This window comes from Ostrea edulis, chromosome 8 (assembly GCF_947568905.1).
Source record: "Ostrea edulis chromosome 8, xbOstEdul1.1, whole genome shotgun sequence".
NCBI classification, from domain to species: domain Eukaryota; kingdom Metazoa; phylum Mollusca; class Bivalvia; order Ostreida; family Ostreidae; genus Ostrea; species Ostrea edulis.
In genome coordinates this window covers 10151888-10213687 of record NC_079171.1, presented here as the reverse complement: position 1 = coordinate 10213687, position 61800 = coordinate 10151888, and the positions used below count along the sequence as shown (strand labels likewise).

Genomic DNA, 61800 nt, shown 5'->3' with positions numbered 1-61800 from the left:
CGATAATGTGTCACTGACAAAGGATTAAAAATACAATTTATTGCAAAAAGGGATTTTCGCCACTTTCAATTTTTTTTCGCCATTTTTGAAAAAAATTCGCCATTGGCGAAAATGGCGAAGCCCAGCTCGAGCACTGGGGGGGGGGGGGGGGCTGTTGGCACTTTGACGTATATAGTTAGTAAACAAGTCATACCATATCGACAACACACATGTCTTTTCTAATCTTGAGTGCATGAACACAGACGAGCTGTTTAGATACCTTATGTGTTGTATTAAATGTCTTTAAATCACCTACAAGCTCGGAAATTCTCTGTCGAAAGAATTCAACATTCTGCTGATAAGAAGACAAAAGAGGGATTCTTCACATCGCATGATAAAATAGCAGATTTAAGTTTCACAAACGTGTAACACTATGGAATAGACATCCGTTGTATGTTTACCTAGATTGAAGAGCTTTAACGGGTTATTATTGAGTCATGATGTATGTTTAAATCAATAAGGTATGGGGTTATTATGTTCATAGATTCATTGAAACGTTTATCAGTCATTTGATTACCTATACAATCTGACCAGACGTCTTTGACATGATATAATTCAAATATTTCCGTAACCTTGTCAATAAAACAACTGCAAAAATCGCCTCACAAAACATTTGCCAGAATGTATCTCTAGTAGTTTGTAATGCATGGCAGGCATTGGTCATTCGCTAGAATATATTTCTAGTTATTTCGTAATACAGGGGACATATCTGTTGAGACCGTATCCATACTGTTCTCAAAGTAAATGATGACAGGAGCTCCCTTAAAAAATACTCTGTGTAAATGCACCGTTATCACAAGACGTGGAATTACAGGAACTCTACTGTTCTCAATACAGGTGTTCTCACATTTCACATTTTAATATTTCATTTACGTAGATCAGGAGAACGCTGTTGGATGTCAATACCCGTTGTATTTTGATTCCATGTACTCTCTCGTCATGGGATACATCATCGCAGAGAGTAGTGAATCAAATAGCGATATGACGTCAGAGAAAGCTGACTTCCATCACGACGAAATAGAATTTGAGAATAATTCGAATTCAAAGCAAAACAAAAAGAATAACAAATCACATTCTATGATTAAAAAACCTGTCTGAAAATTTCAGAATAAAATGCAAGTAATTAAGAATGCATTCGTTGTATTCCGTGTCTGTGTTAGATATAATACACTAGATTCGATGACAGTTATTGGAGGTTTACATCTGTTATATTTTGTTTTGTGTCGATGTTTGATGAAATGGTAGCTTCCGATTTTTGTTTCCTTTTTAATAAAGTGGATGATTTCTTTTGAGCAGGACAAGATGTCCTCGCGTTAATTCATTTCTCTAAAATCCAAAAAAGGGATCAGTATTAATGTGGTAAATGCTAGGTATCAGATAAAATGGGGATTCTGAGGAAAGGTATAACATATACACTGTAATATGAAAGTAGTTCTGTATTGATAACGTACTCATAAAACAACATCAATGTGTGTTGATAACTTACTGGTAAAAAAACTTTAACCTGTGTTCAGAACTTAATGGTAAAATACATCAATGTGTCTCGATAACTTACTGGCAAGACATCATGAAAGAAAGGTGGAGATAACGAACAGTGATCAATCTCATATATTTCCTAAGCAATACAAAATATTGAGTTGAACAAACATGGACCTAGGTTGCAAACAACTATTTTTGAAATGGTCACTACAATATTCAATTAAATGGGCGGGGCTTAGTTCTTAAATGAAATGGCAATCGCTGTCTCCCGCAGATTCCTACATATATTGTAGGCTGTGTTAATTAGAACGGACAGTATATGTGAATGGCGGATCCAGGGTTTCCGAACATAGGGGGTTACTTCTAAATGTCAAGTATTGGCAAAAATAGTCAGCCATTTTTAGAGGCAAATTTGGAGTTTTCATTTAAATATTTTAGTACTGGCGTATAAATTCGTTGCGAAAACGTTCGAGTCCTTCAGTCCCCTCTCTGGCCATAGATAGCCTTTGAACCACTGCACTCACTGTAGATTGTCCTAATTAGGACGAACAGTGAGCACAGCAGCCTGGGCGATGATCCATTCAGTCAATAAATACATTCAAATCGACGAGACTATTTTAAACCCTAACGAATAAATAAAAGCCATTCATTAGATAATTATGCAATTTTCACACACCACAAACACAGTGAATACTTGGTGATCGTCTTGAAACATGTTTCAGTGAAATATTTGGGGGGGGGGTGGTGGTAATATATTCAGAGAACATGAATACCCTGCCAAGTATGACATTTGCAATGCAATATGAGAAACAGGGATTGATCGATACGTTCTCATAGCCCGATATTCTGCCCCATTCACAATTGAAAATATGCAGATTTTGTTCCCATTTCATGGAAAGCAAGACATGTTTGTAAAACATTGTATCCATGGTGCAAAATTGAAAAAGGGTAATACACTTGCATCATTTAATAGATGGTAATGCCAAATCAATTCAAAATATTAAACAGACACTATCTTCCTATATCAGGAGTGGATTGATCATGTGACCTTAAAAAATGGTGAAAATATATTCCTGATGCTGTACCAATAGTGGTGTCAATCAAGCAAATGATTCTTAAGATATAGGAGATAATGCATACCCTTGACCGTTGGCCATATGAACCCCAATTGTATAAAGCTTATCTACTCCTTATGGTGTACCAGTCTGCCAAGTTTGATGTCTGTCAAGTAAAGGGTTCCGACAATACTGAATGGACAGTATACTCATGTCCAGTTTGACCTTTTAACCTTTAAACATGTGACCTTATGATTAATAGGGGTCATCTACCTTTGAAGATGTACCAGTGTACCAAGTTTGATTTTTTGTCAACGAAGGGTGTTTTCAAAATACTGAGCAGAAAATATATCCATATGTCCAGAAAAGATTGACCCATGCCCTTTTGTTAAAGTAAAACAATATGTCTCTATTGTTTTAAACAAGGGATGGGCATAAAAAATATAATACTGAACCTCCCTTTTTATAGAAAATAATGCATAGATAATGCATAGATGACCATATGGGGCGATTGAGAAGACACGCGTCTCCTTCATGTGAAAAACTGTATAACTTTTCAATGGAGAGAAAACGTTACTGCACACTTTTTTATTCATCTGATCAATGAATTAGAAGATAAATGCAATAAGGAATTCACTTTGTTGTTTTAGTATCAGTGTTTAAACATTTAGTGAGTCTTGGGTGGGGCTAGTACATTGTATACAGGTAAATCTGAATTGTGTTCCTGCATATCAAAATGCATACAAAATAAAGAAAACCTTTGAAACTGTTCTTTATTATTATTTATTCTAAAAGTTTTGCATTAGTTAAATATCACACACACAAAAAGGAAACCTTTCAAACAATTTCCCTCATCAATATAATGTATTATTCATATGGCAACGTGAAGTGTTCTAATTAAAACATGTCAATATGTCTTTCATTGTTTTCATCTTTAAATTATTTGACTAAGTATCACCCATTCATTTCACTCCGAATATCATTCAAATTTGCCAAAATCCTAAGAAAATCCCTCTAAAGATAAATAGTAATTTTGCATTGGTTAAATGTTACCAAGTTATAAATGGAAAGGTTATCATTATTCAAAATTACCTTAAAACAATGTATCCTCGCATGAAAGGTATTGTCTTGTTTACATGAACATCAAAAACGGTTATAGCAAACACTATATATCCCAGCCATATTCAGAGTGGGGCAAAACACTTCATTCATTGATTTGAAACAAGTCTAACCACCAAATATCGAATAGTGATGTCAATGTCACCAAGGTCAAACCATAATGCCACAAATCAATATCTACACCTACAGACTGTGTATGAAAGTATTCGCAAGGGCGATGGCGGCCATTTTGTTAATCGAAAACGCTTGACAGTAAACAAACATGTTTTTGGAGTGTCTGAACTGAACAAATAACTTGTAAATGCAACAATATTGTAAATAAACATTTTTATATCAATAATCACTCGTTGTGATTGGGTGCATGGAAATTTTGTATAATTTACTGTAAATGAAGTCCAGATTTCCAGACTTTTGTGACACAGTTCATCACCAGAATTTAATGTACATAGTTGTTATGAAGTTTTCTTTTAATTACGAGCCAAATGTTTTCTACAGGGCATAAAGCAGGTGATTGTGTGGGCCATGTCAGTGCTGGAATTTGTTTGTCAGTTTTGTAATTGGTTGCAAAAAAATCCATGAATGAGTATATGGTCATCCATAAACAGATAATTGTCATCTTGAAAGAGTTTTGCCGTACAGGTCACAAGTTCTCTACATATTTTCAGAGTTATTCATGTTGCTATATGTATTGACTCTGCAAAGCGTAATAACGCCATGACAGGTAATGCATCCCCAAATATTTTACCAGTTTCGGGGGAAAATACAGTCAGACAGTCCAGATTTAAATCATTTCTTCTCCATAAATACACTCGACAGTATTTTCCAAGGGCAATCTGGCACTTGTCAGAAGAAATTACCATTTTCCATTCATTTTCCACGGTAGTTTATTTTACCCGCACACCATTGTACACATTTTACACGATTGACAACTCGGACCATATTTTCTTGATACAAATACATATTTTGTATCCATTTCTGTCTTAAACATCGCCAAATAGTTTTCTTTCAAATATTTGTATTGTTATTTTCATTATATTTTTGTAATGTCCGACAGTGGTCTTCTTCTATCCAACTGTGCCTATCTAACAAATCTCCGTTCTGTACGTGCGCTAACTGATTTCTTTCGTCCACTTCTTTGTTACTTTTCTGCTGTACCTTGTTCTCGAAACTTATTGCAAGCACAATACACAGTTGATATAGGAATTCTTAATACGTTTACAACTTCTCCGGAACTTGTACAGCCCTGAACTAATGTTATGATGTTTTCTTAGCAGCCTATACCGAGTTCCGATGTTTACAACCCATGTTTTCCAATCACTACCTTGCATGCATAAACAGAGTTACAGACGACCACAAACATCATTAGTCACATAATTGACATTTAACCTTTTAAATACATCATCGGTGAAAGGATAACTTATGTCTGTGCAAAGAGAGATAACCCGCAATGTATGATACTCAATGCACACGCTTGAAAAATGACACGATCGTGCGAATACTTTTTGTCCACAATCTGTATGTATCAGTGTAAGAATTTTCATAAAAATATTTCAATGGTTGCTTTGTAACTGAGCTAAACATCATATAGGGAAAAGTGAGCTCAGGGTAAAAAGAAATGTCAACGTCAAATATATTGATAAAGTTGAATAGATGGAACCTATATGTATCACCATATTATATTTCATAGATATATCAAAATATGTTGAATATTTTCTTTGAAACTGAGCTAAACGCAAAGAGTGAAGGAATGACAGAGGAAAAGAAGGACAACAGGCGATTCGAAAAGTTCAAGTGAGCTAATAAAAAAGTAGAACACCTGCCTGCCTCATCAAAATTGGAAAAATTTGGCTTGAGAAACTACTTGTAATTGTTTTTGGCTTTATGTTATATAAACATTTGGCGTCTTTACCTCACACTCTCTCATCATTGATCTGTTGCATACCTATATAAAGAGCGTAGAACGATATCTTGAAATTAAAGATTTTAAGGTCATTATTATAAAGTATTCTTAACGGAAAAGTATTGCTGCGTTTATGATACTTTTCGGTTAAGATGTCTTTACAAAATAACAACCACATCTAACAGTTAAAGTATTTGTTAAAGAATCCTTACGAAAATATACACCTGGTTAGATCGCAGAGACGCAGTATGTTTCTGCCAACAGTAACAAAATAAACTCAAATAAGACTTGAATTTTATGTGACAATGTTTTATTATGGTGCAAAAGTATTTAAATAATGCAATGTTAAATAACAGCTTTACAAGAAACTGGAGATTTAAGTGTATCAAACTTTCTGATACAAACATGAAGCTAAATGTAGCAAAATACAAAATATTTGATACAATCATCGGACAAAATGTACTAATATGTAAAATATCTAATATAAACATCAAACTAAATGTAGTACTATACAAGATTTCTGATAGAAACATCACAGTAAATGTTTAATATACAAACTTTCTAATACAAAAATCAAGCTAAATGTAGTTAAAAAAAAATGATACAATCATCAAACATAACGAATAAATATTCAAAATTCCTGATATAAATATTGGTTTCCATGAAAAGTATGTTGCACGCAAAAAACTAAATGTATATGCAAATTCTGATACAAACATGACATTGTTTTCACTACATGTGTACTGCACACGACGGTCGATGTTTTCCTTGTCCTCATCAACATATACCAAAGACGATTACGTTTGTGAAATCTGATCCATGTCCTCAAATGGATCACTCAGCATAGAATAAAATTTGTCGAATCAAAATGACGCGTTGCGGTGGGGGACAATAACAGCTTTACAAGAAATCGGCGATCTAAATGTATCCAAATTTCTGATACAAACATGAAACTAAATATAGCAATATACATTTTGTTTTTTATAAAATCATCACACTAAATGTAGTAAAATACAAACGTTCTGATATAGTCATGAACCATAATGTATAAATATTATTTTTCAGGACAAGTATGTTGCACGCATAAAACTAAATGTCTATACAAATTTTGATACAAACATAACACTGTTTTCCCTACACGTGTACTGCACACTACAGTCGATGTTTTCCTTGTCACCATCGACATACACCAAAGACGATTACGTTTGTGAAATCTGATCCATGTCCTCAAAAGTATTCACTCAACTTAGATTTAAATCCCAAACAGAAAGCGGTGTCCTGCCCGTACTCTAAAACAATGTTAAAGTTCAAGTCTTTTGCCATTTCAGTTCATGATAGAATATCGTTTTATTTGAAGGTTCATCGGGAATTGTGTCTGGGTACACGGGTGGATAATTAAAGATTATATGATGACAATGTGTCGTTGAACGGTTAACATGAATGTCACAGCCATCTCCTTGTTGGTGATAGTAGTGCTGATATTTACAAAACATGGAAAAACTATCACATGTCTGTTTGGATTCAAGAAACAGCACTTCCACACCCCTACCCCCCCCCCCCAGAACAATTTCAAAAAAAACTTCATTATGTAAAACTTTAAAAGAGAAATATATTCCAGTGACCTAACAATACATGAAGTTCAGAGCCAGAAATGGCTTATTGTAGCTAGTCCTTCCCTACATACATATTTGTATTATCTCAATGTAATTACCCAGACAGATCTTATTCATCTACATTCTCGCTGGTTTCCTCTGAATTCCGATCTTGACCGTTTTCCTTTACATCATTATCTTCACTTGCCCCTGATTCAACAGCGTCCTCGGCATCAGGATCATATTCCGCGCTGTTATCCTCATACTTCAGATCCTCGCTGTTTTCTTCAGACCAGACTCTTCACTGATTTTCAACTCTGATTCTGATTCCTGAACCTCCTCATAACTTTAAGCTCTTGCGATCTCTTATTTTTGCCTGGATATCTGAAGTTATAATAGAACAGGGAAGATGATCAATCATAGATACTGTATCAAAAGAAAACCTAATAATGGACAATGAATTGAGCTTTTTTCTAGTATATGTAAAGGTTTGACCCAGATCTGCAGCATAGAAGTCTCAAGAAGTGGACCTAGACTACCACACTGAGTTATGTATGTTTGTAACATCAATTGTAAATGGCATGCGTTACTTGAATTGAAAGATTTTAAAAGAGACCCATATCACTAGAAGTAGGCCCGATCTACCACTCACAATAGCATTAGTTCTAAATGCTCATGACATTAATAGTAAGTTGAAATGTGAACTGATTATTTTTTTCTCCGAGAGTAAATACCTGTAACCATATCAGAAAAATATCAGCAAAGCAAAAACAAGATTGTTCTACTGTGTTATACTACATCCTTGACCTTTGACATTGAAAAATTAAAGGTGTCCACCACTTGACATGAGGAGTATGTGTACCAATTTTGACGGACCTAGTCCAATTAGTTTGGTCTGTGTTCTGCCTACATATTTTTTATATTAACTGATACTGCAACATTGACCTTTGACCTAGAAAATCAATACACATCTTCCTCTCGTCATAACAATACACATCTTCCTCTGTTAAATGTACTAAGTTACAAGATAATAACTCCAACAGTTTGATCTGTAGTATCTACAACGTTTTCCTATCAACTGATACTATGACTTTCGCCTTTGACTTTCAACAATGAAAAACAATGGGCATCTTCTCAACAAGGTGATCAGATGTACAGCCATACGATCCTGGAGCGTATACGGTTCATGTTGCCTACAAGATTCGGACACACCGACATACGATGATAGACCATGATACTTTGACAGGCGTAAAAGTCGTAACAGTGACATTTATTCCCGAAACAGAAAATTGGTTTCCATTCTGAAATATGTTTGACAAATACAACAAAAGTAGAACATATACGGCAATCTCAGTATCGGGCGTTTTCTAGGGGCGACATCGCTTTGATCTATACACATGGTTTTCAGTAGTTCATGAAAAAATGACTCCCAATTTCAAACCGATTTCTGGTTTTATCGTTAATTCTTCTCAAAAACCATTGATCCTGATAGATATCCTGCAATATTTTGCAAGAGGATTGTAAGTCTAAATACAATATTATGCCCTTTGTTTATTTTGCAGAGTATGGATTTATTGCGGTTTTCTGTTTTGGGTTGCGATTCAGTCGATTTTCATTGGGGAAAGAAGTAGGTAGAGTTTTTACTCAGTCAAATGATTTAACACTCCCCCACCCCCACTCCTCCAAGAAATCATTAATACCCCAAAGTTTTTTCTGTCCAACATTTGCACTAGTTACAGCCCGTACAATATTTCAGCAGCCCCAAAAACAATCTTTGAATTTTGACTAATAGATTAGATCAAAAAATAATTTCCGCCCGCATGTCCAAAAATATCCGTAAAATATTTTCGATTTTTTACAACAAGCGCAAAAACGACCTTGATGTATGTGGCTGACAAATGACAGAAGCGCGGGCTCTCGAGAAATTTCCTAACAGTGTAATGCGGTGTTTTAAGTTTTTCATGATGTCTATCTTAATATGTACGATACTTCATAACACTGGATTGGAAGTTGATCCTTACTGGAATCCTATGGAACTTTTGAAGCGCTATTCGATGCCATTATTTAGAGAACATCGACATCGTACAATTGATTGATTATATATTGTTTAGTCTCTCTTGAAAATATTTCACTCACATGAAGATGTTACCATTGCCGGTGAAGGGTTGCAAAAATTAGGCCTATGCTCAGCGCTTATGGGCATTGAGCAGGGAGGGATCTTTATCGTGCCACACCTGCTGTGACACGGGTCTCAGCTTTTACGGTCTTATCCGAAGGACCGCCCCATTTATTCGCCTCTTACAACAAGCAAGGGGTACTGAGGACTATTTTAAACCCGTCCCACAGTTCACGACACATTCACAAAAGGTTTGGTGACTATTGATTAAGTGTGTCCTATTAAAATTCAAGAAAATGCTAAAAGCGATGCAATGGAGATTTCAAAACTGAACATGTCCCTAATAATATGCATATCTGTGAATCGAAAGTTTGTAGAAATGAAACTTAAATAAAATTCTTCAAAAAGACCTTATCAGTTATAGCTGTAGAACTGTAGCTCTCTGAAAAAATATTTTGTTCCGTCAAAATATTTTTTCAGAGAGCTAGTTCTGCAGCTATATCAGTTAATGTTGCAAAGTACATGTTTTAGTTATAAAGAAAATAAGTCTTTGAAATCTGAAATACTTCTTATCTATTGTACACTATATCAACAAAGTTGAAAAATATTAAGTTCAAGTGGTAAACAAATGATATTTGATGATTTTAGAACTTTATTTTAAGCGCTCCCTTTTTAAAATCACACTTAATTCAATTAAAAATATTTATATTTCTCGTATTCGCTCGCCTCATAATATTTATCTCCAAAATTAAAAATAATATTTGTAAAATAAGTTCGCCCTCTCGCCTCATTTTTTTTTTTGTTTGAAACTATTTTATAAATTGGTGTGGCCTTACATTATATCAAAAACTTCTACGTGAGAAGAAAAAATACCTTGTTCTGACCTTCAATTCGACATTAAGATATATCAACGACGTTTTATCTATTAACAGTAATAACTTTTATGCATATGTCGATTCGATATATCCATGTAAACTCAATATAAAATACACAACCGAGTCGTCCACTTGTGCTTCACACTTCGATATTTTATTGGACATAAACACTAACGGCAAACTGACAACTCAAATGTATGACAAACGGGATTATTTCAGCTTCTCCATCGGTAACTTTCCATTTTTATGTAGCAATATTACATTATCAACTGCATATGGTGTTTATTTCTATCAACTTATTCGATACGCAAGAGCTTGTTCTGCGTATAGTCAGTTATCTAATGGAGGCAAGCTACTTACAAACACGTTGATGGTACAGGGGTTTCAACAGTCTCGATTGAAGTCAGCATTTCGCAAATTATATTATAACGATATAGTTCGTCGATGCAACCTATCATTAGGTCAAATGCTGTCCGACGTGTTTCATACCAATTGCTAGGCCGTTCTTTGTACACTGATTTTGACAACGGATAACTCCGTTTACCTGATCATGATATAAGGCTCATGGCGAGTCGACAGGGGATGCTTACTCCTCTTAGGCACCTTATTTCACCTCTGGCGTGTCCAGGGATGCGTGTTTGCCCAGTTATCTATTTTGTATTGCTTATAGGAGTTATGAGATTAATCATTGTTCATTATCTTCACCTTTCATTTGTCAAAACAACTAAAAAGTAGCTAGGTGATTACACTACACAAATTTAGCCACACGAACTTCATAATCCCTATATAAACCATCACAAGAACTTTTTGTGAGAAAAAAAAAACTCTTCATCCAAAGATTTTACTTCATGGATCTAAAAAAAAATATGTTTACTTAGTCTTCAATCTGCAATACTTGTTTAATTTAACTGGTATTATGATTACTTAATCATAGTCATCACTTTGAGTAGAAATACGCACTATATCCAACAATGTCTAATTCACACCTGCATTCTAATTAGAACTAAATACTCCATCTTATCATAGCCCATATTGTAAATATGTAAGTAATCACTTATTCTAATTATAACCCACATTTTCATACTCATTTATTGGACTCGCAGGGCATGGGGTAATACGGTCTAAATATATCCCCTCTGCAGCAACCCACAAAGTGCCTGCATATTTATTGGCAGTAGCATTAGGATTTTGAATGGTACCTTAATATTCAAGGATTTTTCTTACGGATCCTTACGTATTTCACAAATCCGTGAAGTGCATGGATTGCTACGATTTAGACACGGATACCAAAGAGTGATCTACGAATGCTTACGACTGGCTACGAGTTGGAGATGGGTAAGGACTCGTAAGAAAAATCCGTGAGTGTGAAGGTAGTATTAAGGGTGGCGGTAGCGAGTAGGTTTTTAGTAAGGCACCCATCTCAGTCGCTTTCTGGTTTTTTTTTTTTTTTTAGAATCAATCATTTTCTTTACTGACTCACCGCTATGGTGTCAGCAGTATAATTCTTTTGAGGAGCAATAGAGGCGTGGTCGTATTATGTGCCACCATGATCCGCATTAACCTCCTGTTCAACAGATAAACTTGTTTGGTCTACTGTATGTAAAGGATCTGCGTTTCCATACATCGTGAGATCATCTACAGGTGAATCTATGCTGCGAGTTCTCATAAAGCATTGTAAAGTCAAACTCATTGTTTTTTTTTTCAAAATTGATTTTTGCAAGCTCTTCTGGCATCAACTTTAATTTTTTTAACATTGGCCAAGTCTCCAGGACCTTCACAATTTCCGGATGATATTGAATGTTATCCGCGACAGAAGGACAAACACCGTCTAGCTGTTAACGTTCAGTCTGTATTTAAAATTGATTGATTATAACCATAGTATTAAACCTACACACTACCTTTAATTATCACCCTCATTTCAATAAAAAGAAACATATTTCCCACTCTAATTATAACCCATGTTGTAATTAAAATTAATTACTAGGTCTAGTTAAATCCAACATTGTAATTAAAAGCATTACCTCTAATCATCTAACCCACGATGTAATTGAAACATAAATATTCTAATTATAACGGTGACCAACATTGTAATTATAATTAATTTCTAGCTCTAATCATAACTCACTTTCTAATTATAATCCCTAACTCTAATTATAAAACACATCATGATTAGAATTAATCACTAATTTTAATTAATACACACAGTGTACATGCTGCAATTAAAATTTAACATTACCGAAAATTAGAACTGATTAGTGAGAAAAACTTAACTCCTCCCCTTGATTAAACCCACATTGTAATTAAAATTAACCACCAGTTCCAATTATTATGATTATAACCCACCTTGTAATTAAAAGTAATCACTAACTCTAATTATAACCACAGTGTAATTAAAATTAAATCTGACCTCTAATCATAATCTTCATTGTAATTGAAACAGCACTATCATATTGACATAGCATAACAATAATTTCCAATGGATTCTTGTGTAGAATTAGATGCTATATGCACTGATTGATATAGTGCAATAAACTACAGTACTACTAGTACTTACCATTCAGATAGTACCTCCTATGTTTATATCTGTATACAGACACTTCGTTGTTGTACAATGATCCGACCCAGAGAAGGTGAGTTCTATCATCATAGTTCAGACTACGTGGTCTGTATATCCTGTGTAAACTAGTCAATAACAGACAAAGGAAGTGACCATCCTTGTCAATCATCTGCACTGTGTGGGTTTTATAATCACACACCAGGATGTGTGAGCGTGCGTCTGAACAGATTCCCCACGGATCTAGTGATGATTGTGATGGAGGTCCTCTGTAAGAGAATCGATGTTTTCCTCCGCGCTCTGTCACCACTACAGCACCACGTAACGCGTCAGACACAATAATATCACCGTTCTTATTCTCTGTGATATAATGAGGATCACTATACAGTTTGTTACCTGTGTTGTTGTATTGTATGGTGAGCATATGCTGACCACTACTGTCGTACCGGGTTACCTTGCCTGTATGTTTCCATGCACCAGTGTTTCTCATCCCGACCAACATATCCCCAGTGACCGGGGAGCAGTATACTGACCGGGGTTTCCATGGTGTAGTCCCTAACAATGTGGTGACTGTTTCATTGTCCAAAGAAAGTTTGTTGATGTTATATTTCTTGTCTATATAAATCAGTTCACCAGAATTGTTAACTGTGTGTATTCCTCCATGCAATGGTGTTTTATCTATCACACGGTCTACAGTGACTCCTTCTCTGTCTCTGAAGACGAGAGTATCAGCATCGGAGACCCAGATCCGTTTTGACATCACACCAGATATGTGAAACACACGAGTAACACCCCCAACATAGACAGTCTTGTGTAATACAGGTGTGGACGTCAGTTCCAAACACTCTTTTATTGCTTTTTGTCGTTTTCCTGTTGTCATTTGGATTTCTGTGATTCCCATCAATAACTGTTCTACATCTTCCATGTTGAATCCCTCAGTCAGGGACAGCAGCAAGTGTTGTGGAAGATTAGGGGTGTCCTTTATCTGGGGAACACGATTTATCTTTATAAACAAGAGGAATTGTACCGCTCTGTTTGCTGATTGTTCATATCTGTCTTCATAGTTATGTATGTGGGTGAGGTGCCTGTTCATTTTTCTCTTCTGTTGTTGTATTCTATCAATCAATACACCTCTATATATTGTTTTAACACCACATACCGCAGTGTCAATCAGATCCTTCAGTCTCTGGGCTTTTGTTGACATCTGCTGTGATTGATGGTGACATATTTGTGGGGGACAAGTTTCGATATCAGTTTGGATTCCTACCAGGAGAACATGACAGTTAAAGAGTTTCTTACTTATGATGTCAATTATTTTTCCGTATTGTTGTCGCTTTGTTTGATAGGCTGTTTTAAGATCCACCAGTGTGTGTGTACTATGCTCTGTACAGCACCTGCACAAGGAATAGTTACAATCATCACAAAACATTCTGTATTTTCTATTTGGATGTCTGACACAGGTCTTTCGAAAAGGGATATATTTAAACTTCTCACGGTAAATCACAACATCATGGTATATGGTATCTAGATCAATGACATGTTTTTCTTTACACTGTAAACACAGATCACGTTTACATGTGTTACAGTAGAAATTGGTGTCCCCCTGACATTTAGAACATTGTCGAACTTTTAACTGAGTGCTGAGTCCTAGTGTGTCCATGATGTGGAAGGTCTGGGTCTTTCGAAACACAATCTACAGAAATGAAACAGACAATATTAGGTCAAATTACGAAGAATGTTGCATGCATTAAAACTAATATGTTTCTCTATATTCAAATCTTCATATCATTTTAAATATCAACATATTCGCAAGATATAATTATGTGATACAATAAAGTTATGTACTTTATTTATAGACTGATTTCGTTTGACTTGTTTTTGATAAGTACATTTCTTGAATGCTAAGGTCAAATACATTAATTGTTCTGTTTCCATTAACATTGAAATCAAAATTGGGGTAGTTTGGTATGATATAAAGGATATGTTTTGGTCCAAAATGCTCAGCTGAGTCACCTTGCTTACACAGAGATGTGACTGATCAGCTTAGAAATCTAATAGTGGGACAACAATGATCCCAGACTTGTCCTTAGACAACTGTATACACTAAATGTCTTAAGATGATTGTATAATCTGTAGAATTAATTCATTAGTTATTAATACACGTACCTTGTTGATATTATATATAATTGATCTAAAGTGTGGCTTGATAAATCAATCTGTTGTGTCATTTTTCCATTGGTTATACAGATTATATGATTTTTTTAAGTCTGAAGTAGTAGGATTATTGTTGACCTTTAGAATAGGGATAATATATATGAATGCTTTTCCTATTCTGTATGTCTATCTAAGCTAAATTCTAATACGCAGCAGCAATATAAAAGATAATGTGTTCTTAATACAAAAATGTCTCTGGGATTACTAATGGTGACGGAAGACTTGACAAGTTATCTTTAACAATATATGACTTCTTGGAACCTAGCCATGAGTCAGAACCCTGGGGTTGTGAAATTCACAAGTTTGGTACAACCCCCTTTGCCTCTTCTCAATTTGCATTTAGTTTTTATACAGTATCAGCAAAATTCTGATGATATCATAATCGATATATGGAACCAAAACACATACCCCTGGATCATGAAATTTACAATATTTTAACATTAGATGACTGTTTGGGACCCGCCCATGAGTCAGAACCCCGGGATTGTGAAATTCATAAGTTTGGTACAACCCCTTTGCTTGTTCTAAATATGAATTTAGTTTTGATACAGTATCAGCAAAATTTAAGACGATATCATAATCGCACGGACACACGATGTTTTAAATATCTATAATACAAAAATGTTCTTCATGTCAATATAATATTCACAAGGTATAGCACGTCTCCATCTTTGGTTTCTTCTTTACCAGCTGTATCGCTTCAAACTTTCGGAAATAATTCGATGTCATATGATAATTAGACCCCTACCAATAAGAAGCAACTCTGTCAAGATCATACCTCTCGGATCGTCATGGTGAACTGGAAATAAAGTCCACTTATCAGCTATAATCAACCGTCAAACATCGTCTACTGCTTCTCATATGCGAAAAAATCACATTGGTTTTACCCTTTGGGCAGCTTTAGTGATTTTTTTAAAGATATCTTATTAATGTAAGGAAGTTGTCGTATAACTTTCCACTTTTCTGTCCCTGTGGCTTATGACAAGAATAATTCTAAAGAGTTGCCTATATACTCGTCTGTAAATCTTTGGTCTCATATTGTGGCCCCACACTACACTTGAAGGCCGTGCTTTCTACAAACGTGGATTTGCACGATTGAAGTCAGCATTTCGCAAATTATCAGAGAAACAAACAAGAGGCCCAAGGGCCACAACGCTCACCTGAGTCACCTTGGCCCATATCTGAAAACTTTCCATATATATTTGCATGTCAAACCTTAGTCCCTATTAGGGCCCAAACTACCATTTGCAAACTTGAATCTACACTATATCAGAAAGCTTTCATTTAAATGTCAACTTCTTTGGCCCAATGGTTCTTGAGAAGAAGATTTCTAAAGCTTTTTCCTATATTTGTATGTAAAACTTTGACCCCCCCCCCCACTTGTGGCCCCATCCTACCCTCCGGGGGCCATGGTTTGAACAAACTTGAATCTGCACTATGTCAGAACGTTTTCTTGTAAATATCAGCTTTTCTGACTCAGTGGTTATTGAGAAAAAGATTTTAACTATTTATTTGTATGTAAAACGTTGATTCCCCTTGTGTCCCCATCCTACCCCCGGGGGCCATGATTTGAACAAATTTGAATCTGCACTATGTCAGGAAGCTTTTATGTAAATCTCAGCTTTTCTGGCTCAGTGGTTCTTGAGAAGAAGATTCTTCCTAGATATTTGTATGTAAAATTTGATCCCCTATTGTGGTCCCATCCAACCCCCGGAGCCCATGATTTGAACAAACTTGAATCTGCATTATGTCAGGAAGCTTTTATGTAAATCTCAGCTTTTCTGGCTTAGTGGTTCTTGAGAAGAAGATTTTTAAAGTTTTTCCCTATATATATATGTATGTAAAACTTTGACCCCCCCCCTTATGGCCCCATCCTACCCCCGGGGCCCATGATTTGAACAAACTTAAATCTGCAATATGTCAGAAAGTCTTCATGTAAAAATCAGCTTTTCTGGCTCAGTGGTTCTTGAGAAGAAGATTTTTAAAGATTTTTCCTATATATTTGTATGTAAAACTTTGATCCCCTATTGTGGCCCCATCCAACCTCCAGGGGCCCATGATTTGAACAAACTTGAATCTGCATTATATCAGGAAGCTTTCATGTAAATCTCAGCTTTTCTGGCTTAGTGGTTCTTGAGAAGGTTTTAAAAGTTTTCCCTATATATTTGTATGTAAAACTTTGATCCCCCTTGTGACCCCATCCTACCACCGGGGCCCATGATTTGAACAAAGTTAAATTTGCAATATGTCAGAAAACATATTGTTTATTTTACTAGATATTGTGGAACCTCGTTATTATGAATCTTGTACATGGTGACTAATTTAGCATCTGTTCGTCTAGAAGATAGAGGTTATAAACCAGTTTCTAAATATAGAGAATATTTAGAGGTTAGTATAGGAAGACCAGTGATAATTCGTGCTGCACATAATTTGACCTTTTTTATGGATTACTGTCATATACGCTACATCTATCCCACACAACAGAGGCATATTCTAAAGCTGATCTTAAGAAAATAGTGTACATTTTGAAAGAGTGTAAACTGACTCCTAAAGTGAATTTTAATTTTTTAAGAAGACCTAGTTTGTTGTAAGTCGTAATTGTTATTTCATTTATATATTGGGACAATCCCAAATCACATGAAACAAAAGAAGTTAAACGTGTGTGCACTCACACATATTCCAACTAACAGTCTTATGTAAAACTTATACGGTAGCAATTTTGATGCACCAGATGCGCATTTCGACAAATAATGTCTCTTCAGTGATTTTCAACCAAAATGTTTGAAATCCGAAATAACAAGAAGTTTTAGAGCTAAACATAGCAAAAAACAGCGTGTCAAAAAAGTGGAGTCAAGTATACCTATTGTTTTAATTTCCTCTTCTGAAACCTGGCATTGTTATTAGGGGAATATCATATGGAGTTTATTTTTAATTACTTGTAGCTAGATAGGTGAGCAAGAAGGTGATAAAAAGAGAAAAATATAAAACCTCGCATGCTTATGCAATAGTGTTGATTTTAATTCGATGGAACTTTCCCATCAATGCTAAACGTGCCATATGAAGTATTTCGTCCATTTTATCCTCTGATACCTGCATCAAGAAAAGAATTATGTTTCATTTCTTAATTCTAGTGAAAAGTAGTCCCTCGTGTTTAGTGCAGATAAACGATTACGTTTTAGATCATGTAATCAAACGACCTTCAATTCGACTTTTAGATATATCGATGACGTTTTGTCTAATAACAATGATAGCTTTCATTCATATGTCGATTTGATATATCCTTGTGAGCTCGAAATAAAGGACACCACAGAGTCGTCCACTTCTGCTTCATAGTTAAATATTTTATTGAAAGTAGATATTAACGGCAAACTAACAACTCAACTGTATGACAAACGGGATGATTTCAGCTTCTCCATCGTCAACTTCCCACATTTATGTAGCAATATTCCAGTATCACCTGCATATGGTGTTTATATATCTCAACTGATTCGATATGCAAGAGCTTGTTCTGGGTATAGTCAGTTTTTAAATCGAGGTAAGCTACTGACAAACAAGTTGATGGTACAGGGATTTCAACAGTCTCGATTGAAGTCAGCATTTCGCAAATGTTATGGTCGTTATAACGATCTAGTTCGTCAATACAACCTCGCATTGGGTCAAATACTGTCTGACGTGTTTCATATCGATTGTTAAGCCGTTCTTGGCACACTGATTTTGACTGCGGATAACTCCGTTTACCTGATCAGGATATGGGGCTCACGGCGGGTGTGACCGGTCAACAGGGGATGCTTACTCCTCCTAGGCACCTGATCCCACCTCTGGTGTGTCCAGGGGTCCGTGTTTTTTTCCCAACTATCTATTTTGTATTGCTTGTAGGAGTTATGAGATTGATCACTGTTCGTTATCTTCACCTTGCATCCAATCCGCATCGCTGTTAATTCACCATTCCAGAAGTTATTAAATGAGATTGGTTTCATACGGCGAATTATAGCATTTCATTTTTTATCAAATTTCATACAGGGAATTGTAGCATTTTATTTCTTATCAAATTATGTATATTGGTTTCATATATGTATCAGATATATTTCTGAATTCAATCAGTAAAGTACTTTTGTAAACATTGCTTGTAATACTGAACTGAACGAGCTACTGACTTTAGATAATTCTATCTTTTGAGAGGAATCTTGTTCCACAAACAGATAAAAGGATTACATTATTATGATATTTTTATCCTGATATCATAACACGTAATACAACAGCTTCACGGCGACAATCATCTTTATCTTTCTGATAATCTATATACAGGTGTACATTTCATACTCAGTAACATTCATTATGACTAGAGATTTTAAACTTATCAACATCAAGGGAAATAACTTGTATTTATAAGACGATTTAGACGTTTCATGACAAGAGGTATCCTTTTTCACGACGGCTTACTTTATACGAAAGATTTGAATCTAGAATTTCGTACCAATTTGTTTACATTTAAATATCTCAATGTCAAATATAAAAAGGGATAATGTTGTTTACTGTGCAGGATATTAAAAACAGTTTATCACGAATTTGTTTTAATATAACTTGTTCAATATTTGTTAGATAAGAAAAGAAACACACTAAAAGAGGTGTGGTCACCAATGGGTTCGCCTTTGGGCAAAAATACATATTTACATGTTTTAGTATTTTTTGCTACAAGACAAATGTATGTATACATGTGGATATTGTTGGTTTTACAAGATTGAAACATGTATTTTTTATTATAGGTGTTGCTAAAACGCAGAATAGAAAATGGGAAGGAATTTTAAGAATTTGAATAAGTATAATGTAGGAACACCAACAATCAGAACTATATGCTTTGTGTTTATTTAAAAGTTGACCTAATCAATGGAAGGTGAAGACAACAAACAGTGACCAATCTCATAACTCCTATAAGCAATACAAAATAGAATTGGGCAAACACGGACCCCTGAACACACCAGAGGTGGAATCAAGTGTCCAGGAGGACTAAGCTTCCCCAATCGACCGGTAAAACCCGCCATGGGTCATTTTTCTTGATCAGTTAAACGACGTTATCCGTAGTCAGAAATATTTCTTGTAACAATCCACTCATCTAATCTAGTAGTTCTTAAAAATAAGATTTTTAAAGATTTCACATATATTCCTATACATAGAAATAATCCCCCGTTGTGCCCCCACCTTACTCCCATAAATCATGATTTTACTAAATTCGAATATCCACTATATCAGGGATCCTACATTTAAATTTGAACTTTTCTGTTCCAATGGTTCTTGATATCTTTAAACGACCCCTCTCTATTTTTTTAATTATCTCCCATTTAAAGTTGCATGGACACAATTGGACAGACATTTGAAAAAAATAAAATAATTTTCAATCTTTAACTAAGACATTTCTAATGGTCAGGAAAATGTTGTTGTGTCACCCCTCTAATTACAAGACATACAGAGTTTACAATTCTTTGTTATGTAAACAAGGTCCGTGTCATGCTTTTGTTTCCATGGTTAGATATACTAGCAAATACTTCATTTAAAGTAGCTTTTCTCAAAGTTAAGTCTAAGCAGAATAAGTTTCTAGTGTTTGTCACATCTCATTTTGCTTTAAATATGATATTTGCGATAAAGTAATCTATACATGTATGTAAACAAAACATGGTGCGTGCCATGTTTGCATAACAAAGATTCGTGACTCCTGATCTCACTTGTAACTCAACAACTGCTATTCAAATTTTGGCATATCATTAGAAATACCGTAGTTAAGCATTTTAAAGATTAAAAGATGTGAAAAATAAAATTACAAAATGTTCAGTTTAAATCATGTATATGCCCGTTTAAAGGCATCGGCAGACAAGACAGGTAACCTAAAATGTCTCAGTGTGAGTAATCTGACATTAATTCACCAAACCGATTTTAATGATTCGTATCTTTAGGTATCATGCCACTATTATCATTAATGTGTTAATATTCATTGATTGATTTATGTTTTCCGCCCCACTCAATAATTGTTCAGTTATATGGTGGCGCCCAGATTTTTTATTGGTGGAAGAGAGAACCCAGATTCCAAGTAACTGGGAAGAGACCACCGACCTACCGAACGTAAACTGGGAAACTTTCTAACTTACCGGCGCGAGCGGGATTCGAACCCGCGCCGACAGAGGTGAGAGATTGTGTGGTTTTGAGCGTGATGCTCTAACCACTCGGCCATGGTGTTGTTAATATTGTATTACACATATGAATGATGAAGTTTGAACAATAACTTACCTTAATTAGTTACACACCTTGCTCCAGTACCTTGGTGTTTCAATGTCATTGTATTAAATTGTGTCATAATTTGATCACGTGAATTATTGATTGCTCTTTCAATTGATTTTAATGAAACAGCAGTTTCTCTCCTGTATACAAATAATTATATCCAGTCAATACACAGTCACAAAGTGTTCTGAGGTTCTCATTTCTTTCAAATAAACATATCGTTTTGAGAAGTCTCTAAATAATGATTTATATCTTCTGAAAAGACGTCATTTAATATTTCATAATGAAAAGGATCAAGTCAAATACTGGTCTGTGTAATCAACACAGAGTGACAAATCAGTTTTGTCAAAGTTTCGCGTTACTTCTACCAAATGAAACCTATTGTGTTTTGAAATTTTCAAATGAACATGATATGGTAGAAGAGGTAAGTGATACATACCTTACAATGTATATGTTTAAATTAATAGTCATGATGCTCCCCAGACACGCTAAGATGGTGTGCAGAATGATATCATCTTTCTGGACTGTAGTGTGATTCCTATTGTGTTATTACAGTCTATGTATTTGGGACTCGTCCTTGAATTACACATAGAAAGAATAATGCCTTTACAATGTAAAATGAATGTCTTGCAGTAAAATGTATTTCATTTGAAACATACACAATAGATCATTGGTTATGATGTAAGATAGCATTTTATTCATTTTGTTTTTATTTCTATTTTATTTGAATGATTAAAAAGATCCCTAACTCTTCAATATGTTTTATCTCATGTATAAGGTGCGACGAAAATAAAATATAATTTCCATGGAGATTTATAGTTCTATGGAAAAGTAGTTAGGACGAAATAACCAATAGTAACTGCCGTTGCAGTGTAAATATTGAATGCGAAGAAGTTCTTGAGAGAAATATATTATAGGATTAAATATTCTTTTTGAAGATTTATCGAAGTGTAAACTCTCGACATTTTACTCCCACTTTGCACTTTCGTTTGTCCCCAACATTCTTGTTTTTAACAATATTTTTTTAATCAACTCACATAATCACCTTGAATTGTTGCTCAAGCATAGCTAAGCTATCAATTTATTACACAAAACGTTGGCGAGTTTCACATCTCAGCATCCAAAGCGAAAATACAAATGCAGTTGTGTTTACAGTCCGCTTAACAACGACAAGGGGAATTATTGTTCCCTTCTATTAAACCACTGTAACTAATGAGATTTAGTAATTCAACTTTATCACAGAAACAACTTTTTTCAAAACACATGACAACTCTGAATTCATTAAGGATGTGAGCTCTAAACATAGCAGCAGTGACATTGTTTATGATATACAGAGCGAAGCTCTAAATGTAACACGTATATAAAAGAAAAACATAAATATAGATAATCAGCATACGTTCAGTGAAAACATTTGTGATCCATATCAGCGCCGTCATATTGCTTTAATCCTTCGTTGCTTCTAGAATCATTTGTGTTTTAATTTTGAAAGCCAAATATGCAAGTCTACCGTGTAAATTGTAATTCAAACTCCCAGTTTGTTAAAAATGAATGGTATGATTATGATTGTTACATTTTTAGTCAATCATAAGATAGAAAAAGCAGTTATACGACTAAATAGATAAACAAGTTTGAATAAACGATATACTTATGATTACGTTTTACCATTTTTAATTTATTGGTTAATTTGTTTAGCTTTAATGGTCTTTTTAACTGCAAACGGGATGTATTGATGTTGTTTATAATTGTTTGCTTTGAAAGAGAAAAAAATCGAGGGTAAATGTGACATCACAACGCACGGTTTACATCGCCTTACGTTTTATTTCCCGCGTTAAATAAATAAGCAGATCCTGTAGAACTGTTATTCTTATATACCCCCTTTTATATTCGGGTGTTACTGGATGTATAGCGCAAGGAAACTTCTATAAAAGAAAAATAATGAATCATAATCTACCATACTTAACGGAATTGTGGTTATCACCTTCGGACAAGCCAATGTCCATTCCATGCCCCTAAAGTAGCTGTGGTATTTATTACCATATATTTACATATATATGGGTCCCACTGACTTAACTGCCTGCTGTTGATCTCTAACTTCAGGTAGGTCCCGCTGTACGTCTGGTATATTCCATAACCGCCTGAAGTCGCTCCTCTGCTATCCCGGAATAAATAAGTCGTATTGGGAAAGACTCCCCAGATACTACACTCCCCCGTCTTCTCTGAAAGACGGAGAAACGGGTCCAACCGCTTGTCATGGTTGGGCGAGGAACCATCCGAGGACGCCGGAAAGGACTACCGGCAGTAAGGTCCGGGTAAATACCCAAGAGAAAACTGTATGGGACTAATCTAATCCCAATTTATGTGGGTCGTGGCGAGCACTGGGTCGCACACCCCTAGCTGAAAAGCATCAATAGATCATCTCACCAACTCGAAATACAGGTAGGGGCCAATGCAAGGTGAAGATAATGAACAGTGATCAATCTCATAACTCCTACAAGCAATACAAAATAGATAGTTGGGCAAACACGGACCCCTGGACACACCAGAGGTGGGATCAGGTGCCTAGGAGGAGTAAGCATGCAACCTGATACCTCTGAACTGTTGGGCTTGGATTCTGAATGAGTCATATCCCACAAGATTTGTATCGAAATCCAAGTTCAGACGTTTTGCTGAACGAGGCACTGCACCCATCCAGAACACCTTCACCAGGCCCACATTGAGTAAGACCAACAGCTGGTGCTTCAACCACATTAATTTCCGCAGCAATGTTAGTTACCTTGAATGAAAAATCGCCCCCACCGTCCAATATGGGATCCTTGGAATTTGGCCAAGTTCCAGGGCAAGATAATGGGGCAACATCACCTTTTGCTGTCAATATGCTAAGCTGTATCCCTGCCTCAGTTTGGGAATCCACACTGTATACATTATCGATGACCAAGTTAGGCGTCAGTACCCATTCCCATTCTTGTACCAAGGTAACATGCTGCTTGATGGGAGACCTAGGGTCGAGCTTGTCGTAGACATTGGTGGATAACACACTCACCTCCGCTCCAGTGTCTGTCATTGTCTAAAGTCTCACTCCCTGGACGATCATTTCAACCATGAGTCCGGTGATCGGGCGTATCTGCCTGATTGGCACAGATGAGTCTTCACGATGTTATCCCGCTTCCGAAAGGGCATGTCCCCTGTACCACTCTCGGCTCGGCCTCTGACCACCTCCAGTTCGCATTCCTCTTTGGGTTGATCCTGGGCCATTACTGGATTTTGGCACTCACTAGGCCTGGTCATGGAATCCGTTCAATCCTCCTCCTCCTCCTGTGTGAGGGCTCCATACCCGACAAGTCCGACATATTCCTTTGGTTCCCTGTTCCAACTCCCTGCACTAAGATATCGTTAGGGGGCTTGAGTCCTTGGGACATATCCCTGGGAGTGGGTTCGTACTTGTCCCCTTTCCAACACATAACTCAGTTCTCGGATTCCTTCTCCCCCTCCCCGGGTGCCTCTTTGAACTTCATTTGGAGTGTGCCCCTACTGGAGTGACGCATGTAAGAGTGCGCCTGACTCTGCTCTCCTGCAGTCCGACTTTACCCATACGAGCATCGCACGGCCCTGGCGTACCTGGGGAGCGCTCTGGTATCAGCGTCCTGACCTCTCCCTGTATAGCCCCTTAACTGGACAGTGGCTTGGCTCCCCGATTCCTTGATTCTGAGGAATGTGGTTGTTCAACCCTGGGTTTAACCTTCGTCCCTCGACCTTTGTTCGCATCTGATTTCCCCCACAATTCCGGGTGTTCCCTCTTAAAGTGGCACATGACCCTGCACTTGAAGCAGCCTGCTGGCTTCCGGTTGCTGTTCGATGGTGGTGATGAAGGTCGCCGAGGAGAAGAGATCCACCCTTGGAGTTCATGCTATAACTCATGAAGGCGCTGGTGCATCTCCTTGAGCTCCTTATCAGGATTTGGGGTTTCACCTTGAGCTACATGCCTTCCATTCCTCACGGGTTTAGATGAAGTCATTTGCCATGGATGCTGGTTTTACTGCATTCGATCGACTGCTTCCTCAACTGTCTTGGGCTTCCCTTCCAGGACATATAGTCCTGGGTCAGTGTCCTCAGCACCGTAACACAGCCGTGGGGTGCCATAGACATGTACATCCGGCACAGACGGGAGAGTCTGGGCAGCTAGGGTGAGCACCCTGTCTGACCGATATTGCAATGACCTGCCCACATCCTGTGATGTTGAATAAAAGTTTGAAACTGATGCGTGGAACCTGGTGCATATGACACAAAAAGTTTCTCTAACCGCCCAATGATGTCAACCAGAGAGAGACTGCTGTATATTCCCATCAACAGGGTGTAGTAGTCGCTCACCGTCCCCTCCAATGAAAAGAAGAACTGATCATGCTGTTCCATTTCAGTCCACTGTTGGCCGTGGGACAAAGGTACAAATTGTGCACGAAGAATTTCAAGTTAGAATCTCCATCATACCGCAAATTCATGTACTAGAGTGCGTTTCTGCAGAGGGCCGTCGACTGCTCTCTTACACAATAGTACTGTGGGACCTGGAACGTGGTTGGAGACACTGGAGCTAGCCACTGGGCAGAATACCCAGAGAATGGTTTGTGTCGTTCTGTTTCTCCTGACTGGGGTTAAATATGAGCTACTCTACCCCCGCATCCCTCAACCCACAAACTGTGGCGCCTGGGTAGGTGAAGGGTCCCTGCTGTTGATAGGAATGAGTCGCCATGGTAGTGTAGGGGATATGTGTGCTGGCGTAATCGTCAACCATGGGAGGTATCAAAGGCTGGATTTGGGGACATACCCCCAATCCAAGGACATTGTAGATGGGATGGGTAGGCATGCGAAGCGGGGGACCCTGAATCAAATCATAGCCCTGGATGGGTTGTGAGGACCGGTATTTCCCGTAGATAATCCCTGGCTCCAAAAAGGGGGCAACTGGAGAATATGATCCAGGAGTGGGGTACTGCATCCGTGAACCCAAACCCATCTGGGGCAGACCCTAATTAAGCTGGTCTAGGGCCTAATAATCAACCCATGAATGAGGGGATGGGGCCGATCTCCTTGACACCGCAGCGTTGGAATGTAGAGAAGGGTTGTGATATTCCTGGGAAACTCCCAGAGCTGTGTATATAACCACCCCCTTGGCTGGAGTAGGCCTCATCGGGGCATTAGGAATAACTTACCCCCGATAAGAAATCCTCCTCCCACCTATCTCAATCGCTAAACCATGGGGGTATCCATACCCTTTCTTGGGTGAATCTAATCCCATTAGATTCCTTGGGGAGTCACACCTACGTTGCATATCCCTATTACATCTACCACCTTCCTTAGAGCCAAACTGTGGCCCAGTAAAACTCATTACCCCATCTGAGGCATCACTAAGCTTATCTCAAACAGGAAGGCAAGGACGGCGTGAAACAGGGTTTGCCAACGCCCGAGGATACTTGGGAGTGTGCGGGGACGTTCCAAGTGACCGCTGGTATGTCCACGTGTCCACCGGATAACGCCTCATCTATAGACATATTCCTCTCCATGTCAAGAATCCACAAAAATTTATCAAAAATGCAATTAAGGAATGTCTAAGTTGAGTCAGTATCTATTAAAAATCCCTGTTAATCACTAAAATCGAAATATATTCCCAAGTGGAAAAAAAGAAAAACATCCCAAAACTGACACTAGCCGCTAAAATGGTGAGCTAACAACGTGATGTGGGGAAAACAAAAAATGCAATAACGCTCCCAGGTAAGTCCACCGCCTCGAGTTGGGTGGCAATACATTTTCTATGGTATTTATTATCATATCTACATATGTGATTGATCACTGTTCGTTTTTCTACACCTTGCGAACTTAACTGCCTGCTGACGGTCTCTAACTTCGGGTAGGTCCCGCTGTATGTCTGGTATATTCCATTATCGCGGGAAATATCCTCGTGCTGCCGGTAGTCGCTCCTTTGCAATCCGGGAATAAAAAACTCGTACTTGGGAAGATTACCCAAATACTACACTTCGTTCAGTCCAACGGTCACACCGTATCCATATTGCTGTCAATTGATACAATTAAACTGACGAAATTTGATCGAAAAGCATAAGCTCAATGTTGTTGTTGTTGTTGTCGGTTCCTTTTTATTTCCGTGCAGTATCACGGGTAGTGTCCACACTAGTGGACCCCCTTCCAGGTATCTGGCTGGCTGCACCCATGGCAGATCTCACCTCAGATCTCCATTCTTTCCGGTCTTGAGGGTCGGCAGTTGAGAGCTTCCATTCTCTACGATCTTTCTCAGTCAACTCTCTCCAAGATAGCATTGGCCGACCAACTCTACATCTCCCAGGAACTTGTATATTTAAAGCGCACTTGACTGCACTGCTGGATCTGACAACGTAACCATACCAGCGGAGTCTCTTTTCCCTTAAGATGAGGTCGAGGTCGTCGATACCAAGCCGCCCCAGCAATTCAGTTGAACTTACAGTGGCCATATCTTCAGGCTTGATGTTACAGATCTGTCTTATCATGGCCCTGTCATTGCGTAGTAGGCGATGAAGATTTGGCTTGGTCAGTGCCCAGGTCTCACTGGCATGGAGCATAGCGCTCCGTACACAGGTGTTATACACTCGACCATGGGTCTTATACGACAGGTGGCGTGATGTCAGGACTGGTAGCAGCTCCCTGAACTTTTTCCAGGCAGTCTTTACACGCGTAGTGGCTGCAAGGTCACAGCCACCAGCTGCGGAAAGCATGTCTCCGAGGTAACAGAAGGAGCCTACAACCTCCAACTTGTCCATACCAACTTGGATGTCACTCTGCGGCCTGCCGTCAAGAGGGCGAGCAGTTCCTCTGCATCTTGAACATCTGAAGTCAGGGTCCACAGACAGGCGCACGAGCCCACTGCATTTCTTGTGCACCCAGTGCTTGCAGCCATTGCAGAAAATACTATTGCTGCCTACACCTGTACGACAGACAGCACATGGGACGCTGCCCGAGTCCTGAAGTAGGTCAAGATCCGTACCGCAGATCATGATCTTGGTTTTGCCTGCATTCACTCTCAGTCATTTCCTTTCCATAGCTTTTTTCCAAGTCAGAAGCCTCTTGACACATTCATCCATAGAGTCAGTAATGATAACCAGGTCATCTGCATACAGATCCTCCCATGGAACACCGGTGCGAAATTCGCGTGAAAGAGCCTCAAGTACGATGATGAAAAGCAGAGGGCTGAGTACTGACCCCTGATGGACTCCGACCCTCACAGCAAACTCCTCAATACAAAACTTTACTACATGTATAGCTCTATTGAAATAATCAAAAAGTTTGGACATTACTTTCCAATTCTAGTTCAGAGGAAATTCTGGAAAACAGCACCTACTACAGCTACTCTGTTAGAGAAGACCGTGATATATTTCTTACTTCACAATTTGTGTGCAGTTCTTTCTTTTCCTTTCTAGTGGTATACTCAGTTTATGAAAATAAAACTGTCGTACAAACTTCTTCAAATTTCCTTGCACTTCCTCCGCATTCCTCTCACAATCTCTGCCCAGAGTTGTTGTTCATTCTTGTCACGCATATGTGAGTGTAAAGAACGATAACTCTGGGTAGAAATTCATTCCCCTCGCTCTCGTATGCTTATTGGGTTAGTGTAAAACAAGTAATTTATAAGTTCTCTTCGACGCACATGATTTTCTTGTATCTCAACCCCGATCGAATTTATATAAAGATCAGTGATAATTCATATCTACTAGTGATGGAAATCGGTAATTGGTTTACTGTAACTAAATAATAATCGATTACAATTGGACAACTATAAACTCCATTTTATTAGATAATTAGACCAGTTAAACTTAATTGATATATTTTCATCCCCCGCTCATTTCGGTACATTTTGTTTCCTTAACCTTAACTTGAGTTATCGGAAATTTTGATTCCGCGCGGCAGATTCCCTCCTCCCCTGGCCCTGAAGGGGGGGGGGGGGTTAAACAAACGATAATGGGAGCATTTTAAAATCTCATACACATGTAAATATTATGAATACAAAGAGTTACACGAAAATTAGAAAAGCGACATAATACATTACGATTAGCAATAAAACAAAATTCTATAATGTCCGTGGGCTTCGTCAAGACCTTCAAATTGATATGTCACAAAAAACCAACTACAATGAGGATTTAAAAGACCCGTGTTTACTCATTCGATTCAAACATGCCCTTACCTGTATAATGTTTCGGATGACTAAGTCACCTTTAAATCTCCTAAACGTATGTTCTCAAGCTTGACTCAATTGTTTACGAACGATTGAAAGGTTGATGTTACAAAATAATAATTAGCGTTCCAAGTTTTGTATCTTATTGGTTCTCTTGACTTTTAACAGTCTTTATTGGGTCTAATGTTCAGGTAAACCTTTCAGTTCATGTCCCATGGTTAACACATCGTTTATTGTGTTGACAACCATTGATCCTCTAACTTAAGATGTTTTATATTTTAGTTGTATTGCGAATAATTTGAACTATTGCTCATCCCAGCAACAGAACCTTTCCACACCTGTCATATGAGCTCGTTTTATCGGTAGAGCTGTATCATATAAACCCCTTTGATCAATCGATTCTATCATATACGCCCTTTCATCTTCGGTCCTTAAGTAAGTCTAGATTGTCATATGATCCTTCCAATTCTTCCCGATAATGATAGGGAGAACAACAGTATTGGTGCAATGAAAGGTGAAGATAACGAACGGTGATCAATCTCATAACTCTTGCAAGCAATACAAAATAGATAGTTGGGCAAACACGGACCCCTGCACACACCAGAAGTGGGACCAGGTGCTTAGGTGGAGTAAGCATCCCCTGTCGACCGGTCACACTCACCGTGAGCACTGAGCAATATGAAGAACAATGGATGTATTGTTTACTCATGCATAGTATTAATGCCCGTCCAATTTTGACGTCATTTCCGACACCTCCCCGTTATACTAAAGTATGCGCCAGAAAGGGCATTTTTATGCAACTTCTGTCTATCTGACCTTGCGAACATGCTTTAATCCCTGGGTATAATTATAGACCATTGCCTTTTGTTTCCATGTGCGCCGATATTACGATAAACAAAACTATTAGGTTAATGAATAGGTCACAACTTTCAAAAACCAAATTCGTCAAGATTTTTTTGTTTTCAAACCCATTATTTGGATTCAAATTTTCAGCGCTTAGAATGTGTCACCAATCGATTGATTTCTATTACAATTGACGGGGTTCTCAGTGGCCGAGTGGTTAGAACATCGTGCTAAAAATCACATGGGCTCTCATCTCTGGTCGTCGCGGATTCGAATCCCGCTCACGCAAGTGAGAAAGTTTCCCGGTTTACTTTCGGAAGGTCGGTGGTCTCTTCCTCAGTACATTATATCTGGGTTCTCTTCTCCACCAATAAAAACTGGGCGCCACCAGATACGGAAAATTGTTGAATGTGGCGGAAAACAGGAAACAATCAATCAATCGATTACAATTGATGATCGGAACACTACTAATATCTACCAACATTGTTTGTCAAACTGTTTTTGACATTATAAAATATATGTCTTGAGAAATTGCGATAGTTGACAGATCACGATTATAACTATTACAAGTGTGTAAACAACTAAATTACTGATTGATGATAGTGCGAATAATAACAAAACTAACTGATTTACATCCACCTGTAACCCGTTTTATCACATATATTAAAGGTATGCACTTTCCCCTTCATCGCTGTTTAATTTCTATCACTAAGAAGTGTGAAGAGTTAGCTATAAGTAGTTGATTGCTCCAAAGGAGAAAAGGAAATATGGCCACCGAGCAGGTAACAGGTATGTGAAGGTGCTCAGGTGTCTGGTGGTAGAGAAGGGTACATTCAAAAATAGTTTTCGATAAGGATTTAAAGGACTATTTTGTGGTATATTCAAAACCTGGCGAGAAGACATTTGCAAAAAGGAGTATTTCAGGAGCGGAGATGTCCGGTAAAAATACTATCAAACAAAAACTGTCATCGGTAACATCCGTGACAAGTGTTCCAAGAACAGCTCAGAATTCAAAGAACGCACGGGTTGGAAAAACAATTCCCGGTCAAGGACTATTGAATGCCTCCACCACTAGTGATAGAAATTTTGTTTCGGGTAAGTTAAAATGAGAGCTAGATGAAATAAAATGACAATTGAGTGATCTTCCAACCAGAAAAGATTTTGAATCACTTAAGAAGTCCTCAGTGGGAAAAAAATACTTGAAATATCTGGTAGAAGACATTTTGAACAAATTTCTCCAAGATTCCTGATCCCACCTCTGGTGTGTCCAGGGGTCCGTGTTTGCCCAACTATATATTTTGTATTACTTATAGGAGTTATGAGATTGATCACTGTTCAACACCTTTCATGAATGTGTTTGAAGAAAAAATTCAAAATTAACTCTTAGAAGTAAATCGTAAAGAAGAGTACGAGGAAAAACTCGATGCAATGACACTTGAAAATGTAAACTTAGGGAGAGAGATTAAAGCTTTGAAAGAATCAAACTTAAAATTAAAAATGGAGATAAATACAACGAAAGGAAGGGAGAAATACTATCTGCAAACTTTAATGTACGATACTCTCGAGAAAATCATAGAAATGTTCAATCTTCTCACAAAACAAAAACAAGAACTGATCAAAGATTCCATGGAGATTCTAAGCAGAGATTGGGGGCTACAGTTAGATCCACGAGATGTGACTGAAATTCACTGTCTTCCCACGACAACACTCCAAAGATAAGTCAGTCATCATGCGTTTCGCATCATCAGAAGTGAAGAAAAAATTAATGAGAGAATAGAAAATTCTCCTGTGACATTCGTTAAAGTGGAAAATATCACACAGAAAAACCTAGATCTAATGAAATCGCTGCGAGAAAACGATGACATTCAATCGACCAGGTATTATAATATCAAAGTATATTAGAGATCCAAGGATGACATTCGGGTGATATTGGTGACAATATCAAGCAAAAACTTAGAAAAGGACGTCAATGTTGTTGATTTCAAACAAAAAACATTTTTGAAAAATCACAGAATTTTAAAATATAGTGATAATGATAAAAATTGTGGAACTTTGACACCTAGGTACGTATGTAACGTAAGGGAAGGTGTGTAATGTAGGAGGAGGGGTGTTATTTAAGTGGAGGTGTATAATGTAAGGGGAGGGATGTAACGTAAGGGGAGGGGCGTAACGTAAGGGGGTGTAATGTAAGGGGAGGCGTGTAATATAAAGGGAGGGGTGTAATATAAGGGGAGGCGTGGAATGCAAGGATAGGCGTGTAATGTAAGAGGAGGGGTGTAATGTAAGGGGAAGGATGTTTTTTTTTTATCTTAGTTAGAGTTAGATCCCTTTCTATATTTATGATATCACAGAGTTCAGGCCCAAAACGGGTTTAGCCTCTGTGCTTTGTTATGTTTCTTCGGTAATTTGTCTTGTGAAGTTACACATCTCACTATTTTCATTTTGTCTTATTTATTTACAAGTATTTTTCATATCTCATTATTCTCTATGAAAGGTAAAAATAATGATCAGTGGTCAATATCATAACTCCTACAAATAAACAAAATAAAAAGTTGGTCAAACACGGACCACTGGATATACCAGAGGTGGGATCAGGTGCCTAGGAGGAGTAAGTATAGGACATCTCTCCGCTTACATTACACCCTCCCCTTACATTACACCCTTTCCCTTACATTACACCCTTCTCCTTACGTTACATCCTCCCCTTAGAACTATGGCGTGTGGCAGAGGGTCTGGTACCATTTCAATTGAAAATTGTATGTAACAAAACTGCCATTTAGGGAAATTCCTTTGACAAAAGATAGCGCATTTTGGGCAGGGAAACAAAATGCTGCAATTCATATATTGTGATTAAAGGTGACAAGGGATGATTAATCCCCCTTAGGCACCTGATTTCACTTCTGGTGTGTCCAGGGGTCCGTGTTTGCGCAACTATCTATCTTGTATTGCTTATAGGAGTTATGAGATTGATCACTGTTCGTTATCTTCACCTTTCATATATGCTACAGTTTTAAGTTGGATACAAGATAACGGTATTCTGTAAAATTAAGGGACTTGACGCATGTCATGATGTGTTTATATATCATTAAGATAAATGAACTTTATAAATCGTAATAAAGAACTTGGATAGAATTTTAGTGCAAAGTATTTTGCGAAATACCTGTGTTTTAGCGTTGGGAATGAGACCTTATTGCAGCTTCCTGCAGACCCTAAAATCCTACGTCCTTAAAAATCTTCCCAAGAAATGAACGAACATGATTTATCATATATATAAAAAATCTTCAGATAGTGCAAATACAGCATGTTACCTACTCTTAATAATTAAAACAGGTTATTTTTAATCAATTTGTTCACGTTATTTTATGTCAACTTCTGTCCACGTCACACATATTTCTGCTCGTGCACAAAAACAAAACACCGATGTTTCTTTCATTTTAAACCTTGTTTGATTTGGAAAAGTATTCAATGTCTTCGGGGGAGTGGAAAAGTAATCAATTTGTCGATAAAAATTAACCTCAAAATGTAAAAACATATAACACCTCATGATCACAAGTAAAATCATCCTAAGCTCCGTCTGCCACCATTAACATCGATCGGAGTCGGCGCACTACATCTTCTTTTACATCATGGAATCCCAGAATGCTCTATATATCGGCGGAAAATACAAAACAGCGAAAATTTCAGATGCAAACAATGAAGACGTAAGATCGGAAAATAATGATAGCATATAATTCTTAAAAACTGTAGATATTTGTGTAAAATATTCGTTTTTGTTATATTTCTAATAGCATGTTTGCAATTTGCCCCATACAGATTAAAGGAATTTCATGTTTTGACTTGTGAATGTGCAAGCTTCACATTCTCGTTCTTAGCTTTATTAGTACCTGGCATTAGAGTTAAACTCCTGTGAGTTTTAAAGATGTCGCTTGCATTGTAACAAACTCTGTACTTTTTGTTTTCACAATTGACGAAGATCGGAGAACAGGCAGTGGTAACATTTGTGCCAACAGGGTATTTAGATAAAACTTTTCCATAGCATATGAGTGCTAGATAGAAACTAACTATATATTTAGAAAAAGCAGATAGTCGTTGACCAACATTGTAAATTTGTTGATCCCAGGGGTAGGGATTCTGACCCGATGTCGGGACCAAACTTGGGATATAGTGTTTATGTGTAAAACACTTAATTATTAACATCTTCTTTTGTGCTATTGATACTAAATTGAAAACTAAATGATTATTTAGAAAGAGCAGATACCCGTTTACCAAAATTGTAAATTTGATGATCCTAGGGGTATGGGTTTTGATATTAGGGTGGTACCAACATGTCCAGGTATTGAAATGTGTGAGCAATGTACATTTTTAACTTCTTGATAACTACCATTCCCATTCTTTTCAAATTCTGTATGAAGTCTCTTTTTAACAGGGGGGGGGGGGGTATGACTTGTTAATTTCAGGACTCTTGTACCCCTGGAGAACATGGATAGTGCAAAAACTGCCAAACATTGACTAATTTTCAATAATCGTCCATCTATACACCTATATATCTTTAGGCACTATTTGGTCTGAAAATTTTCAAATTTCATTTTGTTTTAAACTTTTTAGTGTTAATATAGTTTGTTTGGCTCACATGCTTAGATCCATGACTCGCACTTCGAAATGACGGCTCCGTGGCCGAGTGGTTAGAGCACCGTGCTCAAAACCACACGACCTCTCACCTCTAATCGGCGCGGGTTCGAATCCCGCTCGTGGCAGTAAGTGAAAAAGTTTCCCAGTTTACTTTCGGAAAGTCGGTGGTCTCTTTCCAGGTACATTGTATATGGGTTCTCTCTTCCACCAATAAAATCTAGGCGCCACCAGGTAACTGAACATTTTTGTATGAAACAGCAATCAATCAATTCGAAATGTCAAGTTTTGGTGATGTCGCAAGCACTATGTTCACGTCTGAGTTTAACATGGTAAATGCACAATTGGGGTTTAAACTCTGGCCTAAAAAACCCAGATGAGCAATATCAATGAATCTCTTCTCTTATAGTCTTTCAGTTCAGACTATGCTTGACACTTACAGTGAATGTCAGGAGTTATAGAACTATTTTTATGCGTGATACACTTCTAAAGATTTGGATGTAGCACAACTTGTTAAAAGTTCTCCATACACTAGACAAAATGTTTCATGGTTCATATTAAGTTTTCTTTTGATGTAGGATCTATGATTGATTGATCGCCTTCCTTGTTCTATTAGATAATCCAAAGGGAGACGAAGAGATCACATAAGCTTAGAGTTATGAGGAGGCACCGGTATCTGGAACAGAGCTGGAAATCAGTGAAGAGTTCGAGTCTGAAGAAAACAGTGAGGATTTGAAGGCCGAGAATAACAGCGAGGAATATGATCCTGATGAGGAGGACACTGCTGAATCAGGGACCAGTGAAGATAATGGTGTAGAGGAAAACAGTGATGATAAGAATTCAGAGATCTGCTACAATTGGGATAAATAAATTGGATAATTCCATTGAGATAATACAGATCTGTCGTGAAAGAAAAATAAACCAGTTCCAATAATCTCTAAAATTGTTTCTTCTAGCAATAACATTCAAAGTTAATTTACTTTGATTGTTAGAATGTATGTCATTTTCAAGTTAAAGTAGTCAAACACTAGATTTCAAATTATGTTTTCCCCACATTCTTTCTTCCAGAATATTTCACAACAAAGTTTGAAACTTTTTTGTAATGCACATTTTATGCCCTTATCATCCGAGATTCGAAGGCATATAAATTTTGGTATGTCTGTGTTTCAGTAAACACTTTGATTTTTACCTTAACCTTTGAACGGTTAATGCTAGAGTTTTAAATTTCATATGTATTGTGCTTCTAAGGGACAATGTCTGTCTTTGAGTACCAGAAATACTGTGCTACTATACTGTTTGTAAGAGATGCACGTTTTAATGGGTGATTTTAAAGAAACTGAGACACAAACTGAAAATATTGCATCAATTTTAAAGTAAGATAAAGTGAATATTATGTTGACATTGAAGTTCATGAATCTACAAGGGCTTATCATATTTCGCAAACGTAATCGTCTTTGTTGACTCTGTTAATGGGACCAAGGAAAACGTGGACCAAAGTGTGCAATAGAATTATGCTGAAACAGAGTTTTATGTTTGTATCATAAATCGTGTATACATTTTGATCTCTGATTTCTTGTATAGTTGTTTATAATTTTGCCTTGTTTAATTAATGTTTCATCAGGATATAGTTTTTGTTGTTAACTTTGCCTTGGTTTAGGAATGTTACACTAGAATATACTTTAATTATTATTTGAATTTATTTTATCACTGCTTGCAGAGAGATTATAACTCTATGCTATTAGGTCAGGAGTATATTATCGTGAAGAGACTTTAACGAATATTTTAGATGTTAGACGTGATTAATTTAGTAAAGATATCTTGACCGGAAATTATCATTAAAAATACTTTCTGATGATGACCTTACATTCTTTCATTTAAAGATATCGTTCTAGGATCTTTATAAAGTTATACCACATATCAGTAATGATAAGGTTTGGGATAAAGAAAAGAAATATTTTCTCTGTAAAGAATGTTCACATTTGCCATTATAAAAGTTAAAAGTTTGTGAGAAGGGAAAGCAATTACTTCCTTGAATTAAGAATGCAGGTGGGTTTTTTCTCTCAAAAATGGGGTTCTTACGTGGTTGAGTTAAGGCTTTCCCCATAAAATTTTTAATACCAGTGCTGTACATAAATATACTTTACCGCACTAGCATATTGCACGACGTCACAATGAAAAATACGTCATGACGAAGGTCATGACGTACATATCTACAGTCCTTTTGTGGTTGGAAATGTCAAAATATTGTTTCGTTATTTACCACCGATGTCATTCGGTAAACTGCAATCGCGTAAAAGTTTCTGTAAAATGGGTTATATTAGTTTTCTTTGATATTGAAAAAGTTTCAATTTCTTCTTTATATAGCATACATGCTAAAGTAATATCCATATTATATTGTGATCTTGATATCGCCCCTAATCTACACATATAGTTACTTTCACAATGGACTCATTTGCATACACAGGGTTTCCGTACATAAAAATTTCATCATAGGCACGACACTCCGAGGTTTTTAAGTGAAAGATGTTTGATTTATGTGACATGTTAACTTCAGTGCCAAAGGAAAGTTAGGGGAGCAAGTTCTGGCTTCAACAGAAAATATGTTTTTCAAGCTAGATTGAACTTCGTATGTGCAAAACTCGCCGCATCTTGCATATTCAATGCAAAAATTAGACATGTTACAAGTCATAATAAACTTGCTCTCAGCACTTTTCAAATTAAAAAATTAATATGCTTTGAAGTTATATTAACTTCAACTTGCATTGATATCTGGATATCGTGCCAATTCAACGATTTATACATACACGATACGTTTTTATCTTGTTTTTTTTTTTATCACATGATACAGAGTTGATGTAGAGACTGTCGATCGGGTGAAAAATGTATAAGAGGTCAATATGCACTTAATGATATATACATATTGTTTTTGTATCAAAGGGTTGTGTTTACAGAATTTGTCACAAATTGCTCTGTTTATTAATGCTTTTTTCCTGATATATTTATATGGCCCTACTCAACACAACTGTATAGGGAATAAAATATTGGGAATCTCGCAATATAGACCAGCTCTGTATGGGGGTTGCAACAGTCTCGTTTGAAGTCATTTCACAATTTCTATAGTCATTTTCTAAATGATCGTATTTGCAAATACATGTCATTAAGTTGAATATTGTCAGACATATTGCGCCATTCTTTACATGCATATCTTGACTACGGGATACTGTTCACTTGATCAATGTTGAATGATCTGAAGGGAATGTCAGAAGGGGCTATATAATCCAGATATTAAATGACCTCTTGATGTCCGTGACCGAGTGGTAAGAGCACCACGTTCAAAATCACACTGTCTTTCACCTCTGGTCAGCGCGGATTCGAATCCCGCTCGCGCCGGTAAGTAAGAAAGTTTCCCAGTTTACTTACGGAAGGCTAGCGGTCTCTTACTCAGTGGGTTCTCCCTTGCACCAATAAAAAGTGGGCTCCACCAGATAACTGAAAATTGTTGAGTGTGGCAGGAAACAGCAAACAATCAATCAATCTGTGAGGAACATTTAACAGCCTTATATAGTTCAGATGTTAAATGATATGTGTGGAACCCCATATAATGTTATATATTCTAGATGTCAAATGATCTGTGAGAAACCACAGACAGTGGTATATGATGTTATATAGTCCAGATGTCAAAAGATTTGTGTCGAACCTCATATAACGTTATTTAATCAAAATATTAAATGATCTGTGAGTAACCTCAGATGGTGTTATATACTGTTATATAGTCCAGATGTTGAATGATATCTGAGCAACCTCAGATAGTGTTATATAGTCCAGATGTTAAATGATCTGTGAGGAACCAACAACAACTTCCGTGTACTTGTTTGTGGAATCATAGTGGTGTTTAACACAGTAATGTTTTGAATGACTGATAACTAGATTTTCCATTTTTGTTGAAGATGCATGTGTCTATAATGTCAAACAATCTAGTCTTTAAGATATCGTGATGAATGGTCGTGTTAAGTTTTGAAAAGTCATACGTTTTGATATTGCTCATCTGAGAAAAAAGTATTGCGATTTTAAATTTACTAAAAGTTTTTTTTTTAAATTATTTCGAATCCACATTTAATTTATACCAATTCTTGGATATTTTGTGGCACAGAACGATATCTAAAATATCTAATACTGCACAATGATGAGAAAACCCTGGTTTAGCAAATACTAAGATAAACAAATAACAAGGCTGGTAGGTTCTTCTTGTCATATAGCAGAACATTTAGTTTTATTGACGTCACTTCTTGGATATCGCTGATATCGGTTGACATGGGGATCCATCTGACTTATATACAACTTTCTGTACGCAATCCTTCGTAACGACGACGCAGTCCTCTGGTACAGCATAGGTCAATAACAATCTAAAAAACAAGCAAAGAAGTCTGTTATATTACTGTATGTAGGTACAAACTAGCAGCGTCTGTTTATACCCGTTGCGGTAGGTTAGTGATAGAATGTTCGCAATGTAACTCGCAGGTCGTGAGTTCGAACCTTGTTCGTTAAATGACAGCTTCAAACCCAAGACGTTAACACATTTAAAGATTGTTTCTTCGCCAAACGATCGGTATTTAGAAGAAAATGAAGATAAAAACGATCAATCTAATAACTCCTATAGGGAATACAGAATAGAGAGTTGAGCAAACAAGGACTCCGGGATATATATGAAACTCGAATGTCAAAGTACGAAATTTGAAATTAGTTTAATTTGTTGGTTTTGATGTTAGTCACATGACCTTGCCTATAATCCAAACATAATAGACACATGATCTCACCTTTGGTATATCCAGCAGTACAGATTTATCCCTACACGTAGCTTCGTATTCTTTATAGGATTTATGAGATTGATCACTGTTCGTTATCTACACGTTTAAAACCATGTCGAATGCTGTCTAACGTGTTTCGTATTAATTGTTTGTTAGTTTGCTCCTTACATATTGATTTGACTACGGATGTCTCCGTTTATCTACTCAGGACACACGGCTCATTGTGGGTTTTACCGATCAACAAGACATATTTACTCCCAGGCACTTTACCCCACCTCTGATGTATCCAGGGGCTCGTATTTACCCTTCTTGTAAATTTATTTATATGATTAATGAGATTGACCACTGCTTGTTATTTTCACATTTTTCATAGACAATATATGTAATGGTACTGTAAATTGCATTTTATTACCAAGAAAATCATGTTTGGGGTTATTTCGCGAGATTTCTCAATCGCGAACATTGACATCTCGTAAACGAACTCACAAATATAGACGATTTAAAGAGGTCCGCACGTCCGTTTTGTAGTAATGTATATGTGTTTCGGAAGTGTGTCATTAATTTCGCAATTGCAGGACAATTATGAAATCAAGAACAAAAAATGTGTGTGGTTGTGCATGTCTCTATTTTGTATTCCTTTCGTTGAGCTACAGTATAATAATTCTAGATTTTCGCACTGAAAATTTACACACGATAAATTCACATAATTTCGATTTGTCAACACAGCATAAGCAGCACAACTTAAAGAATATCTCAAATGCATATACACTTCATCCCGTAAATGTCAACTTCTATGGTCCAATCCCGTGGGGATCCGGGTTAGAACAGGTTCTCAATATCCCTCGCTGGTCGTAAGAGGCGACTAAATGGGACCTTCTGATAAGACCGCAAAAATAAAAAGGGGTCCCGTGTCACAGCAGGTGTGGTATGATAAAAATCCCTCCCTGCTCAAAGGCCGTAAACGCCGAGTATAGGCCTAAATTTTGCAACCCCTCACCGACAATGGTGACGTCTTCATGTGAGTGAACAGTTTTCGAGCGGGACGTTAATCAAGATACAACCAGCCAATCAATCAACATACACACTACTAACAACAAAGATATAAATACTAGTAAACTGGAAATAAAGTATGACCTTTTTACACTTAATAGACGAAACAACTCATCAAAAATAATTTGAGAGTTGAAAAAAAGCATATTATGAGTGTTTTCAATGTTTCAAGTTGCACATCAATCATGATCACAAAGCCTCGCCTTGAAATCTAAGATGGAACTAACAGAAATAGGGGTTATATCTCAAATTGTCGAATTATTGGACAAAATGTTGAATCTTCATGCAAATTACAGATAAATCAGCATAAATGATTTCGAAAATTGACGTTCTGTTTGCAAAAGCATATAAACCAAATCAACAAATTTACAGGAGATGAATTAGTTCAAAGTCTCCACCATATGTATCATAAACCACATTGTGTCATAAGACAATGTTACCCACATACAAACGTTTGTCCTTAAATATACTCGCTGTCATACGTGTGTAATTAGCAATGAAGCTACACTGTGATTTGTCTGTTTCGTAAAATGTAAGATGAGTTCTGGGAATCGGGTTTTTATATATATAAAAGCCGAATCTTTACGACCCTCCTATTTGATCCCAGAGTAAAATTGAAATTTTGAAACTCCATTGCATATTTATAGGACACAACCGATTACCTTCCAAAGAATGATTATACAATGTAAGAGAAATTCTGAAAACTGGGCTGTTTTGTTAACAACAAAAAAACTCCCGTCGTTTTTTACCAGAATTTAAAACCCAGGATAAAAATGAAAATTATGTAAACTTACTGCTTTGAAAATGAAGATTCCGAAACTCCATGACACGTGAAAGGTGAAAATAACGATTAGTGATCAATCTCATAACTCCTATGAGCACTACAAAAAATAGAGAGTTGAACAAAACACGGACCCTTGGATATACCAGAGGTCGGATCAGGTGCCTAGGAGGAGTAAGCATCCCCTGTCGACCGATCACACCCGCCGTATCGGACACCACTAACTACTTCCCATAGGTAATACAGCTACTGAATAAATTCTAAGAGGAGTTCTGGGAACCAGGATTTGTTTTATTCACAAATGTCTTTGGAAATTATAGGTGGAGTTCAACTGACAAGCTTTATGAAAGAAAACGTAATTTTTCTGTCCCAATTTGACCTTTAAGGTCAATATGAAAATTATGTTCAGCTTTTAGAATATCAGGTGAATACTTCTCAAAATGAAGATGGAGTTCAGCTGACAAGTGCTATGATAGAAAATGTCAAGTCCCCCCTCCCCAATTGACCGATGTCAAATTTGGAAACCTTACTGCACAGCTACTGGACCTTGCTTTTCAGCTCCTAGAATAGTATGTGAGTACAACTAAAATGTAGATGGAATTCAGGTTACAAGTGTTAGGATTGAAAACACCATTTTCGCCCCTATTTGCCACCTGGGGACAATATAAAAATTCCGAAGCCTTATTACACATATACAGGACGTTACTATTCAGCTGCTAGAATATCATGTGACTGCTCATAAAATGTAGACGGAGTTCAAAGGACCCATTTTATAATTGAAAACGGCATTTATTTGCCTCTATTTGACACCCGGCGCCAACATGAAAATCCTGAAACCTTATTGGGTATCTACAGGACATTACGGTTCAGTTCCTAGAATACCACATGACAACTCCTAAAATGTAGATGTAGTTCAAGTGACAAGCGTTATTATAGAAAACGTCATTTTTCTTGTCCTTTTTTACCCCTAGAGCCAATATGAAAATTCTGATCTTATTGCAGTGTTCAGTTGTTAGAATATCATGTGACTATGCCTTACACTGTAGATGGAGTTTAAGTGACAAGCTTTCAAACAGAGCAGAAAAACAACAATATACCCAAATTTTCTTTAAAAAGTGCGGGTATAATTACACAATTGAAATTCATGGCTAGGGTATAATATCATTTGCGATATGTTAGATAAAACACAAAATCTAGATTTTTTTAAATGAAAGAATCATTACGCCATAAAATTTACTCCTTTGCAAACCCTTTTAAAATTGGAATCGACATACAATTTTCAACTGATGTCTAAGTAGTAAATGTATGATATATTTGACAACAGAGGAAGTATTGTATGGAACCATTATCTACACAGGTAAAGCACCCTGCGCAGTTATGCTGGGGAGCTAACATCCTTAAAAAAATTGGCTATGATCTTTTCAGCACAACTGCGCAGGATACTACAACTTCAGTGCCGATCACATTGGTGAAAACAAATCACACATCTATTACTGAACTCTATTCAGTTGAAAATGTTTGTGTTCGTTCAAAGTTTGAAAAGATTTTGCTGGGATTATGTTTCATGGCGGAAGGATTAATTAATCATAAAGCTCTAAATCTGCATGATATTACAGTTTCTGTTTCAATCAATATATATCCTTTTGTATACCCCTACATGTACACGTGTATTTTAGTTTTTTTTTTAATTTATGATACAAGTAGTTGAGACTCGGAATTAGTTCAAATATTGTAATTTATCGATTTAGTTGATATATTTTTTTGAAACAGTTCACCGATTCTTTAGAAAGCTTATAATTATTTAATTGAAATTTTGTATAAAAATTCAGAATTTTCTCCAACCTCCCTTTGAAATTCTAAAAAGACGTTGAAAACTATGTGAAATTTTAGAAATTGACATGAATCTTAATATGCCCTTTTATACACTCGAATTTGATATCGTGAATTTTTCGTATCTCAAGTGCAAAAACGTCAATATCTATTTTCCTCACAAGTATTATTATTTTTTTAAATATGTATTCCTTGAATACATGATTATGTAAAACTTATTCGGTACCAATTTTGATGCACCCGATGCGCATTTCGACAAGTAATATCTCTTTAGTGATGCTCCAGCCGAAATATTGGAAATCCGAAATAACAATAAACTTGTAAGAAGATACAAAATAAAGTGCCAAAGACTGGAGTCAAATTCGTCTAAGGAGCAGAGCTATGCATGAGGGATTGATTGATTGGTTGATTGCTATTTTCCGCCACACTCAACAATGTTTTCAGTTATATGGTAGCGACCAGTTTTTATTGATGAAAGAGAGAACCCAGATACAATGTACCTGGGAAGAGACCACCGACCTTCCAAAAGTAGACTGGGAAACTTTCTCACTTACCGGCGCGATTGGGATTCGAATCTGCGCCGACAGAGGTGAGAGACCGTATGACTTCTAACCACTCGGCCTCTGAGGCCCTATCTATTCATGAGGGAGATAATAATCTTTAATCTTGCATCTATCTTATGTAATTTGATTGATTTGTGTTTCTTATTTTGTGTTGATACCAACAGTCAAATCACATTTAATTGAATACATGTTAGTGTAAAATTTCATGTTTAAAACACTGTAGCTCAATAACAAGCATTGTGAACTCACTCTTCCATTTTAATTCCATAATTGTCATGCAATGTAGAAATCAAAAATACACTTTCCAAAAAATTTACCTTACTCCAAATTTCAGGTGGGAACCTCTTTAAGCAATAAATAATATCCGTCGTTTGTTTATTGTATCTTGTTAAACGCTGTTCCTGAAAAGTTCTCACTCATATTGAGACGTCAGCATTGCCGGTAAAGGGCTGGAAATATTAGTCCAACGCTCGGTGCTTACGACTTTTGAACAGGGCAGCATCTTTATCGTGCCGCACCTGCTGTGTCACGGATCCTCGGGGTTTTTGCGGTCTCATCAGAAGGACTTTCATATTTAGTCGCTTCTTACGACAAGCAAGGGGTACTGAGGAACTATTCTAACCCGGATCTCCATGGGTTCTGATAAATGACTACATCATTGCATCCTCACTAAAACAAGGACTCGCTAAAAGAAGGTAATTTACAGCATAATATTCTTAGTTGTAAGACTGATTGATTGAATATTGTTCAATGTCCTTCTCGAAAATACACGGGGCCTCGGTTTTTGCGGTCTCATCCGAAGGACGGCCCCATTTAGTCGCCTCTTACGACAAGCAAGAGGTACTGAGGACCTATTCTAACCCGAGTCCTCACGGGGTCTTAGCTGTAAGAGGTCGTAAGTAGATATAGATATAATATTTACGAGCAACAGTAGGCTGTGAGGTCCCCCGCACAATGACATTGCATACAAGTGGTCATGTTTGTGTAGGTTTTTCCCGGTTCAAGTTCAAGGTCGGGTAGATTACAGCGGTCCTCACTAGGTACTGATAAGGAAAAAAAGAAAAGAAAACATTATGCATGCGTATTTTCAACCCTGGCCAAAACTTGCAAATACTAATATATATTGATAAGATAAACGGAGTAAGGGGAATAAGTAAATGATAAATGATCGTCTTCAAACTTAGATCTAGTGAATACCGAAAGTGGGTCTTTATGAAAACAGCGTGGTCCCGCCCTTCAACTTCCGAGTCACGCCCTTCAGCCTCTTAGAATATAAATACATAGGATATATTAATAGAAATTGACATCATCACTTTCTCACCTTTGGACCCTGGTGGGGGAGGTGTCCTTTGATACGACATACATTGCGCTGCACAGACATCAATGAACAGAAGCATCAGCATCGCAGCCACGACAATGGGCTTCATGATAGAGAGCAATAATTCAAATTTTTACCAAACACACAGTACTAGTGAATTTATGTACAGTCTCTTATCTCTTATCATTCTTTTAACAGTTCATATACATTATGTACCTAATAATCCAACACGTTAAATCCTGGTGCAAATATCGATAGTTAGAGCAGGGTCGTAGAGTGCGATCTCCGTAATGCGGACATATAACCTCCGTAATGCGGACACGCTACCTTCGTAATCCGGACATATGACCTCAGTAATCTGGACTTATTACTTCCGTAATCCAGACATATTACTTCCAGACAATTGTTTTAGGAAACCGAAATTTTACACATCGTTTTGTATCTTTAATCCTGAAATTCGTGCTCCAGATCCATACTGTCTGGTTTTACTACAAATTATTTTACGCTTTTGTAATGTCAAATCACTTGAAAATAAATGAAATTGTTTATGCAGATTGTATTTACTTGTAATTGACACCGATATAAAGTGTTTATGTGTAGTTTCAGATGTTTAGCATTTTTGTAATTATCCAAAGTAAAATGCTACCATGACTTTGTCATGCATTTAGACAATGAAATGTGTTTTCCTTGTTGCTTTATCTTAATGAGGCTGATTATGTATTTTTTCTGCAATGACTGTTAGGTTCATCGACTGATAAAACAACAAACAAAGACATTTTATTGTTTATATCTTTATGAATATGTCAGACATATAAACTAGATGTAATTACTGAAATATTACAGCTTCAAAGTCAGGGAAAGCCATTTGGGGAAAAAAGTTGATTTTAATAGTTTTCTAAAAGTGTGAATGTATTTGAAAGCTCTAATATATTTCGGAAGGTCATACCACAAACTGACTACAGCCCAATTGAACGTGCGCTCTCCAAAAGATTTTGTATATTTTTTGGCACAGTGAGTCTCAGTGATGTTTCAGATCTCGGAATGGCCGATTTGCTAGACCGATTTAGACCAAGAATTAATCTAGTGTGTCCAGGGGCCCGTGGTTGTCCTACTCTTAATCTAGTATTCTTTATGGAATTAAATGTGTTCTAGATAAAAGGTCTGTGTAGGCATAACGATATGATATTGTAGAATTTTCAACAATTGTGATGTAAAACTTATACGGTACCAATTTTGATGCACCAGATGCGCATTTCGACAAATTATGTCTCTTCAGTGATGCTCAACCGAAATGTTTGAAATCCAAAATAACAATGAAGTTTTAGAGCTATTATAGGCAAAAACAGTGTGCCAAAGTGGAGTCAAATTCGTTCAAGGATAAGAGCTATGCGTGAGGGAGATAATCCTTAATTTTGAAATGAATTTCTACATTTTATAACAGCAATTAAATATACATCCGTATTTTCAAGCTAGTAACGAAGTACTTAGCTACTGGGCTGTAGAGACCCTCGGGGACTAACAGTCCACCAGCAGAGGACTCGACCCAGGGGTTATAATGTAAAACTTATACGGTACCAATTTTGATGCACCAGATTCGCATTTCGACAAATTATGTCTCTTCAGTGATGCTCAACCGAAATGTTTGAAATCCGAAATAACAATGAAGTTTTAGAGCTATTATAGGCAAAAACAGTGTGCCAAAAAAGTGGAATCAAATTCGTTCAAGGATAAGAGGTATGCCTGAGGGAGATAATCCTTAATTTTGAAATGAATTTCTACAGTGATGTTTCCCCAACACTTAATTTAGTTTTGTTTATGGGATTTATGAAATACATCACAGTTTGTAATCTTCACTTTTCATGTTTAGATTTTGTTGTAATTGACCCACAGACGTTTTAGAATTAGTTTATAAACACTGAATCGTAACCCTGGAAAGTCATGTTAAATATAATGTATTAGTACATTGTAATTCGGAAATAGAATTAAAACAATTATTCATTCTGGGTATTTTTTCTCATAGCATATATCTACTGCAGATTCCAAAATGTATACAAGGAATTCATCATCTCAAAATTTAGCTAGAAGAGCCAATCGCAAAATAAAGTTATTTCTATTTTCCTGAAACACACATATCAAGTTTCTTGATACATGTACACAAGTCACTCATGAATGCATGTTTACGCATAATGACATTTGTGAGTGATTTCGTGACATTAAGTACTTGCGTATAATAAGGGTTCTACTTTAAACATTTTTGGTAGATCACTGTAAAATTTAGAATATTTTTATCTATATTTTGATATAGCAAATCTAAGGATTTATATATATTCTAATTTTGATTACGTATTACTCCGTTCACTCGATCAAGATAGAAGGTTCACGACATATGTGACCGGTCAACAGGGAATGCTTAGTCTTTGGAGTGTCCAGGGGTCTGTGTTTACCCTACTCTTTATTTTGCATTCTTATAGAATTTGTTAGATGGATACCATTGTTATGCATGGATAGGTGAAGATGACGACCAGTGATCAATCTTATAGCTCAGAAGAACCTGATACATTGTCAGAATAGATTAAAAACTATAAGAGGAATATCAAAATTTCGTATTAGACATATTAAAGCAAACGTGGGTACCATTTGTCATTTTGTGTTTAGTTAACTATAAGTGATGAAAGAATTATATAGGTTTCATGACGAATATATTTTGGTTCCAGCTGACAAATATTGTAACAACATTGTCTTTGTTTGTAAGATTCATTATTACGATTGTATTTTAAACGACTTTGGCATAAATTCTCTTATTGGTAAACGTACTGATATACTCTAAATGTCTTTTCAAAAGATGAAATTTTTCAAAATCATGCTTCAGTTTTAGACACATTTAATACCCCAGTCAATGGGTTTGATGTATACGAGTTACCATATTTATGCTGTATTTCTAATCTTTGCTCCTCATGGAAATATTGACCGCTGTGGAAGAAACAACTTCAAACGTGCCGTGCCATAACATCTCCCAGAAGTGGTGTAAATCAAATGCGAATTCTAAAAATGTCTTTAAAAACTTTTAGTAAAATTGAGATACGCGGTAGCAAAAGTTTTTCTTCAAATCAACAACACCAAAGCGTATAACTTTTCAACACTTTACTCGACCATTCCTGGCATCATAAACAGTTTTTTTTTCTTCAGCAAAAGTGGAAAAAGGAAATATTTGTATTTACCTCTTGATTTGAACATATCTTATTACATAAATACACAAAAGCATTGGATATAAGTTCTGGCAACTTTGAAAGTCCTTTCCGGAACTATTAGAAAACCCCTCTCCTATCTAGTGTGTTAACAACACTGATTCCGTACAGAGGTATTCTGAAGTTTGAATTAAAAATAGACTAGAGCTCCTCATTGACAATACCTTCGTGGTCTCTGAGGCAGAATTCATTCAAAACCTTCTACATGAGAAGAAAAACTCTCTTGCTGTAACCTGCAACTCGACATTCAGATATATCGATGACATTTTGTCTGTTTTCATTCATAGGTGGATTCAATATATCCCAGTGAATTCGAAATAAAAGTATGTGCAACAGTGGATAAAATTACATGATAATGGGATTTTTGCGAGGACTGCCACGATTATAGTATACGAAATACTTTTCGTGACATATCCGTATACATGGATTGAGTCAAGAACTGATGCACCATACAGAAGACATGTTACATGCGAATTGTACATATATAATGGACAAACGGCGAACTAGAAAACAAAAAATTGATATAATTATTTAATTGGTTAATAGTATCCATGTACACTCACTCCTTAGATATGCTATTTTTAGTTGTATTGTAAATGATTGTATCCTATGATCCCTCTCATATTCGGTCTTTATCATATGATCCTCCATTTTGTTCTCTATTGTTCATCCATGCGCCTCATCGTCTTGGTCCCCGTCAAATTATGACGTCATGGGATTATCCACCTTTGTGTTGCTATTGTTATGGGTGACCTCATTGGCTCCTCAGAATAGAATGGCATAGAACCCTCACTGTTACACTACTTACCTCCTTAAAGGGCATCAACTGCGACGTATTGAGCTCGCTATTTCTTAACGGAATTGGTTCATTAGCAATGACAAATGTATTTTTTAATTCAACACTCATCATAAGTGGATTTTATATCATTTGAAATTGCTACATACATGTATGATTTATGAAGCTCGGAGGATCACATGATTGCTGCCGCCCTCGGGCGATAACATATATAAGTTAGTGTTTTTGCAGCTAATGCGCATGGTTGGGTGCCATAGTGCGGCATACTGGGAATTATATAGAACAGAAATCTTTTCCATTTGAATCCCTGATTATTATAATTTTTTACACCAGTAATACAAATGTGCTAAAACAAAAATTTGCAAGTACAGATATCTGATTTTTATTTCGTAAACAAATTAATAGATATGTTCCATGAAAGGTGAAGATAACGAACAGTGCTATTTGTACAAGTGGCCTAAAAAGACCTGTATTTGTTTTACACAAGAACATGATTGAAATAATTGATTGAGCAATAATCAATGCAGCTAGTCTTCAAATTTTAACTTCATTTGCAGAACAACCAGCATAAAACACAGTTTGCACTTGTCCGATCGATCGATAAACCTTCGACTAAAAATAACTCCGTATTAGAACAGCAGGCTATGGACGATGCACTTGTGTTAGCTTCGACTTAGAATAACTTAGAATAAATTCTTTTGCATCAGACGTTCCGCGGGAACATTTCTGTATTTGTCAGTTTCTCTGAAGTCACGTGGTAGAAATTCCTCAAAGTAATTCAAAGTACCATGATTGAATTTTAAAATTAATTAATCATTTTCCATAGTAAACAATAAATATGGCGCTAGCATTCTAATCCTTTTTAAAAGATTAGCTTGTGCATACATACATGTAATGATCACATGATACATGAACTGACTCTTTCTGTCATAAGCTATAGGACCCACGGTTGATGAGACCGATCAGCAGGAGATGCTTACTACCTTGAGGCAAATGTCCTTGTTTGTCCTGCTCTTTATTTTGTATTCTATATAAATCACGAGACTGATCACTGTTGGTTATCTTCACTATTTCATCAATATCAAAATCAACCATGTTAAAAGTTTGCTTGTATTTTTTTTTATTCCAAAGACATGTCTGGCTAGGCCGCTATATAGAACTAAATGGAAGCTAAACCGCGCTGTGGATTGTCATTTCATCAGAACTCTTAATTACCATCTCATATTATAAACATTTGCATTCACTCTGTGTATCCTGCTTAATTGCTGTTGAAATCAATAGCTTGTCATTTGCAAATTTGACGTCACAGTTTGTTCCAATGCTATCTAGATACATCCGGTTTTAATGCCGCCTGTTTACGTGTGAATATACACACTCCGCGAACTCCGCGATCTAGTTCGAAGTGTTGAAAATGATCTTTCCTGGCTTATTTTTTACCCCATATTTGAATTTAGAATAATAAATCATGCTTACCTATATAATACGATTATCTATTATATAAGTCTAGAGTTTGTTCTTGGATTATTTCCCTTTACCATTAATCAAATATGGAAACCATTACCAAATATAGAGACGAGTAAATGTCACGTGATTTGCAGCTGTTACGTTTAGTTAACTTACTGGTCAACAATATCTATATTTTAACGGACTTGAAAGTATTTATATTTTTAAAAGAATGCATAAAAATATAAATATGAATAACAGAATGTCTTTATTTTGTCTGTTAAACGGGTGATGAAGGTCGCAAATATACATATTTAGATTTGTTCAATGTTCCCCGATAAATTGTCTTTCTTTTAAACGGGATAAAAGGTCGCATACACTGCCGAATAAAAAAATACGTACCCATCCTAGGAATCATTTCATTAATGAAACATTTCAAATTCGACCTGGCAAAAACTGAGAGTGACTCATGATTATGTAAAGATGAAGCAGTGCAGAGGTTGACCTTTAACCTTTTATTTGTGCCTCGTGGTTATGCAATCATATATAAAACACTATAACAATGATTACAACAGCGAAGACATCATATGTCCAAACAGGATGTCGACTTGTAAGAGACAATTTTAACATTCATATCCATGTTTCAGCTTGATCATAAAAGTGAAACAGGATCAAACTCTTGTATAAAACTCGTGGCTTCTGTTTGGGAAAACTGAACATTTCCAGTGGCACTACAGCAGATCAGGTAGGAATATTTGATTTTTTTTTTTCTATATCAACATTGATTGTAGAATAATTATGTACAGATTTAGATAGCGACATTGATTGTAGAATAATTATGTACAGATTTAGATAGCGACATTGATTGTAGAATAATTATGTACAGATTTAGATAGCGACATTGATTGTAGAATAATTATGTACAGATTTAGATAGCGACATTGATTGTAGAATAATTATGTACAGATTTAGATAGCGACATTGATTGTAGAATAATTATGTACAGATTTAGATAGCGACATTGATTGTAGAATAATTATGTACAGATTTAGATAGCGACATTGATTGACTGAATAATTATGTACAGATTTAAATAGCGACATTGATTGTAGAATAATTATGTACAGATTTAGATAGCGACATTGATTGTAGAATAATTATGTACAGATTTAGATAGCGACATTGATTGTAGAATAATTATGTACAGATTTAGATAGCGACATTGATTGTAGAATAATTATGTACAGATTTAGATAGCGACATTGATTGTAAAATAATTATGTACAGATTTAGATAGCGACATTGATTGTAGAATAATTATGTACAGATTTAGATAGCGACATTGATTGTAGAATAATTATGTACAGATTTAGATAGGACATTGATTGTAAAATAATTATGTACATATTTAGATAGCGACATTGATTGTAGAATAATTATGTACAGATTTAGATAGCGACATTGATTGACTGAATAATTATGTACAGATTTATATATCAGCACTGACTGAATAAGTAATGTATGCACTGATTTAGATATCAACACTGACTGAATAATTTTGTACATATTTAGATATCAACACTGACTAAATAATTATGTACAGATTTAAATATCTACATTGACTGAATAAGTATGTACAAATATAGATATTTACACTGATTGAATCATTATGTACGAATTTAGATATCGACACTGACTGTGAAATAACCATGTACAGATTTAGATATTTACATTGAGTCTGGATAATTATGTACACATTTAGATCTGTATCGACATTGACTAATATTGTAAAGATTTATACACCAACATTAACGGGCGTGGAATTATCATGTACATATTTAGATATCAGTATTGACTATGTAATATTTATGTACAGAGTTAGATATCGACATTTACTGATTAAGTATGTACATATTTAGATATCGACACTGAATAATTATGTATAGATTTAGATATCGACACTCACTGAATAATTATGTACATATATAGATATTAACACTGACTGAATAATTATGTACAAATTTAGATATCGACATTATTGACTAGCGTGAAATAATTATGTACATTTGGACATCTTTAGACTTTAAAAATCGAGCATTTGATACAGTTGCACAAGTTCTTCAAAAGTATTAAGGTTTTATAAGGAGATGGATGGTCTGCGAATTAAAATGTGGGGGCAAGGCGTGAGTAGCGATTTAAACGTTCTGCTAAGGAGGTTGATTCCCAATTTTAAATATGTCTTTTTATGTATGGTTTCATTATTTACTCGTTGCAAATTAGAAAGGTCGCGGGAGGGCTACCGATGCGATTGTGTTATATGGCATTCACTCTAATTAGCATTATTTAATCTCCATAGCAAATGTTCTAAAACTTGGCGTAAAATAATCTCCAACAAAACTAACTATTAATGAAAAGTTTCGTAACTTGTTTCTTTATTTTAATTGTCATCATTACCTTTTTGGATTTTAAATACATTTATTATAAACTTTCAATTTCATCTCTTCTCTTGTCTTTAAAAGTTTGCCGGCATATATCACACGATATATGCCCGGAAACATTCCGGCCCGCTAACATTACGTCACAATCAATACACAAGCAAATTACTAGGTCGTTAATTTTCTATTTTGTTTTGTGTTTTTCATCTTTTACTCAGTTAAACCAATAAAGAAATTGTTAAAAATAAATTATTGTTAGTTTCTAAATGAAATTGAAAGTATATAATAAAAAGGTTATAGACTTTGTATGGGAAAATATGACGACCTCGTTTTTTGTCGCCGACGGACCTCCAAGCTCGGTCCGTCTACGCGCCAAAAAACTCGGTCGACACATTTTCCCATACAAAGTCTATAACCTACAAGTATTTCATACACGTCTTTAGTTGTTATGGTACACATGCCTTAAACAATTTTGAAATTTAATTATCGAGACAGAAAATAGTAAGACTCCGTGTAGTTTGTGGGGAAATAACGTATGATTTTCTTATAATTTTCATAAAAATATGTAACACAAAAAAGTATGCATATAATATAAAACTAAGTAATTTGTCCAAATATGTTTGTTTTTTGTTTTTTTTTTTGTTTACTTCATCAGTTTATTACAGAGTATCAACGCAATAATGTAAACAGAATTGATCTGTGACATTGAAAAAAAAGTTTCTATATAAACAGAGAAAATATATCAGATCAAATATTCTGAATACACGCTATATCTCTTTGTGTTTACATCTGTTCACAAAATTATGTAATTTTTTTTTTTTTCAATTTCATTTTCAGAAACATGAAGTACGTGGCCTGTGTATTCATGCAATTACTGATTTTTACCACAGTTAACGCCCAGTTGAACGGTAAGCCAAATCCATTTAAAATAGTGCATATCGTTTAATAGAACCCGGTTGCAATATTTGAGCGTCAATTAAAGGGGCATTGGTTGTCATTTGTCACCAAAATTGAATCCAATGATTGATTGATTGTATCTTGCTTAACGTCTCGCTCGATAATTTTTCACTCATATGGAGACGATTGAATAATAACACCAGTATTTAACTATTTCAAACACTTTTTAACCTCAAAGTAGGCATTTGAATATGCAATTTTGGTGATTAAATAATTATTGTCTTCCAAGACAACAATTCTTCCTTATCTATTTCGTTACACTATAAGCAAACATATGACGTAGTTGCATGAACTTTCTCTTGTTTTGTGTACAAAATAGATGTTTTGTTAGTCATTAATACATATTCCTATGCCATTGAGAGATATTGAGAGAGAAAATGGTTTCCATCACTTTCACAGCTAATACCCCTTTAAAGGTATACCTATTCTACAATGAGAAAGTACCTCGTTATGTTATTCGTGTAATATGTGTGTTTGTATCCTGTGTGTGTATGTAGGGGTGTTATATATCTGTATGTTATTCGTGTAATATGTGTGTTTGTATCCTGTGTGTGTATGTAGGAGATGTTATATATCTGTATGTTATTCGTGTAATATGTGTGTTTGTATCCTGTGTGTGTATGTAGGGGGTGTTATATATCTGTATGTTATTCGTGTAATATGTGTGTTTGTATCATGTGTGTGTATGTAGGGGGTGTTATATATCTGTATGTTATTCGTGTAATATGTGTGTTTGTATCATGTGTGTGTATGTAGGCAGTGTTATATATATGTATGTTATTCGTGTAATATGTGTGTTTGTATCATGTGTGTGTATGTAGGCAGTGTTATATATATGTATGTTATTCGTGTAATATGTGTTTGTATCCTGTGTGTGTGTATGTAGGGGGTGTTATATACATGTATGTTATTCGTGTAATATGTGTGTTTGTATCCTCTGTGTGTATATGTAGGGGTGTTATATATCTGTATGTTATTCGTGTAATATGTGTGTTTGTATCCTGTGTGTGTATGTAGGGGGTGTTATATATCTGTATACAATATGAAATCCATAATTTTAAAACGACTCACCGGTAAGTGGGTATGTGAGAAAGTTTCCCAGTTGATTTTTGGAAGATCGGTGGTCTCTTCCCAGGTACATTGCATCTGAATGTTCTCTTCCGCCAATAAAAACTGGGTACCATGCACCAGATAACTGAAAAATTGTTGAATGTGGCGGAAAACAGCAAAAATGATAAACATATAAAACCTGTTAACACTAAGTTTCTAAATATAACAATTTCCGTGTCTGCAACATTGATATCAATATCCCATCTGTCACAGTAAACGTGTCATTTATCTAATATACTCTGGATACCTTCCTTTCTCTCTGCCGTTAAAACCGTGTCGTCAGCATACATTCTACATCATACAAAGCAATGCTAAATCTCTTAGTCGAGTTGGTTCACGTATGCCTGAAAGGAGTTCACCTTCAACAAACATTGATGTCGAGAGAAAACAGAACAGGAGACAATGTTTCCCCTTGCACTACACCATTCGTAGAGATGAAGTCAGACTTAAATCTAACACATACTTGGCTTCACTGTAAAGTTGTCGAATAACATTCAGACGTTTTCATGTGACACCACGTTTGGCTAATTTGTAGAATAACCTGTTCCTATTAACTTTGCCTTTTTAATTGTCATCTACATAGTAACAGTATAGTCTCTGTCCCTTGCTGAGGTAATGCAAAGCAAAGCCCATGCAAAGCAAAAATAGCATCAGTTGTGCTAAACTGTACGTCAGATACAATAGCATTTACTGAAGACCATTCCATCAATCTATTATTTAAATCTGTAGTGAAAATATTAGCTAAATTGCTTATCAGAGTTATCTCCCTGTAGTTAAATGTTTCGTTCACATTTCCCTTTTTTGTGAGTCGGTATAATAATTCCAGGATATCAAGGTTTAGGAAATGCCCCTGAATCTAAAACTGAGTACAACATAAAATATTCATTAAATGAGTTATCTAACCTGTAGCTTTTCTAACTTTCAAACTTTTTAATACTCGTAGAACCTCATCCTCAGTCAATTCTATCAAGTTCAGGAAAAACTGTATCACTTACACTCGTATCTAAATTCTTCCTCAAATAATAGGGTTCATTGTAACCATTATTATTACAAACATCCTTAAAATGCTGAAAAAAGTCGTAAGTTGCAAGATTACTCCTAATATACCTTTTTCTCTGAATATTCTGTAAAAGTCCCTTGTGTTATTATCACGCAAGTAATCACGCTTATTTCCTTCACATCTCATAACAAAAAAAATGCATATTTAAATGAATTATTTTATCATCTTTTCTTAAGCGAGTAAAATTTTCCCTATTGGTCATAATTCTAGTCATATAAATGTACCTAAAGCATTAGGGTAATTAATATATAAATGTTTACATCTAACATCAAACAAAATTTAAGTTTCACTCTTGACCGAAATATTTATATTGTCAACACAACCAACCCTACTACAACAGTATGTGTTGAAAACAGTATTGAGTATTTCTGTAAATTCATCGACGAATCTATCAAGCCACCTATTTGGACTTTCAATAATTTCAAAAGTTTTATACAAATCAGGAATTCGATGCTCATTTCAGCATATCTTTCTTCGTTCCATTGAAAAACGTTACAAGTAACAGCACGAATCAAGTGATGGGTTGATTGATTGATTGTATATTATTTCACGTCTCTCGAGAGAATTTCTCACTCATATGGAGACGTCACCAATAACGGTAAAGGGCTTCAAATTTAGACGTTTGCTCGGCGGTTTCGGCCATTGAGCAGTGAGGGTTCTTTAGCGCACCACACTCACTGTTACAAGGGACATCCATTTTAAGGCCATCCCCGAGGACACGTGACATTCACACCTGATGCCGAGCGTTTGGAACTGTCACTACCTGTTTTAACGACTTAGGCCCGTCGCGGCCCGGATTCAATCCCCGACCTTCCGCTTGCGGGGCGAACGCTCTACCTCTAGACCACCGCGGCGGATGAATGGTGTCAATGGAGCGTATAGTAAACCGGTCGCGGTAGCTCACTGGTAGAGCGTATGAGGTCGTGAGTTCGACCCCGCTCATGCCATGACTACATCAAACCTAAGACGTAAACATAGGTAGTGATTGCTTCTTTACCAAACGCTGGGCATTTAGAGGTGAGAGTCATAGTTATAGGTCTTTCAGATATGACCTTGAAAACTGAGGTTCCGTGTCGCGGCAAAAAAAAACCACACTGCTACGGCCCTGAGTGCTAAGCATAGGTTTAAAATTTGTGATACTTCACCTACAGCTGGTGACGTCTCAATAGGATTGAAAAATTTTCGACGGGACGTGAAACAAACAAATACTCAAACACAACCCCACGCGATGCAATATATGCTTTTTACAAACTCTTGAATAAAATAAACTATGTACATGATAGAAATACATATCTTTTGTACAAAAAAATTTCTCTGGCTACAACAAAGAGGCACGCAGGCTGTATCGGTCACCCGAGTGTTAGTTAAAAGTACCACAAGTCCCAAAGGCTTCGAAATCTAGAAATAAATCCTGATGTGAATACCTAAGCTAAATTCTAATATTCAGCTAAAGTATTAAATGTTCTGCTTTTCCTGAATACGCATTTAGTTTTTATACTGTATTTGTAAACATAAAGATTTATTTCAATTGATAAAGTCAATAATCACTAAGATAAGTTTGGCTCCACCATGGAACCAAATCCATACCCCTAGGATCATGAAGAATTTTGGTAAAGGACAACATACTCTTTCTAAGTACCTATTTAGTTTCAATTTAGTATCACTTGCATTAAAGAAGATATTATCTAAATGTTTTATGCATACAAAGTAGACATACCAAATTTTGCCCCGCCATGGAATCAGAACCGCTACCCCGGGGGTCATGAAATTTACAATTTTGGTAGAGGTTTTCCTGCTCTACATCACAGTGTATATTTCGTATTTTTTAGAGATATGCGGTTGTAGAGAAGAAGGTGTTTTGAAATTTGTCATTTTTTGGCAGTTTTTGTCCCGCCCCTAAGGCCTCCGGAGTGCAGAAGTTCTGAAATTTACAATGAAAGGTGAAGATAACGAATAGTGATAAACCCCATTACTCCTGTAAGCAATACAGAATAGAGAGTAGGGCAAATACGGACCCCTGGACACACCAGAGGTGGGATCAGGTGCCTAGGAGGAATAAGCATCCCCTGTTGACCGGTCACACCCGCTGTAAGCCCTACATCCTGATCAGGTAAACGGTGTTATCCGTAGCCAAAATCAGTTTATGTTTTTCTTGTCGCAATGATGGTTCATACCAAATTTGAAAGAATTGGAATGGTATTTATCAAGAGGAAGTTAAAAATGTTCAATTGATAACGCAAGACTGACGACGCACGACGCCGGAAGCAGACCAAATGCAAAGGGTTACCCTATCTACTCAGGTAACCTAAAAATGGTAAACTATCTCGTGCTGAAAAGGTTTACATTTTCTATAGATAATTAATCACCTATGTATATAATCATGAAAATGCTGTCAAGGAAAATACATGCAACTCCTATGATCGGGCATTTTCTCTTGTGTATATTATTATTGGTGACGTATACTTCTCTTTGTTTCGTGGTGTGTATATCTGATACATCTTAAAAGGTGACAATATCTATGAATATTTTTTTTTCGATTATTGATTAAATTAAACTAGTAAGTAGATATCAATGCAGTTTGTTTTTCTTTTGCGAAGTTTTAAGATCAGGAATTACAAATATATTCATATAGATGTTTTGAATTTCGCAATTCTAATAAGCAGATATTGTTGATATCAAGTTAAGGGATAGGGGAATGAATGAGTGCCTTTTCTTTGTAGGCTGTGTCTGCTTACAATACTGGGACCCTGTATGCGGATGGAATGGTCGAACGTACACAAACTCGGGCTGTGCCGTATGCGCGTAAGTTACACGCATGTCACAAACAATGCTTTTCATTTAACAGCTGGAATTAAAACAAAATATGTATTATGCGGAATTAGCAGTGTAGAGAGAGAGAGAGAGAGAGAGAGAGAGAGAGAGAGAGAGAGAGAGAGAGAGAGAGAGAGAGAGAGAGAGTTTGTAAAAAGAATTCAGTATTTAATACAGTAAATACATCCAATAATAAGTCAAGATACACAAAACTCGAATAACATTTCACTGTTAGCGCTTTCGGCTTTAATGATTCTTCAGACAGTTATAAAATGAAATTATGAATAACATTTCACTGTTAGGGCTTTCGGCTTTAATGCCTCTTCAGACAGTTATAAAATGAAATAATTTCATTTTATAACTGTCTGAAGAGGCATTAAAGCCGAAAGCTCTAACAGTGAAATGTTATTCGAGTTTTGTGTTTCTTGACTTTTATTATTGGATATATATACACTAGCGGAAAAAAGAAACTGTGCATTATAAAATTTAGTATAATTTTCTATATTTATTGTTTTTATTTATAAAATGTAAACAATCGATAAAGGTGATGTTTTTTAACAATATCGGATAGTACCCGACTCAGATGCACGGACCTTTTCATGGCTAGTGAACACATGTTGTTTATTGAAGTGTTCGTACGCACGAGTTTTACTGGCCAATACTGTTTGGCGTAAGAAGTGTAAAAGGTTTGTTTGGACACTATTCGTTAAGGAAAGCACTTTAGTTTTGACAAAATTTACCCTTCTGTCATGCCACGACTCAGCGAAAACCAACGTAATCGGGCTGTTGGGATGCTTCAAGCTGGATTGGCACAAAATATCGTAGCAAGACACTTTGGAGTTCATCGGAACACCATCCAGTCATTATTGAGACGTTTCCAACAATCTCGTAACACTCGGGATCGACCACGTTCTGGGCGTCTTTGTGTGACGTCGCGTCGACAGGACAACCACATTAGATTTGTGCACCTGAGAAATCGTTTCCAGACAGCAAGTTTGACTGCTCGTAGCATTCCTGGACTTCGACCAATCAGTCCAAGAACTGTGCGTAATCGTCTGCACGAGCACAACAGCAGACCAATACGTCCAGCGGTGCGCCCAATACTGCTTCAACGTCATCGTATCGCTAGACTAGCGTGATGCAGACGACATCTGCGATTCAGAATACAGTACTGGGCCAATATTTTGTTCACTGATGAATTCAGATTTCATTTGGATAGCAGTGACGGCCGTTGTAGAGTGTAACGTTGCGTTGGAGAGCGGTACCAGGACGCTTGTGTTGTGCAACGTCGACAATTCGGTGGAAGTAGCGTTATGGTTTGGGATGGCATAAGAGCACGTGGAAGGACCCCTCTACAAATTGTCAATGGAAATCTCACCGGCGTACGCTATCCAGACGAAATTATTCAGCGCCTTCCGATACCCTTCATACAGAGACAGCAAAATCACATCACTCTGCAGCAAGACAACGCAATGTCACATGTTGCACGTGTAGTCAGAGACTTTTTTGTTCAACAGAATATCAATGTCTTGCCTTGGCCAGCTGTTTCCCCCCGATTTATTGCCGATCGAGCATGACTGGAATGAAATGGAAGCACGTCTACTCTGTTTACCAAATCAGTCAGTGACATTGGCTGATTGAGGCCAGGCTTTAACCAACATCTGGAACAACATCTCTCAAGCATTTCTGAACACTTTAGTGGCATCAATGAGGCGCCGTTGTCAAGCATGCGTGAATGCAAATGGTGGTCACACGCGTTATTGACTTTGTTAATTCAAGTTCGAATACCAGTTCTTTCGAGTGTGCTGAAATTGACGTTATTCCACGTTAACAATATTGGATTATGAAATGTTGTAAAGAATACATTTCTTAACAGTATTACAAAAAAATAAAGTTTGTTCATTGTTATTTTTATCATTTTTTCATACATTAAATAGTGCACAGTTTCTTTTTTCCGCTGATATATATATATATATATATATATATATATATATATATATATATATATATATAATGTACATGCACGTATCCGTTAAATTCAAAATCTATTTGTACATTTGTCTTCATTACACTGATAGCTTCTGATAGGTTGGTGACATTTCAGTGATACACTATGTTGAGATCTTGTAATGATATTTCAGAGATACACTATGTTGAGATATTGGAGGGTCTCGTGATAGCGTCTGGTATTCTAATTATACTTTGGAGACACATTTTAATGAAATACCTTCTGATATCCTAATAATATGTTGAAATAGCTTCTGATATTCTTATTATTTGTTGGAGACACATTTTAATGAGATGGCTTCTAGTAAATAATATTTTAGAGATACACTAGATTAATATATTGATAAATAAATTTCACATCTACTAGTCCACCACGAAAGTTAGAAAATGTCCTTCACTTCGCCTACCGCATCACCACAACGCATGTGTTTTGGATTTTATGTTCTGACAGTTTAAAAAAACCTTAAATTTTACGAAAACCCTTCTTTTGATTTGGTTTAATGAGCTAAGTTCTCGCCATGTCACTCAATTTCAGCCATCCTAGCTCCTGTGAAGATGTATTCATTAACACTTGTGTAACTCGGGTTTTTATGTTTAAGTATGAGATGTCGGGGCAGGATATTGATTGGTTCTTTCTAATTCTACGTCATTATCGTCATTATCGTCTTCTGTAGCGGGGTTTCTGTACGATGTCAGGGGGAGTGCCC

The 61800-nt window shown here is 36.4% G+C and overlaps 3 protein-coding genes and 1 long non-coding RNA gene across 4 annotated transcripts in view; 1 reads left to right on the top strand and 3 right to left on the bottom strand.

Annotated features, from left to right (window-relative positions):
- Positions 1-7484: 7484 nt before the first annotated feature.
- On the bottom strand, positions 7485-21399 carry LOC125661064 (uncharacterized). Its single transcript, XM_056148155.1, has 3 exons — positions 21220-21399; positions 12730-14422; positions 7485-7568 (listed from the first exon to the last, which is right to left on the bottom strand). Exons 2-3 carry the CDS (start codon positions 14387-14389, stop codon positions 7525-7527), a joined length of 1704 nt encoding a protein of 567 aa, XP_056004130.1. The 5' UTR covers positions 14390-14422; positions 21220-21399; the 3' UTR covers positions 7485-7524.
- Positions 21400-27347: 5948 nt separating this feature from the next.
- On the bottom strand, positions 27348-28238 carry LOC130049601 (uncharacterized). Its single transcript, XM_056147439.1, has one exon. It carries the CDS (start codon positions 28236-28238, stop codon positions 27348-27350), a length of 891 nt encoding a protein of 296 aa, XP_056003414.1.
- Positions 28239-39109: 10871 nt separating this feature from the next.
- LOC125661107 (uncharacterized) lies at positions 39110-45469 on the bottom strand. The gene is made up of 3 exons (XM_048893002.2): positions 45233-45469; positions 44834-44954; positions 39110-39285 (listed from the first exon to the last, which is right to left on the bottom strand). The coding sequence occupies exons 1-3, from the start codon at positions 45336-45338 to the stop codon at positions 39162-39164; spliced, it is 351 nt and encodes a 116-aa protein (XP_048748959.2). The 5' UTR covers positions 45339-45469; the 3' UTR covers positions 39110-39161.
- A 5835-nt stretch (positions 45470-51304) lies between these two features.
- Positions 51305-61800, top strand: part of LOC125661110 (uncharacterized) — an 11244-nt gene continuing 748 nt past the window's right edge. The window contains exons 1-4 of the long non-coding RNA XR_007364650.2: positions 51305-51458; positions 53986-54056; positions 58996-59077; positions 61768-61800. The exon at positions 61768-61800 is cut by the window's right edge and continues 38 nt beyond it. This is a non-coding gene — a long non-coding RNA (uncharacterized LOC125661110). The remainder of the gene's footprint in view (positions 51459-53985; positions 54057-58995; positions 59078-61767) is intronic.

What these genes read in the sequence shown, in the direction of transcription:
- LOC130049601 (XM_056147439.1), bottom strand. Translation starts at nt 28,238, where the DNA reads ATGATCTGCGGTACGGATCTTGACCTACTTCAGGACTCGGGCAGCGTC.
- LOC125661064 (XM_056148155.1), bottom strand. Translation starts at nt 14,389, where the DNA reads ATGGACACACTAGGACTCAGCACTCAGTTAAAAGTTCGACAATGTTCT. An exon ending in TAGGAGGTACTATCTGAATG is followed by an intron (nt 7,569 to 12,729) that starts GTAAGTACTAGT and finishes TTATAACTTCAG; the next exon opens with ATATCCAGGCAAAAATAAGA.
- LOC125661107 (XM_048893002.2), bottom strand. Translation starts at nt 45,338, where the DNA reads ATGAAGCCCATTGTCGTGGCTGCGATGCTGATGCTTCTGTTCATTGAT. An exon ending in TCCCCCACCAGGGTCCAAAG is followed by an intron (nt 44,955 to 45,232) that starts GTGAGAAAGTGA and finishes TTTCCTTATCAG; the next exon opens with TACCTAGTGAGGACCGCTGT. An exon ending in CTCACAGCCTACTGTTGCTC is followed by an intron (nt 39,286 to 44,833) that starts GTAAATATTATA and finishes CTTGTTTTTTAG; the next exon opens with ATTGTTATTGACCTATGCTG.